Raw genomic sequence first — 72,089 nt, 5'->3', positions numbered from 1 at the left:
GGGGTTCCAGAGGCCACACTTGGCAGCAGCTGTGGAGGTAGGGGAGGGAAGTGGAAGGATACGAGGGGTGGGGAGGGTTTGCATTGGGATGAGTTTTCAGGGACCTCGGTAGGGAGAAGGGGAAGAGGGGTGGCGATGAGAAAGGAGAACTGGGATGGGGTGGGGGCGGGGAGGAGGGGAAGTAGGGGGCTTGAAGGGAGTAGTTGAGGGTTGGCTCTGCTACAGCGGGATCCTGGAGAGGGGATGAGGGGGGAGGGGTGGTGGTGGGGGAAAAAGGAGGGAAAGATCTGGGTGGTAAAGAGGAAGGGGAAGATGAGGAACGGGAAAGGCAGTTGGGAGCAGGGGAATTGATAGTTCATGGTGAGGTCAGCAAGGTAAATGACAGCACAGTGGGAGGTTAACAATTAAAATGCAGTAACAATAATGCAGTAGCAGTTATAAAATAAGTAGGCGATGACATCACAGAGGGCAGTTAACAGTTAACATGCTATGGCGATAATAAAGTAAGCAGATGATATCATAGAAAGCAGATAACAGTATGTGATCGCAAAAAATAAGCAGACGATGACATTACAGAGAGCAGTTAATTAACATGCGATGGCAGTAAAATAAGCAGGTAATTAAATCACCGAGATATGTTAACAATTAACATTCGATGGGAGCGATAAAATAAGCAGATGATGACATCACAGAGAGCAGTTAATTAACTTGTGAAAGTAGTAAAATAAACAGGTGATGACATTACCGAGAGATGTTAACAATTACCATTTGATGGGAGCGATAAAATAAGCTGATGATGACATCACAGAGAGTGGTTAACAATTAACATGCAGAAGCGACCATAAAATACGCAGATGATGCTCAAAGCAGAAGGATGAATTGTCCATAAGTCAGTCAAATCAGATCAAAGAGGTTAATGGAAAGGAGAGTCCAGGGGCTCTTGGCAAAATTGTCTCTGAGGTGGTGGAGGATGGAGTCCTATGCACGGCAGTTCTGGAGTATAGCGGAACATCGCGCGGCCTTGTTGGTGCCGGAAGGATCCTCTCCTCAAAGCGCCCCGCCATAGACGCCCGGGACTCCGTTCCCGAGAGGCCCGCCAGCCCGACATCACACCGCGTGGCCCCCGCTGCTCCCGGAAGGATCCTCTCCTCAGAGCACCGCCATAGACGCCCGGGACTCTGTTCCCGAGAGGCCCGCCCGCCATCACACCGCGTGGACCCCGCTGCTCCCACAAGGATCCTCTCCTCAGAGCACCACCATAGACACCCGGGACTCCGTTCCCGTGAGGCCCGCCCGCCATCACACCGCGCGGCCCCCGCTGCTCCCGGAAGTATCCTCTCCTCAGATCACCGCCACAGACGCCCGGGACTCCGTTCCCGAGAGGCCCGCCCGCCATCACACCGCGCGGCCTTGCTGCTGCCGGAAGGATCCTCTCCTCAGAGCGCCCCCATAGACCCCAGGGACTCCGTTCCGTAGAGGCCCGCCCGCCATCACACCGCATGGACCTCGCTGCTTCCGGAAGGATCCTCTCCTCAGAGTGCCAGAGAGGCCCGCCATAGACGCTCGGGACTCCGTTCCCGAGAGGCCCGCCCGCCATCACACCGCGTGACCCACGCTGCTCCCGGAAGGCTCCTCTCCTTCTAGCGCCGCCATAGACGCCCCCTGCTTCCACCCCCACCCACTTAAGTGACCTTCCTTATAGTGCCCCCCAACCCCCCTTCCCGGTCCGGTCCTGACTGACTCTCCCTGCCCCCCCCGCGAACCCCGGGAAAAATGCCCTTCTTATCACCAAGTTACATTAACGACAACCTCATTTGCACCTACTCAGCCTTCCTGTCCCGGAATCGACCCCCGGCCCACGTCCTCCCCCGGGCCTGGAATGCTCTCCCTCTGCCCATCTGCCATGCTAGCTCTCTTCCTCCCTTCAAGTCCCTACTGAGAGCTCATCTCCTCCAGGAGGCCTTCCCAGACTGAGCCCCTTCTTTCCTCTCCCCCTCATCCCCCTCTCCATCCCCCGCATCTTAACTCCTTCCCTTTCCCACAGCACCGGTATATATGTATATATGTTTGTATATATTTATTACTCTATTGATTTATTTATTTATTTTACTTGTACCTATCTATTCTATTTATTTTATTTTGTTAGTATGTTTGGTTTTGTTCTCTGTCTCCCCCTTCTAGACTGTGAGCCCACTGTTGGGTAGGGACTGTCTCTATATGTTGCCAGCTTGTACTTCCCAAGCGCTTAGTACAGTGCTCTGCACATAGTAAGCGCTCAATAAATGCGATTGATTGATTGATTGATTAAGGGGGGTCATGGGAGCGGAGATGCCTGGGGAAAGTTGTGAACAGCCAAATAGCATGGGTGGGCTGAGTAGTTGCGAATGAGGGTGTTGTTAAAATAACTCGGTGATAACAAGGGCCTTTTTCCCGGAAGAGGGGAGGTGTGGGGGGGAAATCATTCAGGTCCGGACTGGGAAGCGGGGACTCGGGGGGGCTTCTCAAAGAAGGTCGCTTATGGGGTGGCCGGGGATGGGATGGAAGCAGGGGGACACAACTGTTCACGAACAAGCAAGGGGACACAATGAATCAAGATCAAGCAAGGGGACACAATGTCCCACGATCCCAGTTGGATATTTGGACAGAGTGGAGTAGCTTCGAGGGGTGAGTGTAGTGATGCTGGAGGGGTGGGGGCCCAGCCCAGGGGCCTCGGTGTGCTCGGGCGGGGATGCAGATGTCCGGGCGTGGGACGGCCAGGGGTCCGGCCGCGAGGCATGGGCACCCGATAGCAGGCTCCTCGGGGATGGAGGGACGGACGGACAGACGGATGGACGGAGGGTGGGGGAGCCCCGGCCCTCGCGGCGGCGTCCGGAGGAAAGGATCCTTTCGGGAGCAGCAGTGGCCGCGCGGTGTGATGGCGGGCTGGCCTCTCAGGATCGGGATCCCGGGCTCCTATGGCGGCGCTCTGAGGAGAGGATCCTACCGGGAACACACTTACAGGCTAGACGGAGAGACAGACAAGGTAGATAAATAAATTCTGGATGTGTACTTAAATGCTGTGAGGCTGAGGGAGCGATACAAATCCAAATGCAAAGGTGACATAGAAGAGAGTGGTAGAGGAGGAAATCAGGGCTTATTCAGGAAAATCCTCTTGGAGATATGCCTTCAATGAGGTTTTGAATGTGGGGAGAGTGATTGTTTGTTGGATATGAAGAGGGAGGGCATCCAGGACAGAGGGAGAATATGGGCAAGAGGTCAGCAGTGAGATAGATGAGATCAAGGTACAGTGAGTAGGTTGGCATCAGAGGAGTGAAGTGTCTGGGCTGGGTTATAGTAGGGAGTAGCGAGGTAAGGTAGGAGAGGGCAAAGTGAATAAGTGCTTTAAAGTTGTTGGTAAGGAGTTTCTGTTTGATGTGGAGGTTCTTGAAGAGCGGGCAATCATGGTCTAATTGTTTTCTGTAGAAAAATAATCTGGGCAGCAGATTGAAGTATGCATTAGAATGGGGAGAGTTGGGAGACAGGGAGGTTGGCAAGAAGGCAAATACAGTGGTCAAGGTGGGATAGGATAGTGCTTCTATTAACGTGGTAGTAGTTTGGATGGAGAGGAAAAGGCATATTTTAGTGATGTTTTAAAGGTTGGACTGACAGGATTTAGTGACAGATTGAATATGTGAGGATATAGGATACAAGGAATCCAAGGAGTTAAGAATTATTTGTTAAAGAGTGAGAGCAGGAAGTGCAGAGGGGCAAGGGCAATGCCTTAAAGGAAGAGTCCTAATAAGAGTCCTAATTTCCATATGTTTTCTTATGGGAAGCAGAAGCCCAAGAGGAGATTTAGTAGAAACCTATGTCTGGAAAGAAGGGAGTAAGCTCCCAGGTATGTTTCTTTTTGTGAGTGTCTTTGTTTCTGAGAGCACTTCTGTCACCATTTTCAGAACCCTTCTAAAATCAGGTCTCCTCTGTGCGGCTTTTCCTGACTATTCCCTCACTTTTCCGATTTTCCCTCTCTTCTACATTACCTGCACTTGGGCCTCTACCCTTTAAACACTTTGAAATTCATCCCAGCTCCACAGCACGTATGTGCATATCCTTCTATAATTTATTTAAATGTCTGCCTCCCCCTCCATTTTGTAAGCTCCTTATAGGCAGGGATCGGGTCTACCTACTCTAGTCAGTTAATAATATTTATTAAGCGTTTACTACGTGCAGAATACTACACTAAGATCTTGGGAGAGTACAGTATACCAATATAACAGACACATTCTCTGCTTACAACGAGCTTGCAATCTCTATTGTACTGTATTCTCTTAGGCATTGAATGCAGCACTCCAGGCATTCAATAAATATCATTGATTGAATGATTGATGGATAATAGGACAAGAAAGAGGATCCAGTATCCTTAATTCAATATTTAAACTTCTTATTTTGAGAATAAAATAGCAGAGAGATTGTAGTTTTATGGATTATTAATATTTTCAGGAATCTTTGTGGCTATTTGCTTCCTCTCACTAATTGAACCCATTACTTATAAGGGAGGCTCGCTGGAATGGAATCATAGAAGCAGGATTGTCTGAAAGAGGAACGTTTAGTTGTCCTAACGTGCCATTGGAGGTATTCACAGTTAGAAGAGGGAATAAATTTAATCTAACAGTACTATTAAAAAGAGAAAACTGTTTTCTAAAGCAAACAATTCATCAAGCCTATTCGTGGCTTAGTGGAAGGAGCATGGGTTTAGGAGTTAGAAGTCGTGGGTTCTAATCCCGGCTCTGCCATGTATCAGCTCTGTGACTTTGGGCAAGTCACTTAACTTCTCTGTGCCTCAGTTACCTCATTTGTAAAATGGGGATAAAGACTGTGAGCCCAACCTGGGACATCCTGATTACATTGTACCTACCGCAGCATCTAGAACCATGTTTACCCATAGTAAGCACTTCACAAATGCCATTATTATTGTTATTATTATTATTATTATTATTATTATTATTATTATTTTGATCAACCCTCAGTAAAGCAAAATGACTTATGTTGAGAGCTCCAGCGTGCTGTGAAATCCAGGTCAATCAGTCACATTTATTGAGCACTTACAGTGTGCAGAGCACTAATAATGATGATGATGATGATGGTATTTGACGTGCACTTAATTTGTGCCAAGCACTGTTCTAAGTGCTGAGGTAGATACAAGGTAATCAGGTTGTCCCACATGGGGCTCACAGTCTTCATCCCCCTTTTACAGATGGAGGAACTGAGGCACAGAGTTAAATGACTTGCCCAGGGTCACATAGCTGACAAGTGGCTGGGCTGGGATTAGACCCCATGACCTCTAACTCCCAAGCCTGTGCCCTTTCCACTAGGCCATGCTGCTGCTCAAGCACTCTACTAAGTGCTTGGGAAAATACAATACAAAGGAGTTGGTAGACATGTTCCCTGCTCACAATGAGCTTACAATCAAGAGGGGGAGAAAAACATTAATTATAGATAAATAAATTACAGGTAAATACATACGTTCTGTGGGGCTGAGTGATGGGTGAATAAAGGGTGAAAATCCAAGGGAAATGCTACCAATGGTACTAGCCAAGCTGGTTGACAAGCTCTAAACTAAGTGGAAAGAATACTGGATTCAGCATGTTTAAGCACTTTGTACAGCACTCTGAAAAGAATAAGCACTCAGTAAATACTACTGATTGATGGACAACCCTTGGCTGAAGGTGGGATATAATACAAGTCACTTGGCTTGATTTTTCTTTCTGTCAAATGGGATCAAGGTGTTCTAAGATGAGTGAAATATTAGGTATTAGAAATACACTATCTTAAGTTCAATTATCCTTATCTTTTTAGGTAAACCTGTTCTCTGTCATGCATGCTTACCGGTGTATTCATCACTAACACCGAATTAATGGAAAAAAAAGGAACATTGTGACCGAATTCATTCTCTTGGGATTTACCCAGAATCCAAAGTTGCAGGAACTTTTATTTGTTTTTTCAATAATCATTTACCTGGTAACTCTTTAGGGAAACCTGTTTGGGTCATAACCGTCAAGTCCAGCCAGAATCTCAGCTCCTTTATGTACTATTTCCTCTCCTACTTATCTTTCATAGACACCTTCTACTCCTCTTCTACTTCTCCCAAAATGATTTTAGACAGCCTGTCTGCCAGGAAAATAATCTCCTATGATGGGTGTATGGTCCAGCTCTTTGTATCACATTTCTTTGGAGAGACAGAGGTCATCCTTCTAATTGTGATGGCATATGACCATTATGTGGCTATGTGCAAACCCCTGCACTATTTGGTCATCATGAACCTATTGTTGGGGGCGGCCTGGTTAGAGGGCTTCTTTCATTCAATAATTCAGATTCTCGTCTTATTCTGACTGCCCTTCTGTGGTCCCAATGTCATTGATCATTTTCTCTGTGGCATGTACCCTTTGTTGGAACTGCCTGCACAGACACCTATGTCATGGGCCTGTCGGTGGTAGCCAAAGGTAGTCTAATCTGCACTATCTGTTTCCTCATGTTGGTTGTCTCCTATGTGGTTATGTTGAACTCCTTAAAAACCTTTAGTTTGGAGTGAAGGCGCAAAGCCCTCTCCACCCGTGGCTCTCATGACACGGTCGTCATGCTGTTCTTTGTTCCCCTGTATCTTCACCTACATGAGGGCAGTCTCCACCTTCCCAGTGGTTAAAAGAGTGGCCGTATTCTCTGTTTTCATTACTCCCATGGTAAATCCCTGGATCTACACTGTGAGAAATATAGAGGTGAAAAATGTCATGAGGAAGTTATGGAGCCAAATAATGACTTCAGGAGAGAAGTGAATCGAAATATGGAGGTGGAAAATGCCATGAGGAAGTTATGGATCCAAATAATGACTTCAGGAGAGAAGTGAATCACTTTCTGAGAATTATGTTGTTGTTGTTTTTTTTCCAGTGGGAGAGGAAGGATCCAGCGGGTTCCTCAGATGCTTTAAGAAAATCACTGTGGTGTAATCCCATCTAAAAGAACTGTACTTGAAGGTTTTAATGAATTCTGAATTTTCGGGACAATGAGTGTCATTTTCTGTATGTGTTTAAATCTTCCTTATCATTATACACAGTGATTAAAAGACTGCTTTCTGTACTTTCTAATGGTAATTAGAACCCTCTTAAGGGAAGAATAGAAGCGAAAACAGAATATTTTGGTAAATTGGAGTACACTCAGGATTTTATACTCAATAAGTGAAATCAATGTGTACGGGGTGACATAGTAATGACTTTATCCGTGAAGGAGAAGAGAAATTTTTATTGGGATTTGGATAAACTTGATGCAGCAGAGCCAGCATTCTGTGATAAACAAAGAGGGAGGAAAGCCTTAGGGACCACCTGGACTTGGGAAAATCAGTAAGAATGGCATTCAGATTATTGTTCATTCATTCATTCAATCGTATTTACTGAGCACTTACTGTGTGCAGAGTACTGTACTAAGCGCTTAGGAAGTACAAGTTGGTAACATATAGAGATGGTCCCTAACCAACAGCGGGCTCACAGTCTAGAAGGGGATTAGAAGGATTAGAACTCATGTATTCTGACTCACAGGTCTGTAGTCTTTCCACTAGGTCACGCTACTTCTCCAAATCCAATCCTTAGTTTAGCAATATCATAAACTACCAAAAATGTTAGTTAAATTATTCAGATGGTTTGATGCCCACCTCTAGAGAATTAAATACCATTAATTGCATTGATTGTCTACCAATCAATCTGCGCATCAGGCAGAAACTCCTCACCCTGGGCTTCAAGGCTCTCCATCACCTCGCCCCCTCCTACCTCACCTCCCTTCTCTCCTTCTACAGCCCAGCCCGCACCCTCCATTCCTCCGCTAATCTCCTCACCGTACCTCGTTCTCGCCTGTCCCGCCATCGACCCCCGGCCCACGTCATCCTCCGGGCCTGGAATGGCCTCCCTCTGCCCATCCGCCAAGCTAGCTCTCTTCCTCCCTTCAAGGCCCTGCTGAGAGCTCACCTCCTCCAGGAGGACTTCCCAGACTAAGCCCCTTCCTTCCTCTCCCCCTCGTCCCCCTCTCCATCCCCTCATCTTACCTCCTTCCCTTCCCCACAGCACCTGTATATATGTATATATGTTTGTACATATTTATAACTCTATTTATTTATTCATTTATTTTACTTGTACATATCTATTCTATTTATTTTATTTTGTTAGTATGTTTGGTTTTGTTCTCTGTCTCCCCCTTTTAGACTGTGAGCCCACTGTTGGGTAGGGACTGTCTCTATATGTTGCCAATTTGTACTTCCCAAGCTCTTAGTACAGTGCTCTGCATATAGTAAGCGCTCAATAAATACGATTGATGATGATGATGATAAAATACCTGCAAGAGGCTTAATGATGACCTTCTGTAGCCCCACCTGAGGAAGGGATACCATGTGTCACTACCAATGACAGCATCACTTATTTTCTATTTGAGATATTACCTTGGGAAGTATCTCAAATCTTATATACTCTACTACTGGTCTCATCTTTAATTTACATTGTAAGCTCCTTGAGGACGGGGATCATGTATTTTCGTTTTATATAAGAAACAGCATGCATGACCTAATGGAAAGACCACAGGCCTGGTTGTTAGGTGACCAGAGGCGACACCTCTTCTACTTACTTTGTTACCTTGGGCAAGTCACTATTTTTCGTGGTACTTATTAAGCACTTACTATGTGCCAAGCACTATACTAAGCACTGGGGTGGATACAACATTATAATAATTATGGTATTTATTAAGTGGTTACTATATTCCAGGCACTGTATTAAGTACTGGGCACTGTACTAAGCTCTGGGCACTTTATTGAGCCCTGGACTCAGTCCATATCCCACATAGGGCTCATAGTCTAAATAGGAGGGGACAGGATTTGATCCCATTTTACAGATTGGGTTACTGAGGTACAGAGAATTTCAATGACTTATCCAAGTTTACACAGCAGACAAGCGGCAGAGTTCATCTGGCTCCCAGGTCTGTTCTCTTTCCTCTAGGCCATGTTGCTTCCCACTTAACCTCTCTGTGCTTCAGTTTCCTCATCTTTAAAAATGGGAATAAGATCTCTGTCCTACCTCTCTCTTAGAGTGGGAGCCCCATATGGGACCGGAATTGTGTCCAATCTGCTTACATTGTGGTAATGTAAAGCAGAACCTCCTTACAATTGACTTTAAAGCACAAGATCACCTTGCCCCTTCTTACCAGACCTTGGTATTCTCCTACTACAACCCAGCCCACACATTTCACTCCATTAATGTCAACCTTCTCCGATCTCCCATCCTCCTGTCTGTCCCCACTTCAATCCATACTTCACACCGCTGCCCGGATAGTCTTTGTGCAGAAACGCTCTGGATATGTTCCTCCCCTCCTCAAAAATCTCCAGCGGCTACCCATCAATCTGCGCCTCAAGCAGAAACTCCTCACCCTCGGCTTCAAGGCTGTCCATCACCTCGCCCCCTCCTAACTCACCTCCCTTCTCTCCTTCTACAGCCCAGCCCGCCCCCTCCACTCCTCTGCCACTAATCTCCTCACTGTGCCTCGTTCTTGCCTGTCCCGCCATCGACCCCGGCTCACGTCATCCCCCTGGCCTGGAATGACCTTCCTCTGCACCTTCGCCAAGCTAGCTCTCTTCATCCCTTCAAAGCTCTACTGAGAGCTCATCTCCTCCAGGAAGCCTTCCCAGACTGAGCCCCTTCCTCCCTCTCCCCCTCGTCCCCCTCTCCATCCCCTGCATCTTACCTCCTTTCCTTCCCCACAGCACCTGTATATATGTATATATGTTTGTACATATTTATTACTCAATTTATTTATTTATTTGGCTTGTACCTATCTATTCTATTTATTTTATTTTGTTAGTATGTTTGGTTTTGTTCTCTGTCTCCCCCTTCTAGACTGTGAGCCCACCTTTGGGTAGGGACTGCCTCTATATGTTGCCAGCTTGTACTTCCCAAGCGCTTAGTACAGTGCTCTGCACACAGTAAGCGCTCAATAAATACAATTGATTGATTGATTAACGTCTGTCTCCCTTTCTAGACTATAAGGTCAGTGTCCGCAGGGAATGTGTCTTATATTGTTGTGTTGTACTCTCCCAAGCAATTAGTTTAGTTCCCTGTACACAGTTAGCACTCAATAAATACTACTGACTGGTTGATTGATTGCATCTACTCCAGTTTTCAGTTCGGTGCTTGGTACCCCAGTAAGTATCATTCTTATAATTATTTTCCTATCCCAAGGGCTTAGAACAGTGCTTTGTACTCACACATCCATGGCACTTATGTATATTTATCCTTATACTCAGTTGCTTCCCTTACCTGTAATTTTTTTTAATGTTTGTCTCCCCCACTCTATTGCAAGCTCCGTGAGGTCAGAGATCATGTCCACCAACTGTATTGCACTTTCCTAGGTGCTTAGAACAGTGTGCTGTCCAAAGTAAATGCTCTATAACTACGATTGATTGTTCTGTATACAGCAGACACTCAATAAATTCTATTAATGAATTGATTGAAGAAATACTAGGATTCCCTGCTATGGAGATATGAAAGTTACTCCTGCAGTTCCTTCTAGACTATGGACTTGTTATGGGCAGGGAATGTTTCTGTTGTTGTACTGTACTTTCCTAAGTGCTTAGTACAGTGCTTTGCTACAGTACGAGCTCAATAAATACAATTGAATGAAGTAATGATAGTTCAGCTGCTACTGCTTTAACGGGGCAAGTTTGGTGCACCTTCAAATGCCTAGTTAGGAAATATGAAATATTTTGCCCAATCCTAACTCCTGTAAGGAGGTAACAGGCCGAAATCGGGCACGTGTCCACTAGCAAAATAGCTTGCTGCTTATTTCACATCTGCTTGCCCTATATGTGCATTCATTCTTGAAGAATCTCTGCAGATGTTACATACAAACCTCGTTCACTTCAGGTTTATCCTTTCCTGCCTTAACTCAGCCCTCTCTTCTGCCACACAAAACTATTTCTCCTCCCTTATTGACACCCATGCCCATCATCCCCAACAGCTCTTCCGTACATTCAACTCCCTTCTCAGGCCCCCGGTTCCTCCGCCTCCTCCTTTCCTCACCCCCAACGATCTGGCCTCCTACTTCATTAACAAAATTAAATCCATCAGGTCCGAACTCCCCAAAGTCACTTCCCCCCCTTCTCCAACCCCCCGGCTCTCAACACTCTCTGCTACTCTCCCATCCTTCCCAACAGTATCCTCAGAGGAGCTCTCCTCCCTCCTCTCAAGTGCTTCTCCGACCACCTGTGCTTCTGACCCCATTCCCTCTCATCTCATCAAATCTCTCGCTCCATTCCTTCTCCCCTCCTTAACTTCCATCTTCAACCACTCACTATCCACTGGTTCCTTCCCCTCTGCCTTCAAACATGCCCATGTCTGTACCATCCTAAAAAAACCCTCTCTTGACCCCACCTCACTTTCTAGTTATCGCCCCCATATCCCTCCTACCATTCCTTTCCAAACTCCTTGAACGAGTTGTCTACACGCTGTGCCTAGAATTCCTCAACAACAACTCTCTCCTAGACCCCCTCCAGTCTGGCTTCCGTCCCCTACATTCCACAGAAACTGCCCTCTCAAAGGTCACCAATGACCTCCTGCTTGCGAAATCCAACGGCTCATACACCGTCCTAATCCTCCTCGAGCTCTCAGCTGCCTTCGACACTGTGGACCACCCCCTTCTCCTCAACACGGTATCTGACCTTGGCTTCACAGACTCCGTCCCCTCCTGGTTCTCCTCTTACCTCTCCTGTCGTTCATTCTCAGTCTCTTTTGCAGGCTCCTCTTCCCCCTCCCATCCTCTTACTGTGGGAGTTCCCCAAGGTTCAGTGCTTGGTCCCCTTCTGTTCTCGATCTACACGCACTCCCTTGGTGACCTCATTCGCTCCCACGGCTTCAACTATCGTCTCTACGCTGATGACACCCAGATCTACATCTCTGCCCCTGCTCTCTCCACCTCTCTCCAGGCTCGCATCTCCTCCTGCCTTCAGGACATCTCCATCTGGATGTCTGCCCGCCACCTAAAGCTCAACATGTCGAAGACTGAACTCCTTGTCTTCCCTCCCAAACCTTGCCCTCTCCCTGACTTTCCCATCTCTGTTGACGGCACTACCATCCTTCCCGTCTCACAAGCCCGCAAACTTGGTGTCATCCTCGACTCCGCTATCTCATTCACCCCTCACATCCAAGCCATCACCAAAACCTGCCGGTCTCAGCTCCGCAACATTGCCAAGATCCGCCCTTTCCTCTCCATCCATACCGCTACCCTGCTCGTTCAAGCTCTCATCCTATCCCGTCTGGACTACTGCATCAGCCGTCTCTCTGATCTCCCATCCTCGGGTCTCTCTGCACTTCAATCCATACTCCATGCTGCTGCCCGGATTATCTTTGTCCAGAAACGCTCTGGGCCTATTTCTCCCCTCCTCAAAAATCTCCAGTGGCTACCAATCAATCTGCGCATCAGGCATAAACTCCTCACCCTGGGCTTCAAGGTTCTCCATCACCTCGCCCCCTCCTACTTCACCTCCCTTCTCTCCTTCTACAGCCCAGCCCGCACCCTCCATTCCTCCACCGCTAATCTCCTCACCGTACCTCGTTCTCGCCTGTCCCGCCATCGACCCCCGGCCCAAGTCATCCGCCGGGCCTGGAATGGCCTCCCTCTGCCCATCCGCCAAGCTAGCTCTCTTCCTCCCTTCAAGGCCCTGCTGAGAGCTCACCTCCTCCAGGAGGTCTTCCCAGACTAAGCCCCTTCCTTCCTCTCCCTCTCGTCCCCCTCTCCATCCCCCCATCTTACCTCCTTCCCTTCCCCACAGCACCTGTATATATGTATATATGTTTGTACATATTTATAACTCTATTTATTTATTCATTTATTTTACTTGTACATATCTATTCTATTTATTTTATTTTGTTAGTATGTTTGGTTTTGTTCTCTGTCTCCCCCTTTTAGACTGTGAGCCCACTGTTGGGTAGGGACTGTCTCTATATGTTGCCAATCTGTACTTCCCAAGTGCTTAGTACACTGCTCTGCACACAGGAAGCGCTCAATAAATACTATTGATGATGATGATGATGATGGCATAGAAGGTAGCAAATTCCCGGACCACTGAGAATTTCCTCAGTGAATTCAGCCAGTGGAGTAACGCCACTGTGAGAATGATGAAACTCTGTTGTTGTTGTTCAGAATGGATTAAGGTCATTCATTTCATGATGTTCACTCCCTCATGGACATTTTCTATAGAGTGCTCTTCAGGGAAACAGAAGTGGAAGTTCCCAAAGACAGTTTAAATACCCCAAATGGGGACATGCATGTTAGTTACAAGTAAAATACAACTTAGGCATTTTTTTGCAAATCTTCTTCGAAAAGAAGATTAAGTACCATTAGAGCTTTGGTCTTCTTCAGACCCTTGGATGTTTATGGAGGTCGCCCTGAAGGTGGAAATAATTTTCTAAAAGCGTCTCAGGATTGGAAGAAAGGATTTCTAACACTAGAGATTGAAAATGTCCTTTTCTGCTGTTTATGGTTTCCCAGAGCCGTGGATGGGAGGCATTCCCTAAATCATCACCATGGGACAGAAAGGTATTAGGTAAAATGTAAGAAGATTTTCCTGAATTAGGTCTGATAGCATGGTCTCCAAGACAAAACCAGAAATTGAGGCCACAGGGAAAGATGTATAGCTTTTAGACTTTTATTAGACTTTGAGTCCACTGTTGGGTAGGGACTGTCTCTATATGTTGCCAATTTGTACTTCCCAAGCGCTTAGTACAGTGCTCTGCACATAGTAAGCGCTCAATAAATACGATTGATTGATTGATTGATAGCTTAAGAAAGGATTATTAAAATAGTTTTCCTTAAACAGGGCATAGCCTGACCTTCCATTTGCAAGAAATTTTGTGCTTATCTATCAAAAATAGTTTGCCACCTAAGCTAGACAAATCTAGAGAAATAACATTCTCATCTCTGGAAGTAGCAAAGATGTGTTTTCTCAGTTTGACTTGTTTTTTAAGTTTAAGTCTTCCAAGTAACGTGTCACATGTTTCTCTTCTCATTGAAACTAAGTGAACAAAAACACTTGACTGTGTTTAGTGGTGTATGACTGTTTAAAATATGTTGATATTAGTATTTGTTTTCTTAGCTTCTTTGTGATGTCACAACTGCAAAACTTCATGATTGTCATGGCAGGTTCCAGGGAAATTAAAAATTCAGCTCATGTATTTTGATGGGGTTTCTTAGTAATAGACTTCAAGTTACACTGTATGAGAAAATGTTTCAGTTATGTTATGGACAATTCATATCTTTCTTGAATCTAACAAAGACACTCGTCACACTTCTGTATGATCATTGTGGGCAGGTTATGTGTGGCCCGCTTGTTATGTACTTCCTATGCTTTTGAACAGGAAATCTGTGGGTACTAGTGGAAAGGGCATGGGTTCTGATCCCAAATTCACCACTTACCTTCTGTGTGACCTTGATCAAGTCACCTAACTTCTCTGGACATCAGTTATCTCATCTGTAGAATGGGAATTAAGATGGTGAGCTCTGTGTGGAACAGGGACTGTGTCCAATCCAGTTATCTTGTATCTATCCCAGCACTTAGTACACAGCCTGACAAATAGTAAGTGCTTAACCTATTCCATAAAAAACATAAAACCCAAAACAGAGCATTACACCCACGGTTATCACTATTTGTTATCACTCTTTGTTATCACCATTTTATTCACTTGAAAAATGAAGAAATGAAAAAAAGATATTAAACCGTTAAGATTAAGTTTGGCAAGGACTGTATATTCTAAAACATTTGGACAATATCAGCATTCAGGAATTGTTTGATGACAATACTAGAGCAATGTAAAAAGGAATATTTTTACCTCAGTTACAAGTATTTCATTTGTCATATTTATAATTCAATCAATCAATCGTATTAATTGAGCATTTCTGTGTCCTGTAACTGTACTAAGCATTTGGGAGACTACAATATAACAGAATTGGTAGACAAGTTTCCCATCCACAAGGTGAAGGCATGAAATTACGTTGTAGATAACCTGTTTGAAAGTCAAAATTTCATGCTTTACCTTTTGGATTTTTTTTCTTGCTCTTAGAGGCAGGAGAGCTTATTATTTTGTCTGAGCTGGCTATCTGAATGTGCATTCAATGATGTATCAAGGACACTGCACTAAGTCCTGGCTTTAATCTGGTTTTTATTTGCCCACTAATTTCAGTTCGGCCACTGAGCTGCTATTGTACCTCACTATCCCTCATTTTCCCCTTTGTAAAATGAAGAAGCTAAATAGAGTTCCATCTAATTCACACAGACTTTGCAGGGAAGAAACAAGATAAAAGAAATGGAACCTTTGCAATCCTACAAAGAGTGGTTCTGCTTGTATCCAAGATTTTCTCTTTCGGAATTTTCATTATATATGCATGTAAACAGGTAAACACTTTGCAGCTGACCTCCGCCACAGGAAGAGAAGGGACATAAAAACAACGTGACAATTCATTCTCCTGGGACTTTCCCAGCATACTGAAGTGCAGAAAGTTTTATTTGTGGGTTTTTTCATCATCTACATGGTGACTATATTGGGGAACCTACTTATTGTGGTAACAATAATCACTAGCCAGAATCTATGCTCCCCCATGTACTTCTTTCTTGCCTACTTGTCCTTGATGGATGCCTTTCACTCTACTGCCACGGCCTCCAAAATGATCGTAGATTTACTCTATGAGAAGAAAACCATCTCCTTCAAAGGCTGTAAGACCCACATCTTTCTGGAACACTTATTTGGAGGTGTTGAGGTCTTTGTCCTTATGGTCATGGCCTATGACTGCTACGTGGCCATTTGTAAACCTCTATATTATATGGCCATCATGAATCAGTTGGCTTCTGGACTGATGGTGGGGTTGACCTGGGTGGGTGGCTCTCTGCACTCAATGGCACAACTTCTCTTTATGTTTCGGTTGCCTTTCGGCAGCCCCAGTGTCATCGACCATCAACCACGTATCTGTGACACGTACCCTCTGTTAGAACTCACCTGCACTGCTACCTACTTCATTGGCCTATCAGTGGTTGCCGATGGTGGGGCCATCTGTGCGATCATCTTTCTCTTGTTACTTCTCTCCTATGCAGTCATCCTGCGCTCCCCGAAATCCCTCAGTTTGGAAAAAAGGAACAAAACCCTCTCTACCTGCATCTCCCACATCACTGTGGTGGTCTTATTCTTTGTTCCCTGCATTTTCATGTACCTGAGGCCTGTGTACACTTTACTTTTCTATACTATTGTCACTCCCATGCTGAATCCCTTAATCTACAGGCTGAGAAATGCTGAGGTAAAAAATGCTAAGAAAAAAACTCCGTAGGAGGAAAACCATTTCAAATTGACATAATAATAATAATAATAATAAATATTATTATTATAATAATGATGTTATTTGTCAAGTGCTTACTATGTGCAAGACACTGTACTAGGCACTGGGATGGATACAAACAAATGGAGTTGTGAAGAACCCAGAGTGAAAATAAATTTATTCATATGGAGGAATAAATAAAGAATAAAGAGCAACAGAATCATTCATTCAATCATATTTATTGAGTGCTTACTGTGTGCAGAACTCCGCACTTAAGCACTTGGGAAGTACAATTCAGCAACAAATAGAGACAATCCCTGCCCACAACGGGTCACAGTCTAGAAGAGAGAGACAGACATCAAAACTAATAAACAGGCATCAGTGGCATCATTAAAAATAAATAGAATTATAAATATAAACACATCATTAATAAAAATAAATATAATTACAATTATAAATATGTACATATAAACAAAAGTGTTGTGGGTCGAGGAGGGGCATAGAGCAAAGGGAACGAGTCAGGGCGATGGGGTGGGGAGGGAGCAGAGAAAGAGGGAGGTTTAGTCTGGGAAAGCCTCTTCTAATGCTTATTCGGTGTTCAAAGGACACCTGAGCAAAGTGCAGATTTTTTTTTATTTTACAGCTATTTCTTACGTTCAGGCATCTCACCTAAGCGGCACCTTTCAGCATCTGAGAACTCTGACAGGAATAAAGCTTTCAGAAACCTGTTCTATGACTTGCAAACTAAATTCAGGAACAGGAATGACAGGTGGTGAGAATCTACGCTCCCCCATGTACTTCTTTCTTGCCTACTTGTCCTTGATGGATGGATGTCTCATAGCAAGCTGCACATAGCTCTTTCATTTCTGGATCATTTGCATCACACCACTCTTGATGATTTCTCTTGGCCTTGTTCAAGGTTTTTAACAGTTGCCTGCAACAGCTTCACCGAGTTATTTCCGTTAACTGTGTTAGCTGGTGTTTGTGGTTTGATTTATTTTTTCAGCAGGATTCCTAGCTAGAACCAGCTAGAGTTCCTGGCTGCCATCTTCTTTCTCTTTGACTTCAGTGGTTTGGGGACCAGTTTTTGGTCAGTGTGAGTGTGGAGCACATGGGTCGATGGTCAATTCAACGTTCTTCTCCATACTTACCGGCTCCTGTGATCTGGACATCTTCGAGGTCCCTCTCTTGCACTACAACGAAGAAAGTACAGAGTGGCCTACAGGAATCCGGCCAATAATGTGAATTGCTTCTGAATATATCTGAAGAGGAGATATTTTTCTGTGCATTTAAGAATGTTTTTTGCTCTTCATAGACACAGAGGAATGGGAAGGACCTCAGAGAGTTCAACTTGGGCAAGTCACTTCTAGATGCCCCAGTTCCCTCAACTGGAGAATCAATATCTGTTCTACCTCTTGCTTTTATTGTCAGCCCCATATGGGATAGAGACTGTGTCTGAATGATTAACTTGTATCTATCCTAGTTCTTAGAACAGTGACTGACACATCCATTCATTCATTCATTCAATTGTACTTTTTGAGCACTTTCTGTGTGTAAAGCACTGTACTAAGCACTTGGGAGAGTACAATAGTAAGCATATAGTAAGTACTTAAAAATATAATAAAAATATAATCTTTCCCTCTGTCTATGTACATTATCAAAATGCAATGAGGATAATAATAATGATAATGACAGTATTTGTTAAGAGCTTACTGTGTGCAAAGCACTGTTTTAAGCGCAGGGGTAGATACAAGGTAATTAGGTTTTCCCACGTGGGGCTCACAGTCTTAATCCACATTGTACATATGAGGTAACTGGGGCACAGAAAAGATAAGTGATTTGTCCAAAGTCATACATCTGGCAAGTAGCAGAGCTGGGATTAGAACCCACGACCTCTGACTCCCAAGCCCATGCTTTCTCCACTAAGCCACGGGATCTGTGCCTCTCTGGAAAATATTAGGGAAGAATTCTCAGTCAGCACACCATTATGCTGCTTAGTGGCTTTCACTGTGAGCAAATTACTTTTCAAAAGCAATTTAAATATCTTAGGATGGCTTTGAGGTCCATTATCTTATTCTGTCCTCAGTGGATATCAAGAACAATTAATCACCAACCTGCATGTAAGAGCCATTCACATATTTGAAGAAAATAATTAACTCACCACAGTCTTCTCCAGTCTGAATAATCCCGGTTCCTTAGTCTTTCCTCGTGGGCATTTTGGATAATAGTAATAATAATAATAATAATAATAATAATAATAATAATAATAGCATTTATTAAGCGCTTACTATGTGCAAAGCACTGTTCTAAGCACTGGGGAGGTCACAAGGTGGTCAGGTCGTTCCATGGGGGGCTCACAGTCTTCATCCTCATTTTACAGATGAGGGAACTGAGACACAGAGAAGTTAAGTGACTTGCCCAAAGTCACACAGTGGACAATTGGCAGAGTGGGTATTTGAACCTACAACCTCTGACTCCAAAGCGTGTGCTCTTTCCACTGAACCACGCTGCTTCTCCAGCATCGTGGAGACTTTAGGACTTTGGTTACTAAACCTATGTCTTTATGTTACTCGTCTCAACTTTTCAAATTCTGCACATCCCCTTTCAAATGTGGAGGCCAAACGTGTATTTGAATTAATCAATCAATCAATGATATATTTTGAGTGCTTATTGTGTGCAGAGCACCAAACACTTGGGAGAGTACAACACCGTAGATTTGGTATAAGTGTTACCTGCCCACATGGAGTTTACAGTCTGGGGGAGGCAGACAGATACTAAAATGAATTATGAATATGTACATAAGTATTGTGGGCTGAGGGAGAGGCAAATATCGTGTGCTTAAAGAGTACAAATCTAAGTGCAAGAGCAAAACAGAAAGGAGAGGGCACAGGGGAAATGAGGGCCTAGTTGTGGAAGAGCTCTTGAAAGAGTTACAATTTTAACAAGGCTTTGAAGGTGGAGAGAATGGTGGTCTGTCAGATATTTAAGCTGGATCAGAGAGAGGAGGTGGGCAAGAGGGTAGCAGCTAGAAAGGTGAGATGGAGGTAAAATGAGAAGGTTAATAATATAGGAGCCAAGTGAGTGGACAGTGTTGTAGTGGGAAATCAGTGCTTCTAAAAATTTTCACTTGGAAGGCCAGCTGCTACCTTGAACTCAACATATCTAAAATTGAAGTCATCTTCATTCCCCAATCCACTCGTCCATTCAACATTTTCATAACAGTTGACAACACTATCATCTTCTTTATCTTTGAAGCCTGCAATCTTGGCAATGTCCTGACCCCTCTCTCTTTCATCTCTCACATTCACTCTGTCAATAACTCCTCACATTTTTCCTGCTACTACATTTCCCAAATCTACACCTTCCTTTCATCAAAAATGGCCACCACCATTTGATATTTGACAGATCCTGGGTAGACTGTTGTTTCAGCGTCTCCACTAATCTCCCTCTGTCTGTTCAGGCTCTACCCTTTCTAGTCTGTACTTCACTCTGCTTCTCCGGTCATTTTTCTGTATTTTCCACTCCCAATAAACCCTGATAATCTGTTCCTCTCCACATTAAGCAAAACCACCTAACCGCTTGTGTAAGGCTCTACTGCAGCTCAGGTCTTCTTATGATAGTAATAATTGTGGTATCTATTAAGCACTTACTATGTGCCAAGCACTGTACTAAGTGCTGGGGTGGATTCAAGCACATCAGTTTGGACACAGTCCCTTGTCCCACGCGGGGTTCACAGATTCAATCCCAGATGAGATAACAGAGACACAGAGGAGTTAATAGACTTTCCCAGGGTCACACAACAGACAAGTGGCATAGTCGGGATTAGAACCCATGACCTTCTGACTCTTAGGCCCGTGCTCTATCTACTTTGTCATACTGCTTATGTATTGAGACTTTTGCTCAGCTACTCCCCAGCCTGAACTTTACATTCCTTCCAAGAAAATCTGCATCTGTGAAAATGCTGTTTTTGAGGGCACCTGAGAATGTTTCTGTTCCTAATTGGTTTCACCTCCATGAAGTTTATTTAAGTGAAACTCATTTACCACCCTCTTTCCTGGCTACCTGTTGAATATTGTATGTCTCAGGATTTTTTTGGTATCTTTAAATATTATCAGTATTTATTCTATTTTCAATTCATTTGGATGAACTTCAATCATAGCCTTATTTTAAAACTAGTCTTTCCAGGAGTCACAAGGGCCAGTTTAGGGAAGATAGGTCTGAATATATCTTCCTTGATCTTGTTAATTGTGGTCGAAATCCATCTGGAGCATTTCAGTGGATATAAGCTTTATCCAAAAGATTTCACTTGAGGGGTTTTACTGACAAAACAGGATTCTGCTTGACTTCATTCATCCCTTTTTCTATTGGCATCAAGAGGACATGGACTGGGCCACTTCTTCCTTGGGTGAGAAGGAACTTGGTAAATACTCAAAGAAGTGGATGAAGAATCAGGAAAATAACCGTAGAGCACTTATGAACATACCTTCTAAGTTATATATTATGTATTCATATTAATGTCTGTCTCCCCATATAGACCTTAAGCTCATTATGGGTAGGGGACATTTTGCCAATTCTGTTGTATTTTCTCTTCCAAGTGTTTAGTACAGATCTCTGCACACATTAAGTGCTCAATAAATGCCATCGTTAATGATGATGATGATGATGATTATTATTATTAATAAAGGAGGCCAGCATATCTTTTGGGAAATTTGATTAGAAGAAGTAAATATGACATTAGACTTCCTCCCAAAGTGAAGATTTTCAACTACTGCAAAGCCGCATCTGTTTCCCTGAGCTCTTCCATCAGCATCACTTCTTGGAGCAAAATGGATAAAAACGAAGATATCCTGATTAACTTGTATGTACCTCAGCACTTAGAACAGTGCTTGGCATATATTAAGTCAGTGACTTCCTAGCTAAACTTGCTAGTAAGCTAAGTAAATTAAGCTCTCTCAAGTGATTGACAAAAACATAACTAATGAAACATATCCAGGTCACTGCTGTTTGGTAGGTTCCATGAAATAACAATGACCCTGCTATTTGGCCAAATCCTCCAAGGAAGCTAGTGAATCAATAATTTGTAATTTATCCCCTTTATCGAGCACATCCTGGAAGTACATAGGGTAGACCTTGTTATATTGTGCTCTCCCAAGCTCCCAAGTACGGTGCTCTGCACACAGTAAGTGCTCATAAAATACAAATGAATGAATGACTTTCACCTCCACTCCCCTTATGCATGGATAGGAGAACATTCTTGGCCATTTCTGTCCATTTTGTTTACTTGGCTATCACTGTCGTTTGAATATCGATCCCAGCCATATCCCATCAAAGGCTAAGTTATCAGTTGTAAAGCTGTCAGGATTCTGCCATCTCTGTTGTGATTCTGTTGTGTATTTCTCTAGACAGTGGAGTTCCACACTGGAAAAATGGCTGGAGAAATTCCTCTCTCACTTCCAGGAGCTGTATGAAATGACTACTAGTAATCATCGTAATCATAATGGCCTTTGAGAATGAAAGTCAAGATTTTCTTGAATGTGAAAGAGAACAGAAAGAGGAAACTTGACCTTTTGTTTCATGAGACTAGTGTCAGAATCCTACTCAAGTTACTTGTAAAATGGCGATAGTGGTGAGCCCTCTCTGCCTCTCAAAAAATACCAAGAGTAAGAGTCCTGAGCTAATCAAAGCAAGATGTTAAAAACATTCAAATATCCACTTTCATAATAACTGCCTTTTTTTAACAGAATTTTCCAAATGACTACGTTTGCTATTTTGGGTCAATCAATGATATTTATTGAGTACTTACTCTTTGCAGAGCACTGTAATAAGCTCTTCGGAGAGAACAATACAACAGCGTTGGAAGACACGAACTTCCAGTCTAGAAGATCAGCACTTCTGCAGGTGCCTCTGGGCATGAATTATGTCTATAGGAGTCCATCATCCCCATCCCTCTCCACCTGTACCCCAGGCCCCGCCTCCACTCAAGTTGCAGCTTCCAGAAAGGGAGAAGTTTTGGCATTCACTGCTTCAGTTGTCCTCCCGGGACAAATTAAGGTCTAGCCAGCAAGTCATAAAAGGGACAGTTTCAGGAGGGACATAAACGTTTCCTCAAACACTTGACCAAAACAAAGTCCAGCGTAGATACACTTTGGCAAATGTTCTTATCAGGAGAGATTAGTCATTCCTCTGAGAGAGTGAAAATTGATACTTAACTACATCTCTGAACTTTGATCAAGATAAAATATCTGTTGTGAGAAGATGGTTAGAGAGTGGCTGGTGACAAAAAACAGACTGAGCTTGCCATGATAGCCAGGTTTTGACTCCAAAGGGCAGGGCAAGCTTCCTCCTGTTTTCTGAGGACAGGGAGATGTATCAATTTCTGATCAGACCCGCAGGAAACAACTGGATACAGATGACACTTAGGTCCACTTAGGACACAACATTCTTTGAAGTCAATGCTTGAATTGAGTGCTGGTCTTGACTTTCTAACCTGCAGATGGACTGGTGCTTTGCAATCTGAAGTTGTGTAGTACCTGAGAGAGTCAGAGCTGGGATGAAAAGCCAACTCTGACACAGGACATAATCTACTTTCAAAATGCAGCAAATGTAAGATTTGAATATTGGCTTATTTTTTGTTTTATTTCTCAAAAACAGCCCACAATTTTTTTCTTCGTCAAATCAATGCAATGCAAACACTATCAACTTTGATCTTGTCATCTATTGTTAAAGTGTGAATATTATTACTAATTGTCTGAATGGACATACTCAGGGTTGGCTCTAACATAAAGTTACGGAATCTGTAAAATGGGGAATGAGACTGTGAGCCCCACTTGGGACAGGGACTGTGTCCATGCCAATTTGCCTTTATCTTCCCTAATGCTTAGAACAGTGTGTGGCACATAGAAAGCACTCAGCACAGCCCCTCTTCCACATGGGGATTACAATTTCAATCCCCATTTTACAAATGAGGTAACTGAGGCCCAGAGAAATGAAGTGACGTGCCCAAGGTCAAACAGCAGACAAGTGGCAGATCCAGGATTAGAACCCATGACCTCTGACTCCGAGGCCTATGCTCTATCCACTATGCCATGTTGCTCCTCATCCCACCTATAGCCCCTCAGCACTTATGTACACATCCATAATTTATTTATATATTTTAATGTCTGTTTCCCCAAATAGACTGTAAGCTCCTTGTGAGCAGGGAACGTATATACCACCTTGGTAGTATTGTGTTCTCCCAAACACTTAGTTCAATGCTCTGAACATAGTGCAAGTGCTCAATTAATATGCGTGATGGATTATTGCTTTCTTACATTCCTAATCTCCCCTTTAACATCCCTATGTCCCTCTAGTATATCATCTTGATCTGTTTATCCATCCATGAATTCGAACCTCCTGAACCTACTAATATTTTAAACCAGAATTTCTTCTTGTTAACGTGAATAGTTACAAAGAAATAGCTTGGCCTCTGGAAGTCAGAGGACCTGGGTTCTAATGTTGCCTCTGCCGCATATCTGCTGTGTGACCTTGGGTAAGTAGCTTCACTTCTCTGGGCCTCAGTTACCTCTTCTATAAAATGGGGATTAAAATTGTGAACCCGACGTGGGACATGGACTGAGTCCAATATGATTAGATTGTATCTTCCCCAGTGCTCAGTATTGGGCCTGGAACATGGTAAGTTGTTGCCGTCTGCCTCCATGCGTCCAGCGCAGTGGGAAGACAGGCACTCGCAATGGAAGAACGCAGGCCAGGCGAGTCTCAAGGTGGACAAGGAGACTGTTTATTGGGTTAAGCAGCAAGACTTTTATATCTTTCAGTCACATTCTGTATTTTTCCATGTTGCTGTGTTTATAACTAACACAGCCATTCTGTAACCTTCAAAACCAGTAACAAGCAACACCCGTCTATGCAAGGCCGTAGGGCCGATAGCAAGTAACGCTTGCCTGTCCACAGCTCTCCTCTCAGTTCCTTGTAGGTCTTCCTGTGAGCACGGAAGGCCTGGCTTACTACTTAGGCCCAGTAATTGATGGGCCAGATGTTTAGTCTGCCACAAGTCCCCCTTTTTGTTTTTGAAACAATTGCATAGCATGGAGTTGAGTAAGAAGCGGGCGAAGGAAAACAGATAGCCATCGGGCAAGGCAGGACAGGCAAAACAAGGCCAAGATCAACAAAATAATATATGAGAGACTATGAAGCAGCATTGAGAGCCAATTAAAAGGATTAACCGCCTCAAGGGCAGAAATGATCGGTGAAGCAATATCGGCAGGAATGATCAAGGGAGGGGTATTTTTCATAGCATCGGAGAGTAAGGCAAGGTGTGACAAATCAAGGGAGACATTCGAAGAATGCCAGGCTCCTTCGAGCCAATTTCGGATCGCGGACCACGAAAACCCGGGAAATGCGGCATTATAATAATATGGGGTCACACAGATATGAGGGTAACGATAATCACAACGTTGAAAAGAAAGTTGAGTGCGCAGAGCATCAACCTCATTTCCTAATTCTATAAGAGAATGCTGTAGAAGAGAGACGCGAGCGGTAAAGTCTTTATCTAATCGTAACTGTGTTTGCAGAGCATCAGAAACATTTCTTGCAAGGGAATTAACAAAGGGGGCCTGTGTTATTTCAGTATGCAGGGTAATAGAGGATAAGATGGTAGCAGTAATAAGGGATGCCAAAGCAATAAACCCAGTGATTAACAATCCAACAAACCGACGATGTCGCCATTTTGGAATACGAAAATGATCAGCTAACATCTGCAGGGCAGAATCCGCAGGGGACTCTGCCCAAGGGTGGGATAATGAGGTGGGTAGTATAGCATGACGAGGTTGTTCTACTATAAGAATAGTAGCAGTGGCATCACAGGTGGATATACATTGGGTAAGTCTACAATTATCACATGTAATATTCCAGAGAGAAGGGAAGGGGATAAGGGACGGGTAGCCAACAGAGAAGGCTTGCAGTGGCAATATACATGCTCTTATTTGCCGTTCTTCCATATGGACTGGGATAGAATCGAAAAGGACCTGTAATCGAGCAAAAGCAAGTGTGATTGGACCCAAAGCAGCAAAATCCCGCCAAAGACTAGGGCACAAGGGGGAGGAAGTTCCGGCACGAGAGGAACTTAAAGCCTGGAAAGCATTCGTGGGCAGAAACCCAAGATAACTATGCAAAGGGGATAAATAAGTAAGGTTGTCATGTCCGCCCCAATTCAGTAAGGTGGCTGGGAATACGTGAGAGGACAAATGAATAACCGTGGGGAAGGGTTGTCGGCACGTTTGCCAGATAGGCAAAACAGACTCTGATGGTGGCCAAGACGAGCTGGCAAACACACAAGAAGGAAGTTCGGGTACCGAAGGTGAGGTTCCCAAACAACGGGATACAGTAGTCAAACGGGTAATCCCACAGTACACCGAACGGGGTTGGGGTTCACGCAATTCTCTTTCTTGAGCCTAAGTAGTGAGGGGGAGCAGAGACAAACACGGACTTGGGGTCGGAGCTGCAGAGAAACATATAGGAGTACGAGTAGCAAGGAGGGAGACATTGACAAGGGCCTCTTCTCCTGGTCCTTCCCATGGAATCGCATCCCCCCTACAAGATCAGAAACATTAGTGAGAATATCTCCCACCGTGTCCTGCCATGTAACGGGCCGCACCCACGGAGGGTACGGAACAAAAGTCCAATAGTCTTCAGTAATCACAACGGTGGAAAAAGCGAGGATCAGGAAAGCAATCATCATTTTGGGGAACTGGGCCGCTGATACTCCGGAGGAAAAGTCACGGAGTCTGTCTCCTGGTTCTCGGTCAGCTCCTGAAGTACGCAGGGTGAGGGAGAACACACTGTAGAAAGGACGCGGCATATGTTCTTTGTAGGTATCCAGATCGGGCAGTCCTCAGTTTCTGGAAAGACACAAGCATAACCTCGGCCCCACGTTAATAAGGGATCTGGCCCTCGCCACTGCTGCGTGAGGGGGTCCTTCCATTTTACTCTTTCTGGGTGTTCTTTAGTGTCTCTGCCACCCCATTTTTCAGCAGGGGTGAGACCTTTGTCATCCATAGTTAAAAAATTAAGGGTATATATAGCGGATTGTAATTGTCTATGGGGAGAGGTCAGTTCATCTCCCCCTTTTTGTTTTTCCAAAAAGGCTTTGACCAACGATGACGATTTTCGACAATGGCTTGACCCGTGGGACTGCATGGAATACCCGTAACAAGGCGGATAGCAAAAGTATTACAGAAAGACCGGAACGCCTTAGAAGTGTATGCGGGGCCATTGTCGGTTTTCAATACCTGTGGAATTCCCATAAAGGCAAAAGCAAGAAATAAATGATCCATAACATGTTTGGCTGATTCACCAGTGTGAGCTGACGCAAAAGTAAATAATGTACAGGTATCAACAGTAACATGAATAAAGGCCAATCTACCAAAGGGAGGGTAATGCGTGACATCCATTTGCCACAGCTTTCTTGGCACAAGACCACGGGGATTCGTGGCTTCAGAGGCCGCAGGTAATGTAGTAACACAGGAGGTACAAGCTTTCACAATGGCCCGCGCGCTTTCCCGAGAAATGCCAAATTGACGGCATAACATTCCTGCTCCTTGGTGGAAGTGCCGGTGGGCTTGCGAGGCTGCGGCTGTAGCGTCTAAAGGGAGAAGAGCCGGAGCCAACAGTGGTGCAACAAAAATAATCGCCTTTGGTGCGCCAGCAAGTTCCCTAGTAAGTAGGTCCGCACAGGCATTACCTTCAACCAATGGTCCGGGGAGGAATGAATGCACCCTATTATGAGAAATATGAAAACGATGAGAACGAGCACGAATCGTTGCTTGAAGTTCCTGGAACAAAGGAAAAATGGCTGCCTAGGAAAACCGGAGCGCAGCAGTCTCAATGTGAAGAATAGCAAAGCATGCACACCGGCTATCTGAGATAATATTAAGTGATTGAGGGAAATCGCGAAGGACTGACATCACAGCTACAAGTTCCGCGTGTTGAGCGGAATGGGACAGAATGGGGATAACGCGGGAAGTGTCCGGAGGACAGTAATAGGCAGCTCGGCCTTTCGTTCCATCTGTAAAAACTGTGGTAGCCCCCGGTACTGGGTCCGGAACCGTGATGCAGGGGAATACCCATGCAAAAGGTGAGAAAACCTTTAATCGTGGAATATCTGGGAGACCAGTATCCCAAGCCCCGGTATGCATTACCAAAAGGATCTGCCAATCGGGATCGTTGCCAAGAAGTGTGGCAAGTTGATCTGAAGTATATGGTTGGTATAATGCAGAGGGTCCGGTCCCAGAAAGGATGGTAATGCGCCTAATTAAACGACCCAATAACTGGGCTACCAAAGTCGGATATGGGGAAACAGAGCGGTGGGGCTGAGTGGGCAAATGCATCCACTCAACCAATTGTTGCTCTTTACATATAACCCCTGTAGGCATGACAGAGGCGGGAACGACAACGGCAGATAAGGGTATCCCTGGGGTGACACGGTCCACCGTAGCCTGAGCCAATTTTTTGACTACCTGCTCTAACTCCCGGGCGGCTTGTGGTGAAAGGGAGCGGGGGGAAGAGAGCTCCGGGGCTCCTCTCAAGGTAGCAAAAAGGTGAGATAATTGATCGATGGGGATTCCAAGATAAGGGCTCACCCAATTTAATTCCCCCAGTAATTTTTGGAAATCATTAAGGGTTTTTAATTTTGAAACATCCAAGGTAGGGGTCACGGGGGACACTGTCCGATCTGTCAAAATATGTCCCAGATAGGTGATCGGGGGCTTTGTCTGGACTTTCTCGGGTGCAACCCGCAGCCCTCCAGATTCTAGAGCCGCCAGAAGAGCAGGCTATAAGGTGTGTAGTTGGGCTGTGGTGGCGCAAGCACATAATATGTCATCCATATAGTGAATAATATATGCCTCGGGATGCTTGACGCGGAGCTTGCGCTATCAGAAGCGCAATGTAAATCTGGCACATTGTGGGGCTATTTTTCATTCCCTGGCGGAGGACCGTCCAATGATATCATGTAGTATGTTGAGTCCTGTTAGCCACAGGGACTGAAAACGCAAATCGAATACGATCGTCCGGGTGGAGCGGAATAGAGAAAAAACAATCCTGAATATCTACTACTAATATCGGCCAATGCCTAGGGATCATAGCCGGGTTCGGGAGCCCAGGTTGCAGCGCTCCCATCGACTGCATCGTCTTATTGATTTCTCTGAGATCAGTCAACATCCACCAGGCCCCCGAGCGCTTTTTTATCACAAAGACAGGGGAATTCCAAGGGCTATCGGAGGGTTCAAAATGCCCCGCCGCTAATTGTTCCACGACTATCACTTGTAAAGCAGCCAATTTCGGGGATGGTAGCGGCCACTATTAGATTCATTGTATAGGACGACTGTAACCCATAATCGCGAATACTTTTCCGCAACTCCTTAATCAACTCATAAGGGAGAGAGTCATACTGAGCCGGCCGGCCGGGAAGATACGCCACCGGCATCGCTTGCAGTAGCTGTCCATCCCCTCGGAGCAATGCCTCCTGCCGGCAGCCCGAAAGGGCCCCGGTGTAGGCAGGCTGTGCCGTAGCAGGCACAGCATATACATACGGCGTCGCAGCAGACAAAGGGGGAGCAAGGTGGGGAGGGGGAACGATCGACGAACGGGATACCACCTGCAGGCGCTGGGTCTGCAAAAGGTCCTTTGCTGTGGGTGCGGCAGCAGCCGTCGTTGTAAGAGGAGCCAAAGGCGGGTATAGATCAGATCCCTCCTTCTGGTCTGCAGTCCCAGAGTCAGAAGTATCGCCAGAGTCATTATGATCCTGGTCCCGATACAAGTCCTCGGGATCCGGAACAGTAGCGTACATCGGCTCCAATCCTTCTGTTGGTGACAAAACTTCAAAGGACAGGGGGTCCTCCTGATCACTCCCTGCCCCCAAGTCGCGCATCGCCGGCGCCTCCTGTAACACCCGTTCAGCGGGATGCAGCGCCCGCAGCGCCGTAAAAACAGTTTTCCATGTAATCAGTACCCCTTTGGGTAGGGGCTGGGACAAGCTTTCACGAGTCTGTAGCTCCCTGTAAGCATCTCGAAAGTGATTTGAACTGGAGGTCGGGAGCGATCATTGCGACACGCTTGCTCTGCGCACAAATCAAAAAATTCTGCCTTCTAAAGCAAATAGTCTCCGCCATCCAGGACAGTCTTGGCTAAGGTTTGCCAATCATACGGGCAAAGAATTGAGGAAGCAATACTTTCTATGAGTGCTAACACATAAGGAGCGGTGGGCCCATATGTTGCAGCACCCTGTTTCACTTCTTTTAATAGTTTGAAATTCAAGAGTTCGTGGGTACATATTAACTGACCAGGATTAGCAGGGTCAGGTTGCTCCATCACAGGGAAACCCATCAATAATTCAATAGGTATCTCCTCTCCCCCTTCCATAGCAGCCCCCATCGCTCGCTGCAGAGGTGTTTGTGCTGGTTTCGGGACCCATGGAGGGGATGGTGGAGGGGGTGGTGCGGAAGGAGCTGGCTCAGTGGAAGGATTCCACTTTCCTTCCTTTGGAAACCAAGGGCAGCATTTTTCCACGCATTCCAAAAATTGTTCAATCTGGGCAGTGGTGATAAACAACCCACGCTCCTTTACAACATCCTTAAGTAATTGGATATAATGATCCCGAGAACGGAATTGAATTTGTCCCATTTTCTTCCCTGTTGCAAGCCTGGTGTTTGAAAATGAAAGTAAACTTAAATGCCCTCACCTCTTCGGTTCCTTAGTGAGTCACTGCACAGTGATGAGTTGCTTCGTGAGGGTTGCGGTGCTGAGTCTGAGGGTCCAGGCTTCATGTCCCTGTCCCTGTTCGGGCGCCATTTGTTGCCGTCTGCCTCCACGCGTCCAGCGCAGTGGGAAGATGGGCACTCACAATGGAAGAACGCAGGTCAGGCGAGTCTCAAGGTGGACAAGGAGACTGTTTATTGGGTTAAGCAGCAAGACTTTTATATCTTTGTCACATTCTGTATTTTTCCATGTTGCTGTGTTTATAACTAACATAGCCATTCTGTAACCTTCAAAACCAGTAACAAGCAACACCTGTCTATGCAAGGCCGTAGGGCCGATAGCAAGTAACTCTTGCCTGTCCACAGCTGTCCTCTCAGTTCCTTGTAGGTCTTCCTGTGAGCACGGAAGGCCTGGCTTACTACTGAGGCCCAGTAATTGATGGGCCAGATGTTTAGTCTGCCACAGTAAGTACTTAAAAAATACAATTAAACAAAACAAAATAAATTGGAGGTGAAATGCTCATTACTGCAGGGTGAACTGTTTTCTTTTGTTTGGTTTGAACCATCTTCCCAAAGCCTTGCAAGTTGTTACCTTCTCCTTACATGGTGTTATTCGCTCCCCCCTTCTAGATTTTAAAACCGGTGTTGGCAGGGATTGTCTCTATTGCTGAATTGCACTTTTCAAGAGCTTAGTACACTGCTCTGCAAACAGTAAGCACTCAGTAAATACGATTGAATGAATGAATGACTACCAATTCCAGATTTGCTCTGTCTGCATCCTTCATAAATTTATTGACTTTAATCGCACCACCTCTCAGATTTGAACCTTAATGCTTTAATTCTGTCTTCACAAGGAAGCTTCATCACCTCCCTGATCATCTCCATTGCTCTTCTCCGCTTCTTCTCCAGCTCTGCTTTATCTTTCTTAAAATGGAGCAAGCATATCACAAATCAAAAGTTACTTTGAGATCTCTTCCCTAAACCATGCTTGAAAACTCTGAGTCCATTATCATATAATTGTAATTTGATATGTTTCTCCTTGGGTAGATCACCTTTTCCTTGCTCACCTGAAATTGCTCTCTCCCTTTTAAAATACATCAACTGTTCTATAGACTAGTAAAATATCTCCCACTATCTTCCTCTCTCCTGTTGCAGTAAAAACAAGGCTAAGAATATTTCTGACCGAAATACTTCTCTGGTACACCTTTATTTAAACAACCTGGTGTCTTTGGCACCGAAGAAAATGGTTCAGTGTCTTTTCAAATATGTATATATCCTTTAGATTGTGAGCTCGTTGTGGGAAGGAACATGTTTACCAACTCTGTTGTGTTAGAATCTCCTAGGTGCTTCATATTGTTCTCTACACATAGTAGGCATTCAATAAATATGACATGATTGATTGATTGCTATCCACTTTTTCTTTCTCTTATTTTTCTGTAATGTTCTTTGTGTCTGACCCCCAACTAGATTGTGAGTTCCTTGAGAGTGAAGATTATATTTTAGAAATTCGTTGTACTGTCGCAAGCATTTAACAGAGTGATCTGCACAAAGAAAGTGCTCAACAAATACTTTTGATTTATTGATTGATTGCCTACTGTCAGATAGTGATGGGAATACCTTTTAGGTCTAGCCCATCTAGATTATTGATTTTCTGGATTTTTGACCATCTGGATTGTATTTAGTTCTAAATCATCAGAGACATAGCATGGCCTAGTAGATAGAGCATGAGTATGGGAGTCAAAAAGACCTGAGTTCTAATACTGGCTCCACCACTTGCTTGCTGTGTGACTTAGGGTAAGTCACTTCACTTCTCTGTATCTCAGTTACCCCATCTGTAAAATGAGGATTAAGACTGTGAGCCACTTTTGGGACATGGACTGTGTCTAACCTGACTAGTTTGCATCTATCTCAAAACTTGGTACAGCACTCAGAACATAGTTAGTTCTTCACGGAGTCCAAAAAAATATCCAGTTTATGTGAAGTGGTATTTTAATGCACATTTTTTTCTATATTTGTGGTACCTCCTTGTTAGATGGAAACCTCTTCAAGGATAGAAAGTGAGTTTTCTCCTCCCTCGTCTTCTGAACAGAGCTGAGGCTTAGATACTCAATCAGTGCTGCTATGTGACTGTGTAATTAGAAGAGTTGAAACCTGGAGGTTCCTTTTAGCCTAATCATTTTGGAAATTTGTCAAAAGTTCAACAATAAAGAATCTTCAAATGTCTTCATATTTGGTCATTATGATTCCAATATGGAAAGGATTTTTATTCTCTTTCCAGATAAACTAACTCTTACCCATGTCCTTCATGGAAAACATGGAGAAAAACAATAATGTGACAATTCATCCTCCTGGGTTTGACACAAAATCCGGAGATTCAGAAAACGTTCTTTGTCATTTTTCTCTTATCCTATCTGGTCACAGTGATGGGGAATCTGCTCAACATCATAGCCATAAAAGGCCAGTCCAACTCTGGGCACCCCCATGTATTATTTCTGGTCTATTTGTCCTTCATAGTTACCTGCTATATGCCCTGTGTGGCTCGCAAGATTATTATAGATTTTCTGTAGGAAAGGAAAACGATCTTCTTCAGTGGCTGCATGTCACAGCTATTTGCAGAACATTTTCTGTGCCAGTGCCAAGATCATTCTCCTCATGGCGATGGCCTACGACCACTATGTGGCCATCTGTAAGCCCCTGCACTTCACGGCCATCATGAGTCGGTGCATGTGTGGCCTGCTGGTGGGGTTGGCCTGGACAGGAGCTTCCTTCATGCAACCATCCAAATCCTCTTCATGGTCCAGTTGCCATTCTGTGGCCCCAACATGACTGATCACTTCATCTGTGACTTGTTCTCTTTGTTGAAGCTTGCTTATCAATCAATCAATCAATCAATCGTATTTATTGAGCGCTTCCTATGTGCAGAGCACTGTACTAAGCGCTTGGGAAGTACAAATTGGCAGCACATAGAGACAGTCCCTACCCAACAGTGGGCTCACAGTCTAATAGGGGGAGACAGAGAACAGAACCAAACATACCAACAAAATAAAATAAATAGGATAGAAATGTACAAGTAAAATAAATAAATAAATAAATAAATAAATAGAGTAATAAATATGTACAACCATATATACATATATACAGGTGCTGTGGGGAAGGGAAGGAGGTAAGATGGGGGGATGGAGAGGGGGACGAGGGGGAGAGGAAGGAAGGGGCTCAGTCTGGGAAGGCCTCCTGGAGGAGGTGAGCTCTCAGCAGGGCCTTGAAGGGAGGAAGAGAGCTAGCTTGGCGGATGGGCAGAGGGAGGGCATTCCAGGCCCGGGGGATGACGTGGGCCGGGGGTCGATGGCGGGACAGGTGAGAACGAGGTACAGTGAGGAGATTAGCGGTGGAGGAGCGGAGGTTGCGGGCTGGGCAGTAGAAGGAGAGAAGGGAGGTGAGGTAGGAGGGGGCGAGGTGATGGAGAGCCTTGAAGCCCAGGGTGAGGAGTTTCTGCCTGATGCGCAGATTGATTGGTAGTCACTGGAGATTTTTGAGGAGGGGAGTAATATGCCCAGAGCGTTTCTGGACAAAGATAATCCGGGCAGCAGCATGAAGTATGGATTGAAGTGGAGAGAGACACGAAGATGGGAGATCAGAGAGAAGGCTGGTGCAGTAGTCCAGGCGGGATAGGATGAGAGCTTGAATGAGCAGGGTAGCGGTTTGGATGGAGAGGAAAGGGCGGATCTTGGCAATGCTTGCACCGACACCCAAGTCTGTGGCCTGTTGGTCATGGCCAACAACGGGGCGATGTGTATGTCAACTTTTCTCCTACTGATATTTTCTTACGTTGTCATCTGTCGCTCCCTGAGGACTCACAGTTCTGTGGGGAGACAGAAAGCCCTCTCTACCTGTGTCTACCACATTGTTGTAGTCGTTTTGTTCTTTCCATGTATTTTCATGTACATGAGGCCCATGTGCACTCTCCCCATGGACATGTCGATGACCATATTTTACACTATCATCATCCCCATGTTGAACCCAGTCATCTACACCGTGAGAAACGTGGAGGTGAAAAATGTCATGAAGAAGCTATGGAGCAAGAAAGTGAAAATAATGATGGCATTTGCTAAGCACTTACTATGTGGGAAGGACTGTTCTAAACACTGGGGAGGGATACAAGGTGATCAGGTTGTCCCACGTGAGGCTCACAGTCTTAATCCCCATATTACAGATGAGGTAACAGAGGTTCAGAGAAGTTAAGTGATTTGCCCAAGGTCACACAGCAGACATGTGGCATAGCCGGGAATAGAAACCATAACCTCTGATTCCCAAGCCTGTGCTCTTGCCGCTAAGCCATGCTGCTTCTCAAATGAAAAGAATTCTTTCATTCACGCAAGCAGCTGGGTGACGAGAGGGTTGACCCAGGAGATTGAGAAGGGTCAGAAATTGTTTGTCGGGTCCAGATCATCTGGGGCATGAACATACAAGTCAGGGCTCATTCTGGGCACAGATACGGGGGAAGAATAAATAAACCCAAATCTCTGAATGGAGGCAGGGTTGTCTTTCCACAAGCCATTTATCTTGTCTCCTTTTGGTGTAGTTAGGAACATTACCATGTTAACTGTCTCTTCTTGGGGTCCATTTCATGTCCTCCCCTCCCTCCTCCCTTAAGATGCCCCCAGGCATCTAGCTAGGGCCAGCAGATTGTAAGCTGGAACAGTAATGTTCTTAGTCTTTATAAAGAGGGTTGGCCAGGCACGCCCTTTCATAATGGGACATACTGAAGGCTCCTCTAATACTATCGAAGTTTTACTGGCAAGACATGTTGGCTCAAAACTCTGTAAGACTGAACCAGACCATCCTGTGCCTTATATCTTAAGTATCTCAGTAATAATAATATTGATATTTTGTTAAGCGCTTACTATGTGCCAAGCACTATACAAAACACTGAAGTAGGTACAAGGTCATCAGATTGGATACAGTCTAGTGGCAGCTTACTTGCTGTGTCCTGATCTTGTCTACCTCACCTCCATCTCCTTTTCCACGTCGTCATCCCCCCCTGCCGCCCCAGTTCGGAACTCCCTCCCACCTCCAAATTTGCCAGACCATCATGCTGTTCACCTTCAAAGCGTTTTTAGAATCACATTTTCTTCAAGAGGCCTTCCCTGGTTAAGCCCTCTTTTCCCCTACTCTCTCTCCCTTCGGTGTTGTCTAAGCATTTGGATCTGAGACCTTTGGACATTTGATATTTACCCCACTCCCAGCCCCAAAACATTGTATACATGTCTATAAATTTATTTGTTTATATTAATGTCTTGCTTCCTCTCTTAGACTGTAAGCTCGTTATGGGCAAGTACTGTATCTACTCTGTCTATTGTGTTTGGAGTATTGTATTTTTCCAAGCACTTAGAACAGTGCTCTGCATATAGTAAGCACTCAGTAAATACTATTGATCATATGATTATTAAGATGATCCTGGGGGCTTCTCTTCTAACCTGCCCTGGGTCGGTTGGGCCAGGAAAGACTCAGACACCAGCAGCAATTCTTCCACAAATTTTAGAATGTCGGGAAGGCTATGAAGGTTACTGTTGTTGTGACTGTTGGTCTCTGAGCCATGAGGAGCAAGTAGCTCTGCTTCTCTGGGTACAGAACTTATTAGTCTTGGGAAACTCCATGTGAGGTTGAGTGATGGGCTGTAAAATTCAGCAAAACAGAACAATAACAACTATCCCTTATGCTTGACTTAACCAGATCACACAGTTTCCGAATTTTCTCAATTGTCTCAATGCTTTAACCACAAAGACTAGGACTCTATTATGAAGAACTTGCAATATAATTTGGACATGATCGCAAATACCTTGGAAACTAATTCGCTGTTAGGATCAAAACACTCAATCGTACAGCAATAAAAGAGCTAGGGCCCCCTGTGCATCACACACTGCGATGTGCATGATGTTTTGGGTCCCCCCAGTGGAGACCAAAGCAGTCGGTCAAAAACCTTTCACCTACCGTTGTGGGTTGGGACCACCAACTCTGTTATATTGTATGTTCCCAAGTGCTCTGCACACAGTAAGCACTCAATAAATGCAATTGATTGATTGATAGGATCTCCCACCCATGCCTCCTACAGCATCAATATGTAAATGGTGCCGTTTATACTGAAACAAAGCACCGTTTATATAGAAATCACAAACCAAAAATGCCCCAGAGCAGAACCATGATTTTTTTTCACACTTTTAGCATTTAATGTTTTTATTTCTTGTCTCTCCCTTATATTGGCCACTGAACCATTTTTCATAAAAATATTTCCATAAAAGTAATTTGAATCTAATTCTAAGACGTTAGAGCTAAATGGCTAGGGATATGGATTTTATCTCGATCAATTGATCAGAGGAAAACACAGTGTGACTGCTTTTTTTTGCAAACTTTATCCAGGGGGACACAAGGCTAGTCTTGAGAGGCTGAGGGCTTGGTTAATCATTAGGTGCCCAAACGTTCAAAGGAATCCCTTTTAAGCAGCTCTTGTAATTGGAGGAGAAAAATATGTCCAACTAGTCCACTGAAGGGCAGACACTACAGTAGTGTAAATCCAGTGAGTTGTATAGAGGAAACTCCTCCTTATGTTAGAATACCTAATGTGCAGAGACAGGCTGAAGGTGAAGCTGCTGAACCATCAACTGGACACTCTAAAGAACTATTTCCGAAGAGATCATCGGGTTTTTGAGAGAAAACACTTGAGCCACGGCTGTAGGGGGATATTGGTAATCCAGGGAAAATGTACTAAAATCTGCCAGAGGTTTCTGAAAATCTGTGCTTCTAACATGAAGATATTTTTTTCCCCAAGGGCAGATTCTAGACAAATCCAGGACAGAGTACATTGTTTTACAAATCTCAGTTAGATGCCCACCCAGAAACTGGAAAGGAGGAGCTGGGTAGTGCCCCTGAGGTAGTATCAGGAAGGTGCAGCTGGAATTCTTTTCTTTCTCGATTATATCTTGGGTTTTCCCAGGCCTTCTTGAAGGACCTCATCAATTTAACCAGGCCTGTAGCATGGACTAAGAGAAAGACCATAGGACTGGGAGTCATGAAACCTGAGTTCTACTCTTCGCTTTGTCACTTGTTTGCTGTGTGACCGTGAGCAGGTCACTTAACTTCTCTGTGTCTTAGTTTCCTCAACTCTAAAATGGGGATTAAATACCTGTCCTCGTTTCTTCTTAGATTTTAAGCTCCATATGGGACAAGACTGTGTCTACTATCTTGTATCTACCCCAGTGCTTAGAACAAAATCGCACTTTACAAGTACTATTGTTATTCTTATTCTTCTTATTGATCATGTAATCAGCCTTTCATCTGATATGAGTAGCTTAACTGAGCAAGCAATCTAACTGAGCTAATCAGTACTTTTATTACCATCAACAAAGTTTTTTTTTCCATTCCTATTTCACTCAAATAAATTAAAATAAAACACTTGATTCTTAGTTACCTATTGTGTAGTGTATATTTAGACTCTCTATAAGAAGGAAGAAGTGAACTTCTACTTGTAAGGGAGGTGAAAATATCACAGTTGGTACTCAATAAATATCAACAGTTTACAGGGGAAGAACAAACACCTGGACTAGGGAAATCTCTCTGGAAGTGCGTGTGTGGTGGGGGTGGGGGCGGTGTTGAATAATGAGCCACTAATCTTTTTTTGTTCCTCAGAAGCTGTTCAGCGATTTTCCGAGATGTTCTTTGGATCAAGATTATCAAAGACTCTTTTCCCAGTCCTAATCTCACACCTATGCATGCAACTGGAAGACAGTTCGGGAATTTTATTTTATTGGAAGAAAAAGAAAGAAAAATCACAAACCATAAGTGTACTTGGCATGTGTTTGTGCTTGTTCTCTTATGAATTCATATGTGTAAATGTATAAATAATCGATAATATTTATTGGTGCTTACTTTTGTGCAGAGGACTGTATTAAGCGCTTGGGAGATACAATACAATAGAGTTGGAAAACATGTTTCCTGTATCCTTGCACAGAATGAAAATAATAAAGTTAGGGATTCAGAGAAGTTATGGAAGCATTTTAAGGACCTGGTCTGGGAACCTAACTAATCTGGTGATGTTGAGGGGTAAAGTGTGTGCCTTGCTAATGCACAACGCACCATGAGAAATAATGATTTCTGGGGCCTTCCCCTTATTGAGCATAAAGCCATATTTTCTTTCTGCTATCACGTTGAGTACAGTGGAAGCATGTTTCAAATTAATGCCGGTGGCTTCAGTGGAAAAGCAGGCTGATGAACCAAAGGAATTTTTCTTCTTGGCAATAAGGTTTTGCTCTTGAGAAACCACAGGATTCTATTGAAATTTTCTGTTGATTCCCCCACTTCCTTGATAGTCCCCAAGCATGCACAGCTTCTCCTCTTCACAGATAAGATGGGGGTGAGAGTGGAAGAGGCTAATGGTGATGGAATTTGGTCATTGGAGCTAAGAGAAAGTGGAGGGAACAAAGTGTTGGCAGAAAATTGCTCGTTAAAGGGGAAGGGAAGAGGACAGTTGGAATTTTGAAAGAGAAGGATTTTTTTCATTGCTGAATTGGAAGTGATCACCGGTGGTCATTGAGTCCATCCCCCTGCTTCCAGGAAGGTTTATCCTTTCATTTCAGATAGAGAGGTGAGAAGCAGCGTGGCTCAGTGGAAAGAGCATGGACTTGGGAGTCAGCGGTCTTGGATTCTAATCCCAACTCCACCACTTAGCTGTGTGACTTTGAGCAAGTCACTTAAATTCTCTGTGCCTCAGTTCCCTCATCTGTAAAATGGGGATTAAGACTGTGAGTCCCACGTAGTACAACCTGATCACCTTATATCTTCCTCAGCGCTTAGAACAGTGCGTTGCACATAGTAAGAGCTTAACAAATACCATAATTGATAATAATAATAATAATAATAATAATAATAATATTGATAATAATAATAATAATGACATTTATTAATTAAAGCATGAGAAGTAGCATGGCCTAGTGGAAAGAACATGGGCCTGGGAGTCAGAGGAGTTGTGTTCTAAACCCAGATCCTTCACTTGGCTGCTGTGTGACCTTGGGCAAGTCACTTAACTTCTCCATGACTCAGTTCTTCTGTTCTCCCTCCTACTTAGACTGTGAGCCCCATGCAGGATAGGGACTGTATCCAACATAATCCATTTACGTCTACCTTAGTGCTCAGAATGGTGTTTAACACATAATAGACACCTAACAAATACCATTAAAATAATTGCATTTTTCCCAGGATCCAAGGTGGAAATTCAAGTTCTGTGTTTTAAGATGTGCTCTCAAGTTCATTCATTAATTCGTATTTATTGAGCGCTTACTGTGTGCAAAACACTGTACTAAGCGCTTGAGAAGTACAAGTTGGCAACATATAGAGACGGTCCCTACCCAACAGCTGGCTCACAGTCTAGAAGGGGGAGATAGACAACAAAACAAAACATATTAACAAAATAAAATAAATAGAATAAATATGTACAAGTAAAATAAATAAATAGAGTAATAAATATGTGCAAACATATATATACATATATATATATATATATATAGGTGCTGTGGGGAAGGGAAGGAGGTAAGACGGGGGGGATATTGTGCATAATCCCCTAGGTACTAAATTTTAGTTCATTTTCTTTTTTATTTTTGTCGGGGGAGAAGTGATGAATTGTTGGTCACCATCCCCTTGATATATTTCATGCACTTGAAGAAAATTGTACTTTAATATGCAACTCTCCCCAATTCCTACAAAGTAGATTATCTTCAACCACAATTCCCATTTAACTAACTTAAATTCCATTTTAGTTACTGGATCTAGCATTTGATACTGAAACTGTCAATGAGAGGTACTCACATTTTCTTAAGTTAAAGAAATGTTCTGGGGTAGACGATTGAAAGTGTTCATGCTAATTTAATTAAATCAATTGTTGACACCTACCTCTTGTCTTTCTTCTTATATTAGCTGAATCTCACTTGTTGCACAGTTGAATATATCTATTGAAAATCTAGATTTTGAAGGAATGGAAAATATTTCAATTAGAAATAAAATAAATAATCAAACTCCTGGTTCGGTTCAATTGCTTTTGTGATGATAATAAACTCGATTTTCCCTAATCTAGAGTGTGAAGCCACCTGTCTTACATTAATAATGTGGTACTTTCAAGGACTTCAGTGTGGGAGTTTTCTCTGCTCCAAGTGCAGGATAGAGTAGTGCATCCTTGGTTCATTGTTCTACTTGGAAACACACCTGGGAGAGGCCCAAGGGCAGCATATGCTCCCTCCTCTGTGACATCTCCTCAGTCAAGTTAAAGAGTTGTGTGGGGAGGGAGAGGAGTGGATGGAAGAGAAATGACTGTTGTGTGGATAGAGATTCTCCTCTTGGAGAATCTACAAGGGGTAAAATGGAGTGGCAGAGGAGGGGAGTTTCTCTCATGCTTTTGGGGGTGCATGGCTGGCCTCCAGAGAATGGTAGGCAGGAGAGTGGAGTTCAACAGAAATGATAATGTTACCACCAATACAGACCACCAAAAGTCACATTCTGTGGAGCTAGAGGATATCCTGACCTCATAGTTTTGAAGGTGTTGCAAAGATTTCAGAAGGCCGCTAAGAGGAATTGCCAGCCAGCATAGATGCTCAGGAACTTCTGCTAAGTGATGCTTAAGGCTCAACTTCTAAACCCTGATTGTGTAATTCATTCCAACTGCTTAGGAACTCTGATCAAAGTATGTGGGACTTAGGTCACTGATGTAGCTATGCCTTCAGCTGACAATGTCCAAAAAATATCAGGGAAAAAGATAACTATTTGTACTTTGACCTGTACATAAAACTGGAAAGTGTTTGATTAATACCCTTTGGTATCTTACCGTTTGGCAAGTCTGCTTTAATTTAGAGTTCTGTTGTTTGTTCTTTGATCATTTCGATTACTCTCCTTGGGGCATTTTGAGATGATGTAATTCCAAACTGGAAGCCATATTTGTACCTTCTTATATTATGACTTAGCTATCTATTTTCTACCTTTCAACTCTATAACTTTTTACTTAGTTTGCGTCCACAGTGACTTGTCCAGGCCATGAAAAGGATGATGGTAGGTTAGTAATTATCCAGAACATTATATGATAATTATGGTATTTGTTAAGTGCTTACTATGTGACAAGCGCTGTTCTAAGCACTGGGGTAGATTCAAGGTGATAAGGTTGTCCCACGTGGGGCTCAAAGTCTTCATCCCCATTTTACATATGAGGTAACTGAGGCACAGAGAAGTTAGTTGACTTGCCCAAGGTTACATAGCAGGCAGGTGGTGGAGCTGGAATTAGAAGCCATGTTCTCTGACTCCCAAGCCCTCAGTTTTTCCACTAAGCCACACTATATATGTGTTTGTGGGTTGGTCAATATGAATTATAAGTGCTGCTGATAAAACTGGCAGGATTTTGGACATGTCACTCATATTGTCTGAATCTCAGAGTCCACACCTGCCCAAATGGGAGCAGTAATGCTTGTCCCACTTCTACGTCTCAGCCCTGTTAGTTTTACTGATCGAGTGCAAATAGTCGTAGTACATATCGATATGGTGTTTATAACTGTCGCTCTCTTTGCAGGTAAACCAGGTGTCATTGCTGCACCCAAAACTCCCTTGCCCTGAAGAGATGGAAAAATCAAAACAACGTGACTGAATTCATTTTACTGGGTCTCACATAGAGCCCCGGTATGAAGAAGTTATTCTTTGTTGTGTTTCTCAGTTTGTTCATTGCAACTCTGGTGGAGAATCTGCTCACTGTGGTAATGATAACCTCCAGCTCGACTCTGGTGTCCCCTATGTATTTCTTCCTCACTTACCTGTTCTTAATCGATGCCTTCGACTCCACTTCCATCACGCCCAATTTGTTCGTAGTTCTGCTGTGTGTGTGAAAAACCATCCCCTTCAATCGATATATGGCTCAACCCTTTAATGAATATTCGTTTGCCTGGGTTGAGATTATCCTTCTCTTGTCCATGGCCTACTACCGATACGTGGCCATCTGTAACCCCGTGCACTACATAACCATTATGAGGCAGGCTGTGTGCAGCCTGTTGGTGGGGGTGGCTCAGGGTGGGGTTTTTCTTCACGCAACCCTGTAGATTCTCTTTATGTCGCCTTTACCTACTGTGGTCCCATTGTGATCGATCACTTCATGTGCGATCTGTTCTCTTTGCTCAAACTCGCCTGCAACGACACTCATATCTTAGGTCTGCTAGCGGTGGCCAACAGACAGGTGATGTGCACATTCAGCTTTTTCGTTTTGGTTGTTTCTTACATCGTCATTTTCTGCTCTCTGAAAACTCAGAGTTCTGCAGGGAGATGCAAAGCCCTTTCTGCTTGCGTCTCCCACGTCATTGTTGTGATTGTATTCTTTCCCCCCTGCATTTTCACATTCATAAGACCCGTGACTACCTTCTCAATAAATGTCATTGGATATATTTTTTACAACCATCCCTCCTGTATCAAAACCCACGGTTTACACCGTGAGGAACACATAGGTGAAAAATGCCATAAGGAAGTTATGGAGCCCTAAAGCAACTTCAGTTTGCAAATCGTTGGCCTGGGTGAAAATGATTATACTTATTCAAGTTAGAAAATTTATGTTGGTAGTTTTAGGAAAATGGCAATATTACTCGTGTAATTTGCCTTTTGGTGCTAATAAAATTGGGGCTGCACTGATTCCCAGAATAAGAGCACTAGGGGTCTTCTTGTGTCTGCTTCAGAGAGAAGCAGAGTGGCTTAGTGGAAAGAGCACGGGCTTGGGAGTCAGAGGTTATGGGTCCTAATCCTGGCTCTGCAATTTATTAGCTGTGTGACCTTTGGCAAGTCACTTGACTTCTCTGTTCCTCAGTTACCTCATCTGTAAAATGGGGATCAAGACTGTGAGCCCCTCGCGGGACACCCTGATTACTTTTTATCTACCCCAGCACTTAGAACAGTGCTTGGGAATGTAGCAAGTGCTTAACAAATACTGTTGTTATTATTATTTTTATTATTCTCATGCTGTTAGCTAGTGGATCCCTTAGCATCACTACTCTCCCCAAAAAACTGTATTAAAATCACATATCCTCCACATCTCTTCCCTGATCAATCTCTTTTCTGCTACTCTCTCTCCCTTTTGCATCCCCCAGGCACTTGGATCTATACCTTTTAAACACTTGATATTCACCCCACCCTCTGCTCCACAGCATGCATGTACATATCCATAATTTAATCTCATGTCCACCTCCCCATCTAGACTGCAAATTCCTTGTGGGTAGGGAGTGTCACTTCCATGTTGTACTCCCACAGATGCTTAGCACCGTGGTTTGCACACAGAATGTGTCGAATAAATGCTATTGATCGATACCAAGCAAGACCAGATAGCAAAGATGATTGTCACAGAGAGCATATCCATGCATTGGCTGATTAGTCAATAGCATTTATTGAATGTCTACTGTGTGCAGATCCCTGTACTAAACACTTGTGGAGGGAGTTTGCAGTCATGAAAATACATTACGTGTATGAGAAAGAAGGAAAAGAGATATAGGTGCATGAGTTAACGCTTAAATAATAAAGCATGTGAATATAAGTACAATGAGAAATTGAGATGAAGTGCTAAAGTGGACCAGGAGAGCTGAAATGCCTTTTGGAAGGGGATATAGCTTCTCAAGAGAGAGCCAGCGCTCAACCCATACTGTGGTCTTTTTGTACTTCGTCATCCTCTATGACGTCCTCTTATCAGGAAGAGATTTGTTGTCTTCCCTCCCATCAACATTATCCAATTCCTTGGGACCATGTGAACCACCTTCCACTGACACCTCCAACTACCCAAGTCCAAAACACAACTCCTTCTCTTCCAATTCAAATCCAGACAGGACACTTGTTTTCTTCATTTCTTTCTTTGTTTTGTGTTCTACTGATATTTCTTCATAAACGTTTGCTATGTGCCAAGTATTGTACTATGCGCTGGGGTGGATTCAAAAAAATCTCCTTGGACACAGTTCTGTCTCACCTGGGACTCTCAGCCTTCACCTTCTTCTCCTTAACAGATGAGATAACCGAGGCCTCCAGAACTCTTTCATTTATTCGTTCATTCATTCATTCATTCAGTTGTATTGATTGAGCTCTTACTGTATGCAAAGCACTGTCATCAGCATTTGGGACAGTAAACTATAACAATAAACAGACATTTTTCCGGCCTACAGTGAGTTCACAGTCTAGAGGGAGAGACAGAGGAAGAAAGAAAGAAAAATAAAGAAAAAGAAAGACAGAAAGAAAGAAAGAAAGAACTAACGAAAGAAAGAAAGCAAGAAACACAGACAGAAAGAAAGAAAGAAAGAAAGAGAGAAAGAAAGAAAGAAAGAAAGAAAGAAATCACTAAATTACAGAGAGTTGACAGACCATCTTGAGGAGAACCGGTCTTAGAGCTCTATCCTGTAGATCAAGCTGCTTTTCTTTCCAATCACTGTAGATCGTACCACGGTTCTTCCTGTCACACAAGCCTGATTCTTTGTGTGTGTGTGTGTGTGGGGGGGGGGTGTTTGACTCAATCGGTCAGTCGATCCCTCATTCGTATTGATTGACTGCATTCTGGGTGTAGATCTTTGTACTAAGCTCTTGGAGGGGTACAGCACAACAGTATACCAGACACGTTACCTGGCCACAACGAGCATTTAAGTGTCCAGGAAGCGAGAGAGACCTTTAGGAATAACTGGATTACTAGTACAGACGGACGTGGTGGGACGCTGGGGTTTGTGGGGAGGGGCTCAGCGGACCTCAGCACGGCCACAGCTATGTGCAACGAGTCCATGTGACAAACTAAATAAAGGTCTTAGGCGCCTTCTGCGCAGCTCCGCTGCAACGGCCACTAGCCTAGCCGAGAGGCACAATGGGACTGGTATTTTGGGAGGCAAAGGCGAAAGCTGTGATGAGAGAGGCAAAGACTACAACTCTCAGAAGTCTTTGGGCCTCGAGCCTACACTAAATCCCCTTTTCCAGGGTCTGAATGGCTGGGCGGTGCCCGGGCTGGGCTACATAAGGACCTGACAGAGAGGGCGGGGATGGACTAATGAGGGTTCTGTCCTGTGGGAAGATCATGGGGAGGGCCAAGGGCAGCTGCTTGGACCAGCTCAGAGCAGGATCAGGCCGCTGAAAGGATGATGTATAATCCCACACTTTTTAAACGTTTTCTTCGTTTCTTTCTGTGTTTTTCTTCTGCTGTTATTTTCATTCATCCCATCATTCATTCAATCGTATTTATTGAGCACTTACTGTGTTAAGAGCACTGACCTAAATGCTCGCAAAGTATAATTCGGCAACAGATAGAGACAATCACTACACAACAACCGGCCACAGTCTAGAAGGGGGAGACAGAGAACAAAACAAAACAAATACACAAGCATCAATAGTATTAAAGTAGATAAATAGAAATATATATATATATGTATACATCACTGATGAAACAAGTAGCATAATAAATATGTAGAAATATACACAAACGCTGTGGGACGGGGAAGGAGATAGAGCAGATAGAGAGAGTAGGGGCAATGGTGAGGGGAGGAGGGGCAGAGAAAAGGGGGGCTTAGTCTGGGAAGACCTACTGGAGGAGGTGAGCTCTCAGTAGGGCTTTGAACGGGGTAAGAGAGCTAATTTGGCGGATGTAAGGACAGAGGGCATTCAAGACCAGAGTTAGGACGTGAGCCAGGGGTCTACGGTGGGACAGATGAAAACGAGGTACAGTGTGGAGGTTAGCAGCAGAGGAGAAGAGTGTGCGGGCTGGGCTGTAGAAGGACAGAAGAGATGTGAAGTAGGAGAGGGCAAGATGATGGAGAGCTTTAAAGCCAAAAGTGAGGAGTTTTTGCTTCATGTAAAGGTTGATAGGCAACCCTGGAAGTTTTTGAGCAGGGGATAAAAGCGAGGGGGGTAGGGGGAGGGAAGTGACATGCCCAGAGCGCTTCTTTAGAAAGATAATCCGGGCCTCAGAGTGACGAATAGACTGAAGCGGGGAGAAACAGGAGGATGGGAGGTCTGAAAGGTTGCTGATGCAGTACTCCAGTCGGAATATGAGAGATTGTGCCAACAAGGTAGCGGTTTAGATGGAGAAGAAAGGGCAGATCTTGACGATGTTGTGAAGGTGAGAACAGTAGGTTTTGGTGACGGATTAGATTTGTGGGGTGAAGGAAAGCGTGGGATCAAGGATGACACCAAGCGTTTGGGCTTGTGAGATGGGGAAAATGGTAGTGTCTTCCACAGCGATGGGAAAGTCGGGGAGAGGACAGGATTTGGGAGGGAATATATGGAGCTCAGTCTTGGACATATTGATCTTCAGGTAGTGGGCGGACATCCAGGTGGAAGTGTCCTGAAGGTAGGAGGAGGTACGAGCCTGGAGGGAGGGAGAGAGAACATGGGAAATGTAGATTTGGGCGGCATCTGTGTAGAGATGATAGCTGAAGCCGTGGGAGCGAATGTGTTCACCAAGGGAATGAGTATATATGGAGAACAGAAAGGGACCAAGAATTGATCCTTTAGGACCCCCTACCGTTAGGGGATGGTAGGGGGAGGAGGAGTCTGTGAAGGAGATTGAGAATGAACGGCCAGAGAGATAAGAGGAGAACCAGGAGAGGATGGAGTCCGTGAAGTCAAGGTTGGATAACACGTTGAGCAGAAGGGATTGGCCGACAGTGTAGAAGGCAGCTGAGAAGTCGAGGAGGATTAGGATAGAGAAGGATCCATTGGATGTGGCAAGAAGGAAGTCACTGGTGACCTTTGAGAAGGCAGTTTCTGTGGAGTGTAGTGGATGGAAGCCAGATTGGAGGGGGTATAGGAAAGGGTTGGAATTGAGGAATTTAAGGCAGCAAGTGTAGACAACTTGCTTTAGGAATTTGGAAAGGACAGGTAGGAGGGAGATAGGGCGATATCTTGAGGGAGCAGTAGGGTCAAGAGAGGGCTTTTTAAGATGGGGGGATGTAGGCATGTTTGAAGACAGAGGGGAAGAAGCCGCTGGAGAGTGAGCAGTTGAAGATGGAAGTTAAGGAGGGAAAGAGGGAAGGGGTAAGGGTTTTTATAAGGTGAGAGGGAATGGAGTCATAAACACAGGTGGAGGGGGTGGCACTTGTACTCTGAAGATACTGCTTGGAAGGATGGGAAAGTAGAGGAGGGGGTCGAGAGCGGGTGGAAGATGGAGAAGGCGGAGTGGTGAGATTGGGGAGCTCAGACCAGATGGTGTTAATTCTCCCAATGAAGTAGGTGGCCAGATCGTTGAGGGTGAGGGATGGAGGACGGGGAGGAACAGGGAACCTGAGGAGAGATTTGAATGTCCGGAACAGCTGACGGGAGTGATGGGTGTGGGTGTCAATAAGGGAAGAAAAATAGTTTTTCCTGGCAGAGGAGAGGGCGGAGTTAAGGCAGGAAAAAATAAATTTAAAGCGAACGAGGTTGGCCTTGTGTTTAGACTTTCACCAGCAGTGTTCTGCAGCTCGAGCATAAGAGTGAAGGAGGCGGACATTGGCAGTGATCCAGGGCTGTGGGTTAGTGATGTGAGAGCGAAGAAGGGATAGGGGAGCGAGTGAGTTGAGTTGAGTAGAGAGGGTAGGGTTGAGAGCATGACTCTGGTCATCAAGAGTGGGTAGAGTGTACAGGGAAGCGAGCTGGTGAGTGATACTCTGAGAGAGATGGATGAAGTCGAGAGAGCAGAGGTCTCTGTCGGGGAGTAATACAGATTTACAGGGAGGTGGAGTGTGAGAGAGGAGGCAGGTGAGAGGGTTATAGTCAGAGAGTGGGATTTCAGCGTTGGTGAGGATGGAGCTAGTGCAGAGGTAAGAGATGATGAGATCAAGGGTGTGACCAAGTAGGAGAGTGGGAGAGTTGGGGTTGAGCAGGAGGTTGGCGGGGCCAAGGAGTGATAGAAGGCGGGTGGCAGAGGAGTCACCGGGTATATGCATGTGGATGTTGAAGTCTCCGAGGATCAGAATGGGCATGGAAAAAGAGAAAAGGAAGGTGAGAACGGGGTCAAAACGGTTAAAGAAGTTGGAGGTGGGACCGGGAAGCAGTAGATGACGGCTACAAGAATCTTAAGAGTGTGGTGTAGGACGATAATATGGACTTCAAAGGAGGGGAAGGAAAGGGAAAGGGAAGGAGAGATGGTGAGAAAGCGGCATTGGGTTGCGAGAAGGAAACTGACGCCTCCTTTCCAGGTGAGTCTTGGGGAGTGCTCTCCAATCTCCCATCCTCCTGTCTCTCCCCTCTTCAATCCATACGTCGCGAGGCTGCCCGGATTGTCTTTGTTCCAGAAACGCTCTGGGCATGTTACTCCCCTCCTCAAAAATCTCCAGTGGCTACTAATCAACCTATGCATCAGGCAGAAACTCCTCACCCTCGGCTTCAAGGCTGTCCATCACCTCGCCCCCTCCTACCTCACCTCCCTTCACTCCTTCTATAGCCCAGCCGACACCTTCCGCTCCTCTGCCGCTAATCTCCTCACCGTGCCTCGTTCCCGCCTGTCCCTCCATCGACCCCCGGCCCACGTCATCCCCCTGGCCTGGAATGCCCTCCCTCCGCACATCCACCAAGCTAGCTCTTTTCCTCCCTTCAAGGCCCTACTGAGAGCTCACCTCCTCCAGGAGGCCTTTGCAGACTGAGCCCACTCCTTTCTCTCCCCCTCCTCACCCTCTCCATCCCCCCCGACTTACCTCCTTCCCCTCCCCACAGCACCTGTATATATGTACATATGTTTGTATGTATTTTTTACTCTATTTAATAATTTTCTTTGTACATATTTATTCTATTTATTTCATTTTGTTAATATGCTTTGTTTTGTTCTCTGTCTCACTCCTTGTCTTCCCTCCCAAACCCTAACCTCTCCCTGACTTTCCCATCTCTGTTGATGGCACTACCATCCTTCCCGTCTCACAAGCCCGCAACCTTGGTGTCATCCTCGACTCCACTCTCTCATTCACCCCTCACATCCAAGCCATCACCAAAACCTGCCGGTCTTAGCTCCACAACACTGCCAAGATCCGCCCTTTCCTCTCCATCCATACCGCTACCCTGCTCGTTCAAGCTCTCATCTTATCCCATCTGGACTACTGCATCAGCCTTCTCTCTGATATCCCATCCTCGTGTCTCTCCCCACTTCAATCCATACTTCATGCTGCTGCCCGGATTGTCTTTGTCCAGAAACGCTCTGAGCATGTTACGCCCCTCCTCAAAAATCTCCAGTGGCTGCCAATCAATGTGCGCATCAGGCAGAAACTCCTCACCCTGGGCTTCAAGGCTCTCCATCACCTCACCCCCTCCTACCTCACCTCCCTTCTCTCCTTCTACAGCCCACCCCGCACCCTCCGCTCCTCTGCGGCTAATCTCCTCACCGGAAGCTCTCTTCCTCCCTTCAAAGCCCTACTGAGAGCTCACCTCCTCCAGGAGGCCTTCCCAGACTGAGTCTCCTTTTACCTCTCCCCCTCCCCATCCCCCAGCCCTACCTCCTTCCCCTCCCCAAAACACCTGTACATGTTTGTACAGCATGGCTCAGTGGAAAGAGCACGGGCTTTGGAGTCAGAGTTAATGGGTTGGAATCCCGGCTCCACCAATTGTCAGCTGTGTGACTTTCGGCAAGTCACTCAACTTCCCTGTGCCTCAGTTACCTCATCTGTAAAATGGGGATGAAGATTGTGAACCCTCGTGGGACAACCTGATCACCTTGTAACCTCCCCAGCTCTCAGAACAGTGTTTGCACATAGTAAGTGCTTAATAAATGCCATTATTATAATTATTATTGTTATTATTATTATAACAGATTTATTACTGTATTTATTTTACTTCTATATATTTACTATTCTATTTATTTTGTTAATGATGTGCATCTAGCTTTACTTCTATTTATTCTGATGACTTGACACCTGTCGACATGTTTTATTTTGTTGTCTGTCTCTCCGTTCTAGACTGTGAGCCTGTTGTTGGGTAGGGACCATCTCTATATGCTGCCAACCTGTACTTCCCAAGCGATTAGTACAGTGCTCTGCACACAGTAAGCGCTCAATCAATACTATTGAATGAATGAATGAAAACCTGATTTCCTTGTATCTACCCCGGTGCTTAGAACAGTGCTTGGCACATAGTAAGCCCTTAACAAATACTATTATTATTATTATTATTATTGTTATTATTATTGTTATTATTATTATTATTATTATTATCATCATCATCATTATTATCATTATACTGTCTCACACATGTCAATCAGGTTCCTTCCGGGACTTGGATTTCAGTGAGTAAGTAAGTAGGCAGAGTTGCAGCATATTGCTAAGTTCATGTGCATTCTTATGTATAATAACAATCATCATCATCATCAATCGTATTTATTTAGCACTTACTGTGTGCAGAGCACTGTACTAAGCGCTTGGGAAGTGCAAGTTGGCAACATATAGAGACAGTCCCTACCCAACAGGATGATCATAATAATGATAGTATTTGTTAGATGCTTCCTATGTGCCAAGCACTGTTCTAAACCCTGGGATAAATACACCTTTATAAGGTTGGACAAAGTCCCTGTCCCACATGGGGCTCACAGGCTAGATAGGAGAAAGTAAGATTTAATCCCAATTTTACAGAATAATAAATTGGGGAACAGAGAAGTGAAGTGACTTGTGTAAATTACTGCTCTCAACTCTACCCTTTCTACTCAGCTAGACTCACTCGCTCCCCTTTCCCTTCGCCGCTCTCGTACCACTAACCCACAGACCTGGATCACTGCCACTGTCCGCCTCCTTCGCTCTTATGCTCGAGCTGCCGAACTCTGCTGGCGAAAGTCTAAACACCATGCCAACCTCGTTCACTTCAAGTTTATCCTTTCCTGCCTTAACTCAGCCCTCTCTTCTGCCAGACAAAGCTATTTCTTCTCCCTTATTGACACCCATGCCCATCACCCCCGCCAGCTCTTCCGTACATTCAACTCCCTTCTCAGGCCCCCGGTTCCTCCCCCTCCTCCTTCCCTCACCCCCAACGATCTGGACTCCTACTTCATTAACAAAATTAAATCCATCAGTTCCGACCTCCCCAAAGTCTCTTCCCCCCTTTCTCCAACCCCCCGGCTCTCAAATCTCTCTGCTACTCTCCCATACTTCCCAGCGGTATCCTCAGAGGAACTCTCCTCCCTCCTCTCAAGTGCTACTCCGGCCACCTGTGCTTCTGACCCCATTCCCTCTCATCTTATGAAATTTCTCGCTCCATCCCTTCTCCCCTCCTTAACTTCCATCTTCAACAACTCACTCTCCACTGGTTCCTTCCCCTCTGCCTTCAAACATGCCCATGCCTCTCCCATCCTAAAAAAACCCTCTCTTGACCCCACCTCAGCTTCTAGTTATCGTCCCATATCCCTCCTACCATTCCTTTCCAAACTCCTTGAACGAGTTGTCTACACGCGCTGCCTAGAATTCCTCAACAACAACTCTCTCCTCGACCCCCTCCAGTCTGGCTTCCGTCCCCTTCATTCCACGGAAACTGCACTCTCAAAGGTCACCAATGACCTCCTGCTTGCCAAATCCAACGGCTCATACTCTGTCCTAATCCTCCTCGACCTCTCAGCTGCCTTTGACACTGTGGACCACCCCCTTCTCCTCAACACGCTATCTGACCTTGGCTTCACAGACTCCGTCCTCTCCTGGTTCTCCTCTTATCTCTCCGGTCGTTCTTTCTCAGTCTCTTTTGCAGGCCCCTCCTCCCCCTCCCATCCTCTTACTGTGGGGGTTCCCCAAGGTTCAGTGCTTGGTCCCCTTCTGTTCTCAATCTACACTCACTCCCTTGGTGACCTCATTCGCTCCCACGGCTTCAACTATCATCTCTACGCTGATGACACCCAGATCTACATCTCTGCCCCTGCTCTCTCCCCCTCCCTCCAGGCTCGCATCTCCTCCTGCCTTCAGGACATCTCCATCTGGATGTCTGCCCGCCACCTAAAGCTCAACATGTCGAAGACTGAACTCCTTGTCTTCCCTCCCAAACCTTGTCCTCTCCCTGACTTTCCCATCTCTGTTGACGGCACTACCATCCTTCCCGTCTCACAAGCCCGCAACCTTGGTGTCATCCTCGACTCCGCTCTCTCATTCACCCCTCACATCCAAGCCGTCACCAAAACCTGCCGGTCTCAGCTCCGCAACATTGCCAAGATCCGCCCTTTCCTCTCCATCCAAACCGCTACCCTGCTCATTCAAGCTCTCATCCTATCCCGTCTGGACTACTGCACCAGCCTTCTCTCTGATCTCCCATCCTCGTGTCTCTCTCCACTTCAATCCATACTTCATGCTGCTGCCCGGATTATCTTTGTCCAGAAACGCTCTGGACATATTACTCCCCTCCTCAAAAACCTCCAATGGCTACCAATCAATCTGCGCATCAGGCAGAAACTCCTCACCCTGGGCTTCAAGGCTCTCCATCACCTCGCCCCCTCCTACCTCACCTCCCTTCTCTCCTTCTACTGCCCAGCCCGCACCCTCCGCTCCTCCACCGCTAATCTCCTCACTGTACCTCGCTCTCGCCTGTCCCGCCATCGATCCCCGGCCCACGTCATCCCCCGGGCCTGGAATGCCCTCCCTCTGCCCATCCGCCAAGCTAGCTCTCTTCCTCCCTTCAAGGCCCTGCTGAGAGCTCACCTCCTCCAGGAGGCCTTCCCAGACTGAGCCCCTTCTTTCCTCTCCCCCTCGTCCCCCTCTCCATCCCCCCATCTTACCTCCTTCCCTTCCCCACAGCACCTGTATATATGTATATATGGTTGTACATATTTATTACTCTATTTATTTATTTATTTATTTATTTTACTTGTACATTTCTATCCTACTTATTTTATTTTGTTGGTATGTTTGGTTCTGTTGTCTGTCTCCCCCTTTTAGACTGTGAGCCCACTGTTGGGTAGGGACTGTCTCTATGTGATGCCAATTTGTACTTCCCAAGCGCTTAGTACAGTGCTCTGCACATAGTAAGCGCTCAATAAATACGATTGATTGATTGATTGATTGATAAATTCACACAGCAGACAAGTGACAGAGCTGGGATTAAAACTCTCAGACTTTCAGGCCTGTGCTGTGCCACTGGATCACCTACATTTCGTGTCCACCCATGTGAGCCTCGTAAAAATCGAACTGGGACTAGAACCCAGATCTTGTGATAGTTAGTTCAGTGCTCTTTTAAGTGAACCAACAGCAGGGCTGTAAACTCCTGAAAAAGCTCAAGATACAATCGATTAATTGTACTTATTGAGTACTCACTGTGTGAAGAAGACTGTACAAAGGGCATAGGAGAGTACAGTAAAATAGACATGGTAGACATGTTCCCAGCTCCACCACTTGTCTGTCTTATGACCTTGGGCAAGTCACTTAACTTCTGTAGGCCTTAGTTACCTCATATCTAATATAGAGATTAGGACTGTGAGCTCCATGTGGAACAAGGACTGTGTCCAACCTGATTACCTTGTAATGACCACAGTGCTTATAACAGTGCCTAGCATAAAGTTACTGTTAACAAATAACATAAAAACAAGCTTACAGTCTAGCGGGAAAGAAGTTACAATGAAGCAAGATGTCACTCCAGCTCAGTTACTCCAGGTAAAGTCTAAAATGTCTGGAGAGAAGGCTTGCAATGATATTTGAACCAGGGATCCCCATATAGCACTCATATATGTAATTCCTTAATAGGTAAACTTGAAATAATCAAAGTATAATTCTCAGAAATATTTATTGTCATAACCATTCATTCATTCATTCAATCACATTGATTGAGGGCCTACTGTGTGCAAAGCATTGTACTAAGTGCTTGGAAGAGTACAATACAACAATAAACGGACACATTCCCTGTCCACAGCAAGATACCTTTAGGTTGTGAGTTCCTTATGGGCAAGGAACATATCTACCAACACTGTTGTCCTCTCACAAGAGCTTAGTACAGTGCTTTGTAAACAGCAGGTGCTCAATAAAATGCCACTGATTGAAAAGTACTTCGTGCTCTCCCAGCTTCTTAGACCATTGTTCCCGTGTGGGATAAAGACTGGTATCCATCTGATTATCTGTATCTACCCAAGGGTTTAGCACAGTGCTTTGACACATAATTAGCACTTACATAATAAATACATAATTACTATTATGTGACCTTCAGTTATAGGAATGACACATTTCAGGGAATCTTAAGATCACTATCATCATCACAATTAAATAGCACTTATTAAATCCTTATCCACTGTATTATAGCTATTAAACATGACTGCTGACTGGAAGCATAAATGAAGGAAAAGCGGATAACTGGATAAATATTCAACAAGTATATAAATCAGATCAGCATTATGTCCATTCAAGAAAATAAGGGCACGTTGTGGGGTCATAACAGATACTCATGGGCTGGGCCTGAAAGTTTTGCTAAGTAATCCAGAAAGGCCACTTAGAAGAGGTGGGAATTTAGGGGCAACTGGAATGAAGAGAAAGAGAGTACATGAGAGAACATTCATAGGTAACTCAGTACATGAAACTCAAGAACAGAATTTTATTTTATTAAACAGGCTGTAAGAATCCCAGGTGCATTTCTGGATACACACCTGACTTATGTGATACATTACCTAAATGTTTTCCACCTTAGCCTACTTTCCTTCCTATTCAAATAAATTAACATCACAATTCTACCTTCCTTACGGTTTTTAAATGAAAGAAAAGTTTAGAAATCTAAGAATAAAACCACTAGTTCTACAAATCAATATATATTACTTAAAGTTGTGAAATGTCTTGGTTCTTAAATTGTTGCTTTTTTATTATCTCCCACTAGATTATAAGAGCTTCAAGGACAGGGTCTATATCTCCCAACTCTGTGGGACTCTCCCAAGTGCTTAATTCCGTGTTCTGCACACTCCTCTAGACTAAACTCTTCGTGGGCAAGGAACGTCTACTAACTCTTTTAGGTTGTAATCTCCCAAGCGCTTATTACAGTGCTCTTTTTTAAAAAAAATGGTATTTGTTAAATGCTTACTACGTGTTAGGCACTGAACTGACTGCTGGGGTAGATACAAGATGGTCAGGTTAGACACATTCTCTGTCTCACATGGAGCCCACAGTCTTAATCCCCATTTTACAGATGAGGAAACGAGAGCACAGGGAAGCTAAGTGTCTTGCCCAAGGTCGCATGGCAGACAAGTGGAGGAATCCAGGTCCTCTGGCTCCCCAGCACATGTTTTTTCCTCTAGGCCAAGCTGCTTCTCAACCCGTCTCAACTTAACACAGTTCTGCACATTTATTAAGTAAACACTTAATAAATATAATTAATTGATAATTGGTGAGCCCTCGTCATCTTTAGAAAGTGAGCAAAAAAGGACACTTTATATCCATCTCCATAAACCCACAACATCCTCTGGGATGGTGCGGCAACTCTTCTGTGTTTGCTTCTTTTCTTCCCATATCCACCAAACAAATCTAATTTTTTTTCCCATAAGGTACATTGTTTCTGCGGCTTAACTACTTTCCTGACCACAGTCTCCTCATAGCATTTTTCACCTAGGCATTTCTCAGCGTGTAGATGATGGGGTTCAGCATCGGGGTAATCACCGAGTAGAATACAGCCACAATTTTGTCCTCCGTGTAGGTGGATGAGGGCCGCAAGTACAGGAAGATGGCAGGCTAAAAAGAACAGGATGACCACGGTGATGTAGGAAGTGCAGGTGGAGAGGGCTTTGCGTCTCCCTTCGGCAGAGCTAGATCTCAAGTTCCTCAAGATGACAACGTACGATGAAACCAAGAGGAGGAAGGAGATTACAGAGATTAAACCACTATTGACCAGAACTACCAACCCCTCCACGGAGGTGTCTGTGCAGGATAGCTTAAACAAGGGATGGAAATCACAGAAATAGTGGTCGATCACATTAGGGCCACGAAAGGAGAGCCTGATAACAACAGAAATTTGAACCATGGAGTGAAGAAAGCCCCCTGCCCATGAACTTCCCATCAGGACACCACACGTCCATCGATTCATTATGACAGCATAGCTCAGGGGCTTACAGATGGCTACGTAGCGGTCATAGGCCATTGCCGTGAGCACGAGGATCTCAGTGACCCCCAGAAAATGGAAGAAGAATAATTATGTGATGCAACCCTCAATGGAGATCATTTTTCCCTCAGCAAGTGAGTCAGTGATAAGTCTGGGAACAATTGTAGAAGAGCAACAGATCTCCAGAAAGGACAGACAACTAAGGAAAAAGAACATTGGGGAGCTAAGACTCTTACTGGCCTTGATGGTTAATACAATAAGACCATTTCCTACCATAGTGGTCATGTACATGGGGAGAAATACCATAAAACATAATTTCTGCACCCCCCTGATCCTGAAAAAGTCCCCAAAGCATGAATTCAGTTACGTTGTTGGTATGAGCCAAATGGTAAGGTAAGATGATTTTGTCACGCAGGTAGACTCCCCTGAAATAAAAAGAACGTATCAATCTTTATCCCCACTATCTGGAATGCATTTGATCATTATAACAATATTTATGGTAATTGTGATAATGCTTAAACACTTAACTATGTGCTAAGCAGAAATGAGAAGCAGCATGATCTAGTGGAAAGAGCACAAGCCTGCAAGTCAAAGGACTGGAGTTCTAATTCCAGCTCCACTACTTCCCTGCTGTTTGACCTTGGGCTAGTCATTTTTCATGGTATTTGTTAAGCGCTTACTATGTGCAAAGCACTGTTCTAAGTGCTGAGGGGATACAAAGTGATCAGGTGGTACAAGGAGGTGATCCCCTCCTCCCCCTCCCCATCCCCCCCCTTACTTCCTTCCCCTCCCCACAGCACCTGCATATATGTATATATGTTTGCATATATTTATTACTCTATTTATTTATTTTATTTGTACATATTTATTCTATTTTGTTAATATGTTTTGTTTTGTTCTCTGTCCCCCCCTTCTAGACTGTGAGCCCACTGTGGTAGGGACCGTCTCTATATGTTGCCAACTTGTACTTCCCAAGCGCTTAGTACAGTGCTCTGAGCACAGTAAGTGTTCAATAAATACGATTGAATGAATGAATGAATCAGGTTGTCCCACTTGGGGCTCACAGTCTTCATCCCCATTTTACAGATGAGGTACCTGAGGCACAGAGAAGTTAAGTGACTTGTCCGAAGTCATACAGCCGATAAGTGGTGGAGCTGGGGTTAGAACGCATGAGCTCTGACTTCCAACCTTGGGCTCTTTCCACTGAGCCACACTGCTATGCCTCAGTTCCCTCATCTGTAAAATGAGGATTAAGACAGTGAGCCCCATATGGGACACAGACTGTTGCTCAACTTGCTTATCTTGTATCTATCCTAGCACTAAATACAATGCCTGGCATTCAGTAGGCGCTTACCAAATACCATTTTTAAAGCACTGTACTAGGTTTAAAGGTAGATACAAACTAATCAGATCAGGCTTGATCCACATGGAGCTTGCAGTCTAGGGAGGAGGGAGAAGAGGTACTTCAGCACTGTTTAACAAATGAGGAAACTGAAGCACAGAGAAGTTAAGGGACTCTCCCACAGTTACATAGCATATAGGTGGCAAAATAGGAGTGAGAACTTAGGTCCTCTGACTCCTAGGCTGTGCCTAGGTCTGTGTTCTTTACACCAGGATGGTACCTCTTCCTCTTCTTTCCAACTTCCAAAGCTCATTTCTCCCTTTCCTAAGGTCCAATCTCTGAGGCTGTCCTTCAAGTCTCTGTCACTCATTCAATCTTATTGATTGAACACTTTCTGTGTGCATAGTACTGTACTACGCTCTTAGCACTGTCCTCATTCCACTGTCTAGCTCCGTGAATCCCTTTCACTTGCTGTCTTTAGTCCTTCACTCAATTACTCTGATGGTTTCAGTCACCGTCTTTGCTTGATATCAGTTTCCTATAGTTTAACCACTTTTTACTTTCTGAGATTAATATGGAGTTCTGAGGTTTGTCATATGCCCATGTCCGGAGTGTATTTTAATTGCTATTTTTGTCAAAGGTCCAGAGGTGTTTTGCTCTTCTCCAGCTAACAAGAGAAAAGGTAGCTCCGTCAAGAATTAGGGGGTTTGAGACCCAAACGTCTTGTTTGTTTCCCCAGCCACTGTTGCTGCCTCATTAATCATTAAAGAAGCAACGTGGCATAGTGGGTAGAGCAAAGGCCTGGGAGTCCGAAGGTCATGGATTCTAATCACAGTTCCAACACTTGTCTTCGGTGTGACCTTGGGCAAGTCACTTCACTTCTCTGTGCCTCAGTTATCTCATCTGAAAAGTGGATTGAGACTGTGACCCCCAATGTGGGACAAGGACTGTGAGGACTGTGTGTCCAGCTGTATCCACTTGTATCCACCAGTGCTTAGTACCAGGCCTGGCACATAGGAAGTGCTTAACAAATACCAGAATTAACGTTATTATTGTCATTATTACTGTTATTATTAAAGCAGACTGTGATTAGTGCAGGGAGGGAAGAAATTCATTCTCTGCTTTGAAAAGGAGCATTAATTGATTCTCTCCTCTCCCTCTAGTTGGTCTTATCTCAGGCCCTATTCTGAAACTAGAATAATGGGAGATGATGTAAAGTCAAAAATTGTGTGAGAGAAAAACCTTGATTCCCTTTAAACATCGACTTATCCAGACAATTTCCCATCTGGTTTTCCCCTGACAGTCTGATTTGAATCAGGAAGCACTTTGCCTCTTTGGAAGAATCTGTGCATATTTTCCAGCTAATTCCAAATCGTTCAATTAGAGGTCAGAATTTGGGGATGGGGCCAAATTTTGCATATTGTTACCTGAACTGTGGGGCTTAGTCAGAGCCCCATTGGAGTCAAGGGTGGAAGACCGGATCTTCAATCAATCAATACTACTCATTTATTTATTCAATTTATTTATCTTCATGATATTTGTTAAGCACTTACTATATGGCAGGCACTGTACTAAGGATTGAGGCAGATACGAGCTAATCAAGGTGGACACATTTCCCACATGGGGCTTGTGGTGGTAAACCCCATTTTACAGATGAGATATCTGAGGCTCAAAGACGTTAAGTGACTTGCCCAAGGTCATACAGAAGAATGCTTACTGGTTGCAACAAATTAAACTAGGCATTTGTTAGGGTACAATGAAGTAAATGGTCTCTGATCCCAAGGAGCTTACAGCTTAATGGGATAGACAGATACTAAAATAAATATGATAGGAAGGAGACAAAAAGAAGTGGGACATGTACATGAGTTGCTGCTCAAGTAATAGGGCATACAAGATATGCATGTAAGTGCTATTGGAGGTTGAGAATACCTAATGAATAGGTGGTGGATAAATGATGAAGTGGCAGTTTGGGTGACATAAGGTGAAGATTAGAAATTGAGAAAGACCTCCTAGAGGATGTGCAATCTCTGGGTACTTTAAAGATAGGAAGAGCTAGAGAAACGGCGTGTATTCGTGGAAAGAGTACAGACCTGGAAGTTTAGAGGGCCTGAATTCTAACCCCAGCTCTGCCAATTTCCTGCTGGGTAACTTCAGATGAGAAGCAGCATGGCTCAGTGGAAAAAGCACGGGCTTGGGAGTCAGAGGACCTGGGTTCCAATCCTGGCCCCACCACCTGTCTGTTGTGTGACCTTAGGTAAGCCACCTAACTTCTCTGTGCCTCAGTTACATCATCTGCAAAATGGGGATTTAGACTGTGAGATCCACTTGGGGCAACCTGATTACCTTGTAGTTGTAATAATAATAATAGTGGCATTTATTAAGTGCTTACTATGTGCAAAGCACTGTTATAAGCTCTGGGGAGATGCAAGGTGATCAGGTTGTCCCACGGGGAGCTCACAGTCTTAATCCTCACTTTACAGATGAGGGAACTAAGGCACAGAGAAACTAAGTGACTTGCCCAAAGTCACACATCTGACAAGTGGCAGTCGGGATTTGAACCCATGACCTCTGATTCCAAAGCCCGTGCTCTTTCCACTGAGCCACGCTGCTTCTGTGTATCTACACCAACCTCATTCTCACCAGTCCCACCGTCAACCCCTGGCCCATGCCCTTCCCCTGGCTTGGAATGCCCTCCCAACACACATCCGTCAAGCTAGCTCTCTTTCTCCCTTCAAAGCCCTACTGAGAGCTCACTTCCTCCAGGAGGCCTTCCCAGACTGAGCCCCCTTTTCACTCTCCTCCTACCATCCCCCCACCCTACCACCTTCCCGTCACCACAGCACTTGTATATATTTATACAGATTTATTACTTTACTTATTTTACTTATACATATTTGCTACTCTATTTATTTTGTTAACGATGTGCATATAGCTTTAATTCTACTTGTTCTGACGATTTTGACACCCATCCACATGTTTTGTTTTGTTGTCTGTCTCCCCCTTCTAGACTGTGCGCATGTTGTTGGGTAGGGACTGTCTCTATATATCGCCTACTTGTACTTCCCAAGCGCTTAGTACAGTGCACACAGTAAGCACTCAATAAGAAAGATTTAATGAATGAATGAATACCCAACGCTTAGAACAGTGCTTGACCCATAGTAAGTGCTTAATAAGTACCATTATTATTATTATTATTATTATTATTATTATTATCATCATCATCATTATCTTTTCTGGGCCTCAGTTTCCTCATCTGTAAAATAGGGGTTCAATAGGAGTCCTCCCTCCTTTTTAGACTCTGAGCCCCATGTGAGACAAAGACTGTGACAAAGATCTGATTTTCTTATATCCACCCCAGCACTACATACAGTACTTGAGCTGTAGTAAGCACTTTAATACCTCATATATTATCCCCATGACTGAAGGGTCAGGGAGTGCCAGGCAAGGGGAGAAAGTGAGCAAAAGGTCAGTAGCAGGAGAGATGAAAACAAATAGGTTAGCTTGAAAAGAATGAAGTGTGCAATCTGGGGTATAGTGGTAGAAGTGAGAGAATAAGGAGAAGAGAGATACCTGATTGAGTGCCTTAGTACCCTGCCATCAAGAATTTCTTCTTGGAGCAAAGGGAAATGGGCAACCAACCATTTGACGTTTTAAAGTTGGGAGGTGTGTGAAAAATATTTTTTGAGAAAAAATGGACAGGACAGCAGAGTGAAGTATGAACAAGAAAGGAGAGAATGGGAGGCAGGGAGAGCACTGAGGAGGCTGATGCAGTTGTAAAACCAGGATATGCCAAGTGCATGGACCAGAGTGGGGGATGTTTGAATGGCAGAGAAATGGTGGATCCTGGAAATGTGGAGGGAAAAGCAATAGTATTTGTGACAGAGTGAATATGGGGGTTGAAAGAGAGGGAGAAGTCAAAGAGAATGACAGGGTTGCAGTCTTCAGAGACCTAATGCAAAATCTTAAAATGTTCCCCTTTGACAGAGGAAGAAAGAACACTGTACTAAAATATGATGCATCAGTCTTATTAAAAAACTTACCACTGCTGCTGATGAATTCACTTTCACTTCCAGCCTGCTCAAATGGTCTCCGAAGTCCTTATGACAAAAAAAAAACCTTCCAGAAGAGAAAACTTGGTGTAGCGCCATCCTGTTTGTTCTACCACAAGCATTATAAGATGTTGCCAGGAAATCTGGAAAATCAGGAATGAGGGGTAAATTCAAGGAGCCAGTTCAATTGTCTCTTTCTTACCCTAGTATCCTTTCTCTACACTATATTTTGTAATCTTATTGGACATTTAATATCCCTTAATTTCAAGTTTTACATGATTTTTCCAAGTTTAGAGTCTGGCATTTAGGTGAAGAACTATCTCATATTCATTCATTCATTCATTCATTCATTCAATCGTATTTATTGAGCGCTTACTGTGTGCAGAGCACTGTACTAAGCGCTTGGGAAGTACAAGTTGGCAACATATAGAGAGGGTCCCTACCCAACAGTGGGCTCACAGTCTAGAAGGGGGAGACAGACAACAACACAAAACATATTAACAAAATAAAATAAATAGAATAAATATGTACAAGTAAAATACATGGAGTAATAAATACATACAAACATATATACATATATACAGGTATATATGCCTTCCAAGCCTTTGAGTTGAACAGACCTGTTTGTACTTGAGAACGGAAATTAATGTTTTCTAGGACTCAGAGACAGGGTGGGCTAAAGACCAGAAATAAGCATGGAACAAATTCATTCATTCATTAATTCATTCAATCATATTAACTGAGTGCTAACTGTGTGCAGAGCACTGTACTGAGCGCTTATCGTAGCTCAACACCAGGGTTTGCCCCTCCAAGTGACGATGAACAAGTCAGCCTATGACGATGGGTGTGCATGTGGGGAAGTCTCACAGTATGCTAGGAATAATTGATCCCCATCATCTCCTTATCAATGAGCACATTACCATCCCCTTTGTTCACTGTCTAGACCAACTGATTCCTTATGCCGACTAACCAAAATCCCAAGGGACCCAGAGGCAACTTAGAAAACAAATGAGATCAATAGCAGTAATATAGACACTTCACTGGACTCATGGGCTACAGGCAGTCCTTTATCCTTGAAGATTTCTCTTTTATCTATAAAAAGAAACGTGGCCTAGTGTATAGAGCATGGGTTTGGGAGTCAAAGAGCCTGTGTTCTAATCCTGGCTCCATCATTTCCCTAAGACCTTGAGCAAGTCATTTCACTTCTCTTTGCCTCGGTTACCTTATCCATAAAGCAGGGATTAAGGCTCTGAGCTCCATGTGGGACATGGGCTCTGTACAACCTGACTATCTTGTGTCTACTCCAGTGCTTAAAACAGCACCTGGCATAGAGTAAGCACTTAACGAATTTCATTTAAAAAGAGATTATAAACTGGGGATAGTTATTCAAATGGCCTATTCCTCACTCTGTATGAAAGTTATCCCAGACAACCAGAGACTCAAGAGAAAATTCCCAACCTTCCAACACCATTACTATATAAAACCAATTATTCACAAGGGATTAAGTTCCCACAAGCCTTACTGAATCTCTCCAGGGAGACGTGTTTGTCTAATAAACAAACTAAGAAAAACTTTTGGTACCTACTTAATTAGTTCAGATAGAAATTCTTTTTTTTCCTCATGTCTGGGCAGTTCCACACATGTTGATGATAGTTTGAGCTGTCAAGGGTAGAACTTTGGCTCTGCTGGCTAATGACACAGAATGAATCAGGAGAATGGATGGATAGACTGTGTGATTTGGACCAGTGAGTAAATTTGTCTATGCCTCATTTTCCTCATCTGTAATATGTTAATCATAATCCCCTTACATGGAGATTATGAGGATAAATAAGATAGGATAGACAGTAAGATAGCATGATGCTTGGGACACATTAAGCACTCAATAAATATGATTGAATGAATGAATAGGGAATGTGACTGTTTATTGGTAAATTGTACTCTCCCAAGCACTTAGTACAGTGCTTTGCACACTGTAATTGCTCAATAAATATGATTGAATGAAATATGATTGAATGAATATTTTTGGATTCCTTTGTAAAAAAGGAGCTAGAAGAATTAAAGTGTTGTTTATACCAACTTGTTGTATTGCTCACTCCCAGTTGCTTAGTACACTTCTCTGTGTACGGTAAGCACTAAATAAATACCATCGATTGATTGATTAGATTAATATGCTATTTGCATACTATAAAATTGGGAGCATTTGGGAAAGATTTGGTTACTTAATAGAAAAGTCTTATCTTTTGAATAATTTGTATTGAACCTGCTTCTTCCCTGTTCTCAAGTCTGGATAGAGGTCCCTACTGGATTTTTATGTGAGGTGGAAGAAAATGAACCTGACCAACTCAAGTACATTCAACAACATGCCACTTGTCTGCTGTGTGATCTTGGACAAGACACTTCACTTCTCTGTGTCTGTTATCTCATCCACAAAATGGGGTTGAGACTGTGAGCATCATATGGGACAGGGACTGTGTCCAACTCGATTTGCTTTTACCCACCCCACCACTTAGTACAGTGCCTGGCACATCGTGCTAAACAGATACCATTATTATTATTATTACCTTCCATGAGACATATGCTACAGGACAATGCATGGTGTAGTTAGAGTGGTTAGGGTATAGGAGCCCACACTGGCAGAAATTCTGTCATCATCAGAGTTCCCTTTGATCTGTTCCTCTGTATCCTCAGTGCAGTTTTAGGAGCTTCATTAGAATGAAGCCAATAGTAGCACAAGGTCCTCTGACTTCCAGGAATGTGTTCTTTCCACTAGGCTTATGCTGTTTCATTCTTGTTACACAGCCTGCGCACTCATGATGTGCAAACAGGAGACATCCAACTGAAATGAGAAGGCTAAAATGCCCTTTATAGGATTGAAAAGTCATGGTACGGGGCCAACCTGTCATCATGATTCAGGCCAAACTGAACAGCTTTAAGGCAACTGTAGAGTCTGACTTTCTTTGCAAATGTGAGATCGGACCTTCCTCATATGACACATCCAACTTCTTAAACAGCTCCCACTCCACTGCTTCCATGAATACTTACTAACAGGATCATAGTGACACAGCTCCCACACTTGGTCATGGGCAAAGGATTTCCTTGTTGGTTAGCCAAATAAATTCCTCTTTCGGGTTCAATTTTCCCATAGTACTGTCCAAGGAAGGCCTTAGGGATGGGCCTCTTCCCAGTACTGTCTCCCTCTCACCAACTGCAAATAGAGCAGTGGAAAAGTCTCCCTGCAATTGTCCAGCCTAACGTCTTCCTCCCCACAATCTCCCCTTCTCCCCTGTCCTAAATAGACCTCAAGGAAACCCGCTTTCTCAAGCCCGGGTCAGTTGCAGACTCTGCAGAGCCCAGAGCCTCCGTTCCTCCTATCTGAAATGGTTCAGGCCCAGCTCCTGCATGACCTCCTCCAAGAGGTCGTCCCACACTAATCCCCCTTTTTCTCAGCTTCCCTTCCTCTTCCCTCCCCATTACCTCGACCTTCTACCCCGCCTCTCCACCCCACGTGAATATGTGTACATATCTATAATTCTATTTATTTAAATTAAAACCTGTTTACTTGTTTTGATGTGCATAGAACTATAATTCTGTTTATATTGATGCTATTGATGCCTGTTTACTTGTTTGATGTCTGTCTTCCGCCTTCTAGACTGTAAGTCCATTGTGGGCAGGGATTTTCTCTATGGCTGAATTGTACTTTCTGAGTGTTTAGTTCAGTGCAGTGCATACAGTAAGCGTTCAATAAATACCACTGAATGAATGAATCAATAGCTTGCTACTGGATTATCAGTCATTTCCTCTCAAGGCCACAAAAAAATGAAGCCTGACTGTGCTCTGTACTGCTCCTCCCACCAAAGCATTCCACGACCTGAAGTTATCTAGAAAAATGGGGGAAGCAGTAGTCATTTGTGAACAAAGACTGTGATGGAAACCTGATGGCTCCATCCAAAAAGTTTACTTTGCAACTTTGCTTTACACTGTTTACTTGAATTGTTGATTTTGTCATTTTTTTCTGTCTATTTTCCACTGCTTCTGTTCTATGTAACCCCATTTAGATTATGCACTCCACAGAGGGCAAGGATGTGACTAATAGGATTACTTTATATTTATCCCAGCATAGAGCAGGGTGTTTCACATAGACTAATCTCCTAATAATGACCATTGCTACTACAACTACTTTTATGACTACTTGTCTTATGCTGTCGAATTGTCTCCAAGCCACAGCGACTGCATGGACACATCTCTTCCAGAGCGCCTCACTCTCCATCTGCAATCATTCTGGTAGTGTACCCAGATAGCTTTCCTGGTTAAAATATGGATTACCTTCTTTCGCACAGTAAACCAGAGTTTCTATCCTCGATTCTCTCCCCTGCCACTGCTGCCCAGCACAGAGAAGTTTTGACTTATAGCAGATTACCTTCCATTTGTTAGCTACTGCCCAAGCTAGGAATGGAATGGGTATGCCTCTGCTTGACCCTCCCTCCCATAGCAGAGACCGGTAGAGTACTGGAAACTCTCCAAGTACGACCCTGATAAGGGCTAAACAAGTATGGTTTGAAAAATACTTTCTAAGATTAGTAGTTCAAGACAAATCATGGTAATTTCAAGTTGTTGAAATTCCGTGGAGTTTTTCCTGAATGAATAATTGTTCAAAAGAAAGGAAATAAAATACCAGAGGTTTCAGAAACTTTGGTACACCAATTATCATAAAGTGTGGTTGTTGTGGTCTTGCAAAATCTTACATTGGAAGAAGCATGGCCTTGTGGAATGAGTAGAGAAGTAGAAGTTGGAGCAAACAGTTTCTGGTTTTAGTCTTTGCCCCTGTATCCCCACTAAGGATTCTAAAAGGATCATTTCCAATACACTCTGTCTTATCAGTTTGCCTCAGATTAAAATCCTCCCAAAGTAGATTTTACGGGGAATTGTTTACTTTGTTTAAAAAACGAAGCAGCTGGCTACATATGTGTCTCATTCCAACATAGGAAGGGAAAGACAACATGCTAGATAAGGGGTCGGCAGAGGGAAAGACGAGATTGCAAGACAGTTTGTCATTAGAGAAATGAGAGAAGGTTAGCACTCCCCTTGAGAAGGATGGAAGAGGTCCTAGTGGCCTATACAACACATATAAGGTTAAGGCATTGCCACCTACTTCGTGGCACCTAACCAAGTTTTTTCCATCACCTCGCACCCTCCTACCTCACCTCCCTTCTCTCCTTCTACAGCCCAGCCCGCACCCTCCGCTCCTCTGCCGCTAATCTCCTCACCGTGCCTCGTTCTCGCCTGTTCCGCTGTCGAACCCCGGCCCACGTCATCCCCCTGGCCTGGAAGGCCCTCCCTCCCAACATCCGCCAAGCTAGCTCTCTTCCTCCCTTCAAGGCCCTATTGAGAGCTCACCTCCTCCAGGAGGCCTTCCCAGACTGAGCCCCCTCCTGCCTTTCCCCCTTGTCCCCCTCTTCATCCCCCGTCTTACCTCATTCCCTTCCCCACAACACCTGTATATATGTATATATGTTTGTACATATTTATTCTTCTATTTATTTATTTTCCTTGTACATATCTATTCTATTTATTTTATTTTGTTAATGTTTGGTTTTGTTCTCTGTCTCCCCCTTCTAGACTGTGAGCCCACTGTTGGGTAGGGGCTGTCTCTATATGTTGCCAACCTGTACTTCCCAAGCACTTAGTACAGTGCTGTGCACACAGTAAGTGCTCAATAAATGCAACTGATTGATTGATTGATTGATTATAGGGGTGAAGTGGGCTTTCTGAGTTGTAGCCCCGGTGACCTGTGGCTGGTTTTTTTAGTCAGTGGCTACTCAGCCACTCCCAGCTGAGGTCCCCTCAAGTGGGGACCTGCCAAAAGTAACTCATTAAAACGAACCCTAATAAGTCATTAGTTATTGATGGGTGCCGTTCACAACCTGCTGTTCATTCATTCATTCACCCCAGCACTTAGAACAGTGTTTGACACAGAGCAAGCTCTTAGCAAATACAATCATAACCATAATCATTCATTTAATTATATTAATTAAGCGATTACTGTGTGCAGAGCACTTTACTAAGTGCTTGGGAAAGTACAATATAACAGTATACAGTGATATTCCCTGCCCAACAACAAGCTCACAGTCTCACAGCTCACAGATGCTGTTGTCATCTCCTTGGGGCGTCGCTGCCATCCCACTTCTTTGATATCCAGTCAGGGACCCTGGAGGGCAGAGGGGGGAACTGGGGTGAATAAGAGGGTCTGGTGTCCCCTCTCCAGGTGCACCGTGTGGGTTAGGGGGTGTGCCTCTTCCCTCTGGGCAGTTCTGGGCCTTCCGTGAGTGGGGCTGGGTGGATGACCACGCTCCCCGTTGCACAGCCCTCATATAAATTTATTTATTTATTGATCTATTTATTTATTTATGTTAATGTCTGCCTTCCCCTCTAGACTGTGCACTCCTTTTCTTGGCCCAGAACACAGTTAATTAACATGGGACAAGTTTTTAATGTACAAACATGGCTTGAACCAAGAAATGGAAAGGCCAACTCTCCTTAAATTATTTTGGGAATTGTAGCCCACCCAAACCCACTACCTTTCTTTAGTAAGCCCCAATGGTCCTAATGGGAATATCCCTGTGACAATTTCTGCTTTAGAATATTCTGGTCTTAATTGTTGTTACCCTGTGGATTTTCAGACCCCATTAAAATGGAGCAATTTAACTCCCTCTCCTCACCACAAATGGGATCAGACTCAATTGGAACCAAAGGACAAAGCAGAGGGAAGTTGTTAGAAGATCTGGTCTCATGGAAGGTCTCACACTAGAAGAAATGCCTAGTCCCTGGAGTCATTTCAGGAGGGTGAGTGGTGATGCCACATTTGACCCTAAATTTCAACCTCAAACAGAAAGGAGCTTTTAAAATTCCACTAATTTTTATTTCATTTTAATTTTTTAAAAGGGTGTGACACCAGTTCATCTGGTGTGCCATTTTATTTGAATTGAAATATGAATTGCTGGTGAGATAGAGTCACACTTAGTAGTTCCAGTTTCTGGCTTCCAGAGTCAAAGAATTCAGCATTTAACAGGAAAACTGTCTGTCCTGGACTTGTCCAACACAAAGCACTCTTGGCCTTTCATCCCCAGATTTCCATGCTGGCAACAGTTTTCAGTGTCACCACTAGAATTCATTTTTTTAATACTTTTGGAGAATACTAATTTTTCTTGGTAGCCCTTTGGTTCGCAGAATGTTTTTCCTGTTTCACCTAAAGTAATGAGTTACAAGGCCATTTCCAGCATTTGAGCACACTGATGGATGGTCTATATGCCCATGGAACCACAGCACTGGGGTAGCAGGCAACCCCAGACTTTTTTGAAATAATTTCCCCAAAACAGATTTCATCCTTTCCATCATTTAAAGGACCAGATACACACCACCCAAGCTAAGATCCATCACTAGAATGGAAGGAACCACCCGACACTGATTGATTCATCGATCAAGTCAACCTCCCTGGCTGCAGGTGAGACTGTCCTTCATTTATATAATTGTCCTTCGTATAGAAAAATGACACCAATGATCCTGAGATTCACCTATGAGTGCATGTGTGGCTGAAAGGGTCAAATCAGAACTAAAAGGCCTGGCTACAGTGTGCATACAAAAAGGTTGCCCCTTATTTGTTATGTTTGATATTTGCAACTCCTGGCACATCTTTCTCTTTTGTGTCCTTATCATTCATTTCAGTCTACAAGCAAAGTTCAGGGAAATGCCAGACATGGAGAAATTGAGATTTCAATGAAAATGGGAAATATGATGAAAGAAAGTCCTACCAAAGTGTATGAGACATTTAAAAGATGCTAAACTGACTCAAGGTAGAATTGCCAAGATGGGAACTACAGCTGACAAGCGCAAAGCCCCATGGAGCTGAGTCTCCTCTTGAGTGGTCCCTTAGATTTGGGGGCTTGGAACATCTGCCGACTCCTTCCCCCCTAAAAAAGTCCCCAATGAGTAAATAGTCCTACAGAAACAACCTCTACCAGAAATACACAGCGTGGCGAACGCCGCCACCAAGGGACTCAAAAATAAATGGCCCATCCACAAAGAACAATGGAAGACAAAAACCCAGCTTATCGTTTAATGCAGTGCTCTGCACACAGTATGCACTCAATAAATAAATACCATACCACATAGATTGATGTTGTTCAAAGTCAATCCAGTGTGATTTCCTAGAATTTTGGAGACATATTTGGAAAAGGTGTCAAGGAGAGAAGGTGGCATTATTGAACATTATCAGTGCAATTGCTTGACATTACTTTTTCATTTAATTCTTTTTAAAAATGGGTCATCTAATCCATTACTATGTTACTTTGAACAGTTTTGTAGCTTTATATTTCTTGTTATCTTAAAACACACACTCTTGCAAAACCCCATGTGGAGAAAAACTAAGCACTGTAGTACTCACAATGTCCCTCTCTCTGCACCTGCACACAAGTTTTTTCTTCTGACACCGTGACTCACATTGTCTCACAAACATTCCTTAATTCCCAAAAGGCAAAACACAGCTTTTATGGCCCAAGTGAGTGCAGGCTCACTTATGAGAGACAAAATGAATTCCTTGGTGGTTTGGGGGCCTTATTTTGGTATTTATTAAGCACTTACCTGTTAAACACTGTTCTAAACTCTGGATCTCTGGGGTAGGTACAAGTTAATTAGGTCGGACACAGTCCCTGTCCTATTTGGAGCTCATAATGTAATTTGAAAAATACTTTGTCTGAAATAGTCACCCGTACACTAAGCATGGGTTTTTCACTCAACAATTGAGAGGCAATACTTGGGATAAATAATTTCATTCACTAAGTGTCCATCAACCGAAAGCAAAGAGGAAGAAGCAGCTGAGAAAGAATCAATCAGTCAATTGTATTTGAGTGCAAAGCACTGTTCTAAGTGCATGAGCAAGTACAATACAACAAATTTGGTAGACAAGTGCCCTGCCCACATCAGTCTAGAGGGGTAGAGAGAATAAATAAATAAATAAATACATAAATAAATTAGGGATATGTACATGATTGTTGTGGCGCTGAGGGAGGGGTGAATAAAGGTTGTAAATATAGGTGAAATGGTGGCTTAAAAGGGAGTGGGAGAAGAGGAAATTAGGGTTTAGTCAGGGAAGTCCTCTTGGAGGAGATGTGCCTTCAATAAGGCTTTGAAAGTGGGGTGAGTGAGAATTCATTCATTCAGTTGCATTTATTGAGCACTTACTGTATGTAGAGCATTGTACTAAGCGCTTGGGAAAGTGCAATACAGCAAAAAGAGAGATAATCCCCACCTTACAGTCTAGCATACAGTCTAGATTAGGGGATACAGACATCAATACAAGTAAACAGATATCAATATCGTTCTCTCATTCACCCCACATATCTAATCTGTCACAAGAACCTGCCGGTCTCACCTTCACGACACTACCAAGATCTTCCCTTTTCTCTCCATCCAAATTGCTACCACAGTTCAACCACTCATCCTATCCTGACTGTATTACTGCATTAGCATGTTTTCTGATCTCCCAACCTCCTGTCTCTCCCCACTTCAGTCTATACTTCACTCTGCTGCCCGGATTATTTTCCTACATTAACGTTCTGGGACTGTCACTCCTGTCCTCAAAAATCTCCACTGGTTGCTCATCAACCTCCTTAACAAGCAAAAACTCCTCAATATTGGCTTTAAAGCCCTCCATCACTTTGCCCCCACCTACCTCATCTCCCTTCTCTACCTCTACATCCCAGCCCACACACTCATCTCCTCTGGTGTTAACCTTCTCAATGTGCCACTTTCTCACCTGTCCCACCGTCACCCCCTGGCCCATGTCCTACCTGAATTTCGGGAATGCCCTTCCTCCTCAAATCGGCCAAACCATAACATTTCCCCCCTTCAAAGCCCTACTAAAGGCTCTCATCCTCCAGGACGCCTTCCTAGACTAAGCCCCTCTTTTCCTCAGCTCCCCCTCGCCCGACTCACTCCCGTTGCTAAGCGCTTACTATATGTCAAACACTGTGTTTATATGTACATATCTATAATTCTATTTATTTATATTAATGCCTGTTTACTTGTTTTGATGTGTATATACCTATAATTATATTAATTTGTATTGATGGTATTGATACCTATTTACCTGCTTTGATTTCTGTCTTCCTCCTTCTAGACTGTGAGCCTGTTATGGGCAGCGATTGTCTCTGTTGCTGAATTGTACTTTCCAAGAACTTAGTACAGTGCTCTACACACAGTAAGAACTCAATAAATATGATTGAATGAGTGAATGAGTAAATAAATGAAATTACAGATATGTACATAAGTGCTGTGGGGTAGGGAGAGTTGGGATGAGCAAAGGGAATCAGTCAGGGTGATGAGGGAGTGGGAGAGATAAAAGACTGATGAAAGGGACCCCAGTAACCCTTTAGACAACATCACAGTGACTACATTGATTTCCACCATTTTGTTCATGGAGATGGAGCTGTGGTTTTTATTAAGTTTCTAGCAAATTCCAGGCTCAAGCATCGCTTTCCCCTGCCACTTTGAGCCTTTGTTCCCATCTGTTACCTTGTCTTTCATTCCCAAACA

The 72,089-nt window shown here is 44.1% G+C and overlaps 1 protein-coding gene, 1 non-coding gene and 2 pseudogenes across 2 annotated transcripts; 3 read left to right on the top strand and 1 right to left on the bottom strand.

The window, feature by feature from the left end:
* Nucleotides 1–15,513: 15,513 nt before the first annotated feature.
* On the top strand, nt 15,514–20,340 carry LOC119921320 (olfactory receptor 4A47-like; the record flags this gene model as incomplete). Its single annotated transcript, XM_038741604.1, has 6 exons — nt 15,514–16,367; nt 17,003–17,131; nt 17,279–17,346; nt 17,429–17,566; nt 19,922–19,978; nt 20,264–20,340. Coding segments are annotated over 6 exons (1,323 nt in total), but the record flags the coding sequence as incomplete, so codon positions are not given.
* Nucleotides 20,341–34,082: 13,742 nt separating this feature from the next.
* LOC119921318 lies at nt 34,083–45,152 on the top strand (annotated as a pseudogene).
* Nucleotides 45,153–55,621: 10,469 nt separating this feature from the next.
* The window catches only part of LOC119921317, a 17,494-nt pseudogene continuing 1,026 nt past the window's right edge, over nt 55,622–72,089 (bottom strand).
* Nucleotides 66,550–66,677, top strand: LOC119921478. The gene has a single exon (XR_005448516.1). It is a non-coding gene; the product is annotated as a U6atac minor spliceosomal RNA (small nuclear RNA).

The sequence above is a fragment of the Tachyglossus aculeatus genome, assembly GCF_015852505.1.
Source record: "Tachyglossus aculeatus isolate mTacAcu1 chromosome 12 unlocalized genomic scaffold, mTacAcu1.pri SUPER_6_unloc_2, whole genome shotgun sequence".
NCBI lineage: Eukaryota > Metazoa > Chordata > Mammalia > Monotremata > Tachyglossidae > Tachyglossus > Tachyglossus aculeatus.
Note: the sequence above shows the minus strand (reverse complement) of the source record. Positions and strands in the feature narration are given on the sequence as shown.